Source organism: Sciurus carolinensis, chromosome 6 (genome assembly GCF_902686445.1).
Source record: "Sciurus carolinensis chromosome 6, mSciCar1.2, whole genome shotgun sequence".
In the NCBI taxonomy this organism is placed as follows: domain Eukaryota; kingdom Metazoa; phylum Chordata; class Mammalia; order Rodentia; family Sciuridae; genus Sciurus; species Sciurus carolinensis.
The window spans coordinates 55,577,756-55,649,844 of record NC_062218.1 but is presented as its reverse complement, the minus strand read 5'-3'; the positions used below and the strand labels follow the sequence as shown (position 1 = coordinate 55,649,844).

General features: G+C 37.6%; 1 protein-coding gene across 1 annotated transcript; it reads left to right on the top strand.

Annotated features, from left to right (window-relative positions):
• The first annotated feature begins 35,340 nt into the window (after positions 1 to 35,340).
• On the top strand, positions 35,341 to 63,239 carry LOC124986318 (sperm motility kinase 2B-like). The gene is made up of 5 exons (XM_047554739.1): positions 35,341 to 35,351; positions 35,886 to 36,062; positions 36,149 to 36,251; positions 61,801 to 62,715; positions 62,802 to 63,239. Exons 1-5 carry the CDS (start codon positions 35,341 to 35,343, stop codon positions 63,237 to 63,239), a joined length of 1,644 nt encoding a protein of 547 aa, XP_047410695.1.
• The last annotated feature ends 8,850 nt before the right edge of the window (positions 63,240 to 72,089 follow it).

The following is a 72,089-nucleotide window of genomic DNA, read 5'->3' as shown; positions in this document are numbered from 1 at the left end:
GCACCAATCGACAGTTAACAGAGCAAATTCAGGAAGCAAAAGATCATTTCAATAAAGAGTTAGAGATATTGAAAAAAAACCAAACAGAAATCCTTGAAATGAAGGAAACAATAAACCAAATTAAGAACTCCATAGAAAGCATAACCAATAGGATAGAACACCTGGAAGACAGAACTTCAGATATTGAAGACAAAATATTTAACCTCGAAAACAAAGTTGAACAAACAGAGAAGATGGTGAGAAATCATGAACAGAATCTCCAAGAACTATGGGATATCATGAAAAGGCCAAATTTGAGAATTATTGGGATTGAGGAAGGCTTAGAGAAACAAACCAAAGGAATGAACAATCTATTTGAAGAAATAATATCAGAAAATTTCCCAAATCTGAAGAATGAAATGGAAAACCAAGTCCAAGAGGCTTATAGGACTCCAAATACACAAAATTACAACAGACCCACACCAAGGCACATTTTAATGAAAATACCTAACATACAAAATAAAGACAGAATTTTAAAGGCTGTGAGAGAAAAGAACCAAATTACATTCAGGGGGAAGCCAATACGGATATCAGCAGATTTTTCAATCCAGACCCTAAAAGCTAGAAGGGCCTGGAACAACATTTTTCAAGCTCTGAAAGAAAATGGATGCCAACCAAGAATCTTATACCCAGCAAAACTTACCTTCAAATTTGACGATGAAATAAGATCCTTCCATGATAAACAAAAGCTAAAAGAATTTACAAAAAGAAAGCCAGCATTACAGAACATTCTCAGCAAAATATTTCATGAGGAAGAGATAAAAAACAAAGAAGCAAATCAGCAAAGGGAGGAATTATCCTAAAGGAACTGTCAAATAAAGGAGGAACCAAGATGTGTCAAAAATTTTAAATATGAACCAAATGACCGGGAATACAAATCATATCTCAATAATAACCCTGAATGTTAATGGCCTGATGTCATCAATCAAAAGACATAGACTGGCAGATTGGATTAAAAAGAAAGATCCAACAATATGTTGCCTGCAAGAGACTCACCTCATAGAAAGAGATACCCATAGACTAAAGGTGAAAGGATGGGGAAAAACATACCATGCACATGGACTCAGCAAAAAAGCTGGAGTATCCATCCTCATTTCAGATAAAGTGGACTTCAAGCCAATGTTAGTCAGAAGGGATAAAGAAGGACATTTCATACTGCTTAAGGGAAGCATAAATCAGCAAGATATAACAATCATAAACATCTATGCCCCAAACAGTGGCTCATCCATGTATGTTAAACAAATCCTTCTCAATTTTAGAAACCAAATAGACCATAACACAATAATACTAGGTGATTTTAACACGCCTCTTTCACCACTGGACAGATCTTCCAAACAAAAATTGAACAAAGAAACCATAGATCTCAATAACACAATCAATAATTTAGACTTAACAGACATTTATAGAATATACCATCCAACCAAGAGCGAATAAACTTTCTTCTCAGCAGTACATGGATCCTTCTCTAAAATAGACCATATATTGTGCTACAAAGCTAATGTCAGCAAATACAAGAAGATAGAGACACTACCTTGTATTCTATCAGATCATAATGGATTGAAGTTAGAAATAAATGAAAGAGTAAAAAACAGAAACTACTCCAACACCTGGAGATTGAACAATATGCTACTATATGATGAATGGATAACAGAAGATATTAGGAAGGAAATTAAAAAATTCTTAGAGGTAAACAAGAACAAAGAAACATCATATCAAAATCTCTGGGACACTATGAAAGCAGTACTTAGAGGAAGATTTATTTCATGGAGCGCATTTAATAAAAGAAGTAAAACTCAAAAAATAAATGACCTAACACTACAGCTCAAAGCCCTAGAAAAAGAAGAACAGACCAACACCAAAAGTAGTAGAAGACAGGAAATAGTTAAACTGAGAGCTGAAATCAACGAAATTGAAACGAAAGAAACAATACAAAAAATTGACAAAATAAATAGTTGGTTCTTCGAAAAAATAAACAAAATAAACAAAATTGATAAAGCTTCGAAAAAAATAAAGTATTTGGGAATCAATCTTACAAAAGAGGTGAAAGACCTCTACAATGAGAACTACAGAACACTAAAGAAAGAAATTCAAGAAAACCTTAGAAGATGGAAAGATCTCCCATGTTCTTGGATAGGAAGAATTAATATTGTCAAAATGGCTATACTACCTAAAGTGCTATACAGATTCAATGCAATTCCAATTAAAATCCCAATGATGTACCTTACAGAAATAGAGCAAGCAATTATGAAATTCATCTGGAAGAATAAAAAACCCAGAATAGCTAAAGCAATCCTTGGCAGAAAGAGTGAAGCAGGGGGTATCGCAATACCAGATCTTCAACTCTACTACAAAGCAATAGTAACAAAAACGGCATGGTATTGGTACCAAAATAGAAAGGTGGATCAATGGTACAGAATAGAGGACACGGACACAAACCCAAATAAATACAATTTTCTCATACTAGACAAAGGTTCCAAAAATATGCAATGGAGAAAAGATAGCCTCTTCAACAAATGGTGCTGGGAGAATTGGAAATCCATATGCAACAGAATGAAACTAAACCCATATCTCTCACCATGCACAAAACTAAACTCAAAATGGATTAAGGATCTCGTAATCAGACCAGAGACCTTGCATCTTATAGAAGAAAAAGTAGGTACAGAGCTTCAACATGTCGGCTTAGGACCAGACTTCCTCAACAGGACTCCCATAGCACAAGAAATAAAAGCAAGAATCAATAACTGGGATAGATTCAAACTAAAAAGCTTTCTCTCAGCAAAGGAAACTATCAGCAATGCGAAGAAAGAGCCTACAGAGTGGAGAAAATCTTTGCCAATCATACTTCAGATAGAGCGCTAATCTCCAGAATCTATAAAGAACTCAAAAAACTCTACACCAAGAATGCAAATAATCCAATCGACAAATGGGCTAAGGAAATGAATAGACACTTCACAGAAGAAGATATACAAGCAATCAACAAACATATGGAAAAATGTTCAACATCTCTAGTAATAAGAGAAATGCAAATCAAAACCACCCTAAGATTCCATCTCACCCCAATTAGAATGGCAATTATCAAGAATACAAGCAACAACAGGTGTTGGCGAGGATGTGGGGAGAAAGGTACACTCATACATTGCTGGTGGGGCTGCAAATTAGTGCAGCCACTCTGGAAAGCAGTGTGGAGATTCCTTAGAAAACTTGGAATGGAACCACCATTTGACCCAGCTATCCCACTCCTTGGCCTATACCCAAAGGACTTAAAATCAGCATATTACAGAGATACAGCCACAACAATGTTCATAGCTGCTCAGTTCACAATAGCCAGATTGTGTAACCAACCTAGATGTCCTTCAATTGATGAATGGATAAAGAAAATGTGGTATATATACAATGGAATATTACTCAGCCATAAAGAATGATAAAATTATGGCATTTGCAGGCAAATGGATGAAACTGGAGAATATCATGCTAAGTGAGATAAGCCAATCTCAAAAACCAAAGGAAGAATGATATCGCTAATAAGTGGATGATGACACATAATGGGGGGTGGGAAGGGTTAGTGTTGGGGTTGGAGTTGGGTTTAGGGAGGGGGGCAGGAATGGAGGAAGGAAGGACTATATAGATGGAGGGGAGGGGTGGGAGGGGTGGGGGGGGAGGGAAAAAATGTCAGAATGAATCAAACAACATTACCCTATGTAAATTTATGATTACACAAATGGTATGCCTTTACGCCATGTACAGACAGAGAAACGGCATGTATCCCATTTGTTTACAATACAAAAAAAAAAAAAAGATTAGCATGCCAGAAATTTATCAGCCCAGATCAACACCTTTAATGAAGGAATAAGATTAAGAAGAACACAAAATTGACCTAAAATGTAGTGAGGTTGTCACAACAAAAGTCACAGCTAGTTCTCTTGTGGGTCCTGAAGTTAAGATTTCCCAGCAAAGTTGCCCTCATTTGGGATAAAGGGAAATAGACTTCACACTCCAGTATCATCACTGAACTTTTGTAGAGTTGTTTCACAGACTGCCTTCTTTTCCTCTTTTCCGTGAATCCCCATAATCTAGCTTTAGACTGTCTCCACTGGAATTGATCCAGACAAGGTCAAAGACAAAAATCCACAGCTAAATCCACTCAATGCAGAAAAGACATTTGGCAGTACCTACACAAATTTAAAATATTTATTTTCATTCAATTAGCAATTCCACTTTTAAGAGTTTGTTTAATGGAAAAATTGCAGATTAGCAAAAATCACAGTACAAACGTATACACACACACACACACACACACACACACACACGTCTTTTGCAGTTTGTTTGTAAGAGTAAAAAGTTGGAAACAATTTAAGTGCCCATCAATAAAAATTGGTTATACAACAACTGTTCTTTAATAAAAACACAGTAAATATTTGCTGAATGAGTGGCTAAAAGAATAAACAGTTACCCTGACATATACCCACTGGACTAAAGGCTTTGATGATCTCCCAAGATAATTTTATTAAATTTGAAAATAAAATCCCACTTTTATTTCTATTGAGATAAGTTTGATATTATTTAAAGAAATTTCTTAGGAAATTTAGGGGAAAACAATCAATTAGAAATGGAAATGAAAAAGTAATAAAGTATAGATCTCTTACCCTGAGGTAATTTGCCTGCTCACAAATGTAATTTGGCATTTACTGGGTTCAGATGTCTCTATTTACGTTAATATCTAACAGGATCATCCTCTCAGAGTTCTCAAATATAACATTAATTATGAGTACCTGTTTACCTGTCTATCTCTGAGCTTCGAATGGCAGAAAGTTGTCTTCTAAGTGTTTCTGGCTTATAAATTTTAAGGGTGTGTTATAGCAAGCCATGTGTGTGGCAGCAACATTCAGTGCACACCCAAAAGTCCTTTTTATCAGTATTTTTTATTTATTTATTTTTTTACGTTTACATAGGGTAATGATGTTTCTTTTTTTTCCCTTCCCCCCACCCCTCCCACCCTTTTCCCTTTATACAGTCCTTCTTTCCTTCATTCTTACCGCTCTCCTTAGCCTAACTCTAAACCTAACCCTAAACCTAATGCTAACCCCTCCCACCCCCATTATATGTCCTCATCCGCTTATCAGTGAGATCATTCATCCTTTAGTTTTTTGAGATTGGCTTATCTCACTTAGCATGATATTCTCCAATTTCGACCATTTGCTTACAAATGCCATAATTTTATCATTCTTCATTGCGGAGTAATATTCCATTGTATAAATATGCCACAGTTTCTTTATCCATTCATCAACTGAAGGGCATCTAGGTTGGTTCCACAATCTGGCTATGGTGAATTGAGCAGCAATGAACATTGATGTGGCTGTATCTCTGTAGTATGCTGATTTTAAGTCCTTTGGGTATAGACCAAGGAGTGGGATAGCTGGGTCAAATGGTGTTTCCATTCCAAGCTTTCTGAGGAATCTCCACACTGCTTTCCAGAGTGGCTGCACTAATTTGCAACCCCACCAGCAATGTATGAGTGTTCCTTTTTCACCACATCCTCGCCAACACCTATTGTTGCTTGTGTTCTTGATAATCGCCATTCTAATTGGGGTGAGATGAAATCTTAGGGTAGTTTTGATTTGCATTTCTCTTATTACTAGGGATGTTGAACATTTTTTCATATATCTGTTGATTACTTGTACATCTTCTTCTGTGAAGTGTCTGTTCATTTCCTTAGCCCATTTGTTGATTGGATTATTTGTATTCTTCGTGTAGAGTTTTTTGAGTTCTTTATAGATTCTGGAAATTAGCGCTCTATCTGAGGTATGGTTGGCAAAAATATTCTCCCACTCTGTAGGCTCTCTCTTCACATTTCTGATAGTTTCCTTTGCTGAGAGAAAGCTTTTTAGTTTGAATCTATCCCAGTTGTTGATTCTTGCTTTTATTTCTTGTGCTATGGGAGTCCTGTTAAGGAAGTCTGATCCTAAGCCAACAAGTTGAAGATTTGTACCTACTTTTTCTTCTATAAGATGCAGGGTCTCTGTTCTGATTCCAAGGTCCTTGATCCATTTTGAGTTGAGTTTTGTGTAGGGTGAGAGATAGGGGTTTAATTTCATTCTATTGCATATGGTTTTCCAGTTTTCCCAGCACCATTTGTTGAAGAGGCTATCTTTTCTCCATTGCATATTTTTGGAACCTTTGTCTAGTATGAGAAAATTGTATTTATTTGGGTTTGTGTCCATGTCCTCTATTCTGTACCATTGATCTACCTGTCTATTTTGGTACCAATACCATGCCGTTTTTGTTACTATTGCTTTGTAGTAGAGTTGAAGATCTGGTATTGCAATACCCCCTGCTTCGCTCTTGCTACTGAGGATTGCTTTAGCTATTCTAGGTTTTTTATTCTTCCAGATGAATTTCATAATTGCTTGCTCTATTTCTGCAAGGTACATCATTGGGATTTTAATTGGAATTGCATTGAATCTGTATAGCACTTTAGGTAGTATAGCCATTTTGACGATATTAATTCTGCCTATCCAGGAACATGGGAGATCTTTCCATCTTCTAAGGTTTTCTTGAATTTCTTTCTTTAGTGTTCTGTAGTTCTCATTGTAGAGGTCTTTCACCTCTTTTGTGAGATTGATTCCCAAGTATTTTATTTTTTTTGAGGCTATTGTGAATGGGGTAGTTTTCCTAATTTCTCTTTCTGAAGATTCATCACTTATGTATAAAAATGCATGGGATTTATGAGCATTGATCTTGTAACCTGCTACTTTACTGAATTCACTTATGAGTTCTAAAAGTTTTCTGGTGGAATTTCCAGGTTCCTCTAAATATATAATCATGTCATCAGCGAACAGGGATAGTTTGAGTTCTTCTTTTCCTATTCGTATCCCTTTAATTTCTTTGGTTTGTCTGATTGCTCTGGCTAGAGTCTCAAGGACGATGTTGAATAGAAGTGGTGAAAGAGGGCATCTCTGCCTTGTTCCAGTTTTTAGGGGGAACGCTTTCAGTTTTTCACCATTTAGAATGATATTAGCCATGGGCTTAGCGTAGATTGCCTTTATAATGTTTAGGAATGTTCCCACTACCCCAATTTTTTCTAGTGTTTTGAGCATGAAGGGATGCTGTATTTTATCGAATGCTTTTTCTGCATCTATTGAAATAATCATGTGATTCTTAACTTTAAGTCTGTTGATATGGTGAATGACATTTATTGATTTCCGAATGTTGAACCAACCTTGCATCCCTGGGATAAAACCCACTTGATCGTGGTGCACTATCTTTTTAATATATATTTGTATGCGATTTGCTAAAATTTTGTTGAGAATTTTTGCGTCGATGTTCATTAAGGATATTGGTCTGAAATTTTCCTTCCTCGATGTGTCTCTGTCTGGTTTAGGTATCAGGGTGATATTGGCTTCATAGAACGAGTTTGGGAGGGTTCTCTCCTCTTCTATTTCATGGAATAGTTTGAGGAGTATTGGAATGAGCTCTTCTTTAAAGGTTTTGTAGAACTCGGCTGAGAACCCATCTGGTCCTGGACTTTTCTTTGTTGGTAGGCTTTTGATGACCTCTTCTATTTCATTGCTTGAAATTGGTTTATTTAGGTTGTGTATGTCCTCCTCGTTCAGTTTAGGTAATTCATATGTCTCTAGAAATTTGTTGATGTCCTCGAGGTTTTCTGTTTTGTTGGAGTATAGATTTTCGAAATAGCTTCTAATTATGTTTTGTATTTCACTCGTGTCTGTTGTGATGTTTCCTTGTTCGTTCCGAATTTTAGTAATTTGAGTTTTCTCCCTCCTACTCTTTGTTAGTGTGGCTAAGGGTTTATCAATTTTATTTATTTTTTCAAAGAACCAACTATTTATTTTGTTAATTTTTCCAATTGTTTCTTTTGTTTCGATTTCGTTGATTTCGGCTCTGATTTTAACTATTTCCTGTCTTCTACTACTTTTGGTATTGGTCTGCTCTTCTTTTTCTAGCGCTTTGAGCTGTAGTGTTAAGTCGTTTATTTGTTGATTTCTACTTCTTTTTTTGAATGCACCCCATGAAATAAATCTTCCTCTAAGTACTGCTTTCATAGTGTCCCAGAGATTTTGATATGATGTTTCTTTGTTCTCGTTTACTTCTAAGAATTTTTTTATTTCCCTCCTGATGTCTTCTGTTATCCATTCATCGTATAATAGTGTATTATTTAGTCTCCAAGTATTGGAGAAGTTTCTGTTTTTTATTCTGTCATTTATTTCTAATTTCAATCCATTATGATCTGATAGAGTACAAGGTAGTATCTCTATCTTCTTGTATTTGCTAACAGTAGCTTTGTGCCATAAAATATGGTCTATTTTAGAGAAGGATCCATGTGCTGTTGAGAAGAAAGTGTATTCGTTCTTTGTTGGATGGTATATTCTATATATGTCCATTAAGTCTAAATTGCTGATTGTGTTGTTGAGATCTATAGTTTCTTTATTCAATTTTTGTTTGGACGATCTATCCAGTGGTGAGAGAGGTGTGTTAAAATCGCCTAGTATGATTGTGTTGTGGTCTATTTGATTTCTGGAATTGAGAAGGATTTGTTTGACGTACGTGGATGAGCCAATGTTCGGGGCATAGATATTTATGATTGTTATGTCTTGCTGATTTATGCTTCCCTTAAGCAGCATGTAATGTCCTTCTTTATCCCTTCTGACTAGTTTTGGTTTGAAGTCCACATTATCTGAAATGAGGATGGATACTCCAGCTTTTTTGCTGTGTCCGTGTGCATGGTATGTTTTTCCCCATCCTTTCACCTTTAGTCTATGGGTGTCTCTTTCTATGAGGTGAGTCTCTTGCAGGCAGCATATTGTTGGATTTTTCTTTTTAATCCAATCTGCCAGTCTGTGTCTTTTGATTGATGAATTCAGGCCATTAACATTCAGGGTTATTATTGTGATATGATTTGTATTCCCAGTCAATTGACTCATATTTGTTTTTGGCATGATTTGGTTTCTCCTTTATTTGGCTATTCCTTTAGGCTAGCGCCTCCTGTTACTGATTTGCATCGTTGTTTTTCATCTCTTCCTCATGGAATATTTTGCTGAGAATGTTCTGTAATGCTGGCTTTCTTTTGTAAATTCCTTTAGCTTTTGTTTATCATGTAAGGATCTTATTTCAATGTCAAATTTGAAGGTAAGTTTTGCTGGGTATAAGATTCTTGGTTGGCATCCATTTTCTTTCAGGGCTTGGTAAATGTTGTTCCAGGCCCTTCTGGCTTTTAGGGTCTGGATTGAAAAATCTGCTGATATTCTTATTGGTTTCCCTCTGAATGTAATTTGATTCTTTTCTCTCGCAGCCTTTAAAATTCTGTCTTTATTTTGTATGTTAGGTATTTTCATAATAATGTGCCTTGGTGTGGGTCTGTTGTAATTTTGTATGTTTGGAGTTCTATAAGCCTCTTGTATTTGGTTTTCCATTTCATTCTTCAGATTTGGGAAATTTTCTGATATTATTTCATTGAATAGGTTGTTCATTCCTTTGGTTTGTTTCTCTAAGCCTTCCTCAATCCCAATAATTCTTAAATTTGGCCTTTTCATGATATCCCATAATTCTTGTAGATTCTGTTCATGATTTCTTACCATCTTTTCTGTTTGGCCAACTTTGCTTTCAAGATTAAATAATTTGTCTTCAATGTCTGAGGTTCTGTCTTCCAGGTGCTCCATTCTATTGGTTATGCTTTCTATGGAGTTTTTAACTTGGTTTATTGTTTCCTTCATTTCAAGGATTTCAGTTTGGTTTTTTTTCAGTATCTCTAACTCTTTATTGAAATGATCTCTTGCTTCCCGTATTTGGTCTTTTAACTGTTGATTGGTGCGATCATTTAATGCCTGCATTTGCTCTTTCATCTCCTCCTTCAATGCCTGCATTTGCTCTTTCATCTCCTCATTTGCTTCCCTGATCGTTTTAATTACGTACATTCTGAACTCCCTTTCTGACATTTCTTCTGCTGTGCTGTCATTGGGTTTTATTGATGTAGTATCTAGGTTTGTTTGGGACATTTTCTTCCCTTGTTTTCTCATATTGGTCAGTTGTCAGTGGGACCCTGAGATATTGCAGTTTTCCGCTATTGGCTTATAGTGTCCCGGTAGATTTCCAGTGTATCACCTCCCAGCCTTCAGTAGCCTGATGTCTTGGAGGAATCTGATAAAGCAGCGTATCCGAAGAAAACTGCCCCTAGCCCCCTACTGGTTCCACGATTTGGAACTGGCTCTGTGCTGAAATGCTCTCACTGTGGGCCTGCACCGTGCAGCTGGCCGTGTGGGAGGAGCTCACTGCCGGAGTGTGGAAGGCTACCTTGGGAAGACTCTAGCTGCCCTGCCTGGCTCCGATAAGCCACCTCTATCTGGGCCTGCCCCCCGGGCCGAGCTTTACCCAGTGGGCAGACTCACCTGTGGCTCTATTTCAGTCCCAGTCTCTCAATGCCTCCCCTTCTTAACTCCTGGGTTCTGGAGCGACAGGGGGTGCAGTCTCCCTCTAGGCCGCCATCTTGGATCGCCCCGAGAAGAGAGCCTGCAGCCGGAGTGGGCAGAGCCGCCTGAAGAGGTGTCTGGCTGCCCTGTCCTGATCCCAGAGGCTGTTTGCGGATCGAGGCTCTCCGTTGGTTCGGGGGCTTGTGGCTGGTTCTATGTAGAAAGTCTCTCACTGGGCGGTCAGCTCCGAGAGGCTAGCCTTGAACGGCACCTCCCAGCGCAGGGGTCCAGACTACTTGGGGAAGTCTCTGGCTGCCCTGTCTGGACCCTGAATCTGCTTGCGTGCCAGAGTACGCTGAGCTGCACTGGCTCCGGGACTCGGAGCTTGTTCTGGTCAGAAAGGCTCTCACCAGCGGGCCAGTTCCGTTCCGAGAACCTGGAGAAGCTGGCTGTGTGGGCGGGGCCCACCGTCGGAGTGCGCAGGGCTGCCTGTGGATGACTCTAGCTGCCCTGCCCGGCTCCGATAAGCCACCTCTATCTGGGCCTGTCCCCCGGGCCGAGCTTTACCCAGTGGGCAGACTCACCCGTGGCTCTATTTCAGTCCCAGTCTCTCAATGCCTCCCCTTCTTAACTCCTGGGTTCTGGAGCGACGGGGGTGCAGTCTCCCTCTAGGCCGCCATCTTGGAACGCCCCTGTTGTTGTTTTCCCTTTTTATCAGTATTTAGTCACCTTCCCAGCTTCACTAATTATGTCCTGCTTCCTGGGTAAGGAGAAGGTTTGAGTGGGAAGCAAGGTCTAATTTTGCACCAGCTTTGAGGTTATTAAATGGGTCTCTGCTGGGGGAAGAACAAAATCTTCCAGGTCTTCCAGGTAGACTAAAAAGTAACAGTAACTCTATCTCCTTCATTAAAAAAAAAAGTTAGTGCCACCATCAGAGCCCCACTCTTTCTTCTCCTCTGATTCTGTATGATGAGCTGATATAAATAAATAATTTCATCCTTATGTTCTCTGCCATTCCCAAACAGCTATGTTTCTGAAATAGTGCCTTGAAGAATTGTGCATACAGTATGAACTCATGTTTCACAATTATGGCCAAAATGTGCTCATTTTCTTATTTTAAAAAAGTAGCTTTATTAAGATATATTACTTACATATACTTCAAATATTTAAAGTGCACAACATCCCAGAAACCACCTTTTGTCCCTTTGTAATCCAGTCCCTCCTTTCTCTGCTCCACAATTTTTGAATAATGGTTGATCTGCATTTTCCACCAATGATTAGTTCGTTTTCTAATTTTATACACTTGGAAACACACAGCACATAATTCTTTTAAAAACAAATTTCAGTTGTCTATGAACCTTTATTTTATTTATTATTTATATGTGGTGCTGAGAATCTAACCCAGTGTCTCACACATGCTAGGCAAACACTCTGCTGCTGAGCTAAAACCCAGTCCCACATAGTCCTTTTGCCTGGCTTCTTTCCCTGAGCATTTTTAATTTTTTTTTTATTTGTTCTAATTAGTTAAACACGACAGTAGAATATAATTATGCATTTTGATAAATCATACATAAATGGAGTATAATTCCTCATTTGTTTGATTGTACATGTTGCAGGATCACATGGGTCATGGAGTCATACATGTACATGAGGTGATAATGTCTGTTTCACTCTATTATCCTTCCTAACCTCATCTCCATTGTTTTTCTCTTCCATTTCATTAATTCCTGCTTTGATCTATATTATTTACTTCCCTCCACTTTGGATTTAAAATGCTTCTTTTTCTTCAGTTCAAAAAGCTTCCTAATTTCCTTTTGGATTTCATATTTGACTTATGGGTTATTTAGAAATGTGTGTTTTGGATGAAAAATTTTGGATATTTTGGATACCCAAAATCATTCAATCATTGATTTCTGTGGTGAAAGAACACATTCTGTACACCTTGAAACCCCTTAAATTTATTGAAATTTGTTACATGTCACAAAATAAGGTGTATATTGTTGAATGTCCTATGTGCACTTGAAGAGAATTATTTTGTTGATATTAAGTGAATTATTTATTTATTAGGTTCATAGTGTTTTTATGTATTCTATATTCCTACTTACTGTCTCTCCTCGTTCTACTACTTTGTGAGAGGGAATATTGAAATAGAATTTCTCTATTCTCATGAGTCTATCAGCTTTTGTTTGGTGTATTTTGAATATGTTAACAGATTACTAAATGTTTCAGTTTATATGTCCTCTCAACAAATTAACTCTTTCATCATTGTGAACAGACTTTTATTCCTCATTATAGGCATTCAATATTATACAGAAATGAAAAAGGAAGAATAAAGTATTGCTACTTGTTACCAGGATGATTTTTAGGCATTTAATTTTGAGTGAAAGAAACAAGAAATAAAAGAGTATATGCAGTGATATTTCACTGGTATAAATTCAAATTGAGAAAAACAGACTATTATGAGGTAATAGGTCTACTCACCTATGAGAATGGAGAGATGTGCAGGTGGAAGCACAGGGGACAGTTCTGAGGGAGCCTGCAAAGCTTGAATCTTGATCCAGGGGATGAACACAAAGATGCATGAACCAAAGGAAGAGAATGGTTTATTTAAAACTGTCAACAATCAAAAATGGAGTGCTATTCACAGGTGAAAACAACCATAAGACTCTTCTGGATCTCTTCAGAACACAAGTTTCTTTTAAAGAAGTAATCTTTTGTATTTGGCATCATAAAAATATGAATGATTTAGAAAAACATATTCTAAAGAGTTGAAAAGACAAATAAGAAGCTGGTTTTAAAAACAGCACCATATCCTTAATATATAATGATTTCCCTACAAATAAAACAAAAGATAAACATGCAAACAGGAAAATAGACCTCAGCTATGGCCAAACAATACAGAAAATAAAACATGTAAATGGTTAACTACCCATGAAAAAAATGTTTATAAACAAAGGAATGTAATACAAATCATAACCAAAATTTTAGCTTATTAAAATGCTACAGATTTGTTTTCTTTTTATTTTTTGGAGGAGCACCAGGGATTGAACTCAGGACTTGACAACTGAGCTACGTCCCCATTTCTATTTTGTATTTTATTAAGAGACAGGGTCTCACTGGGTTACATAGGTCCTTGCCTTTGCTGAGGTTGGCTTTGAACTGGAGATCTTCCTGTCTCAGCCTCCTGAGCCGCTGGGATTACAGGCGTGCACCACTGCACCCTGCTAAAATGCTACTGATTTTTTAAAAAATAATTTAATTTGTTCTAATTTGTTGCACATGACAAAAGATAATGTTTAGTATGTTTAAGAATGAGAGGATAAAGTGCTTCACACACTGTTGGTGAGGGCATAAACTTGCACAACCTTCTGGATAATAATTTGTAGAAGTTTTTAAAGAATAAACTCATTTTATTATATGAATTTTTTAATAAGAATTTATCCAACAAAAATATGTGCAAAATTATTGTAGCAAACTTAACTGCTGGGTAAAACAGATATCAGAACATTATATGAAGAAAATTCTCTTTTTTGAATTATGAATTTATATTCATATAAAAATTTCTGATGATATCTGAGGGTATATAGTATTATGAATGTTATAGTTGTCTTCATTTTTTATTTTACGTATTCTAATTTTTAAAAATCACTTGAATTCTTTACATTTCAAAATATAAGCTTAAAATAAAAATAACCTAAAGGTTATATTTTTAATTAGAAACTAAAGTTATATTTTGAAATAGTCTATATATTTTTAGTAAATATGTATGTGTGTATGTATATGACTATAAAGAAAATTATATCAATAGTTAATGAATATTTGTTAATGATAGCCTTTGGAATATTAATTTTTCCAATGATATTTTTTGCCTTTCTCTCCACAAAAAAATTGGCCATGAGCATGTATTTCCTTTTATAATAAAGGCAGTAAATGAGACACTTGGGAAAGTAATCATAGAAAGTATGTATTCATAAGCATGCATTTAATAAGGGAAGGTGAGCAGGTCCACAATGAAAAATGGAAACTAAAATTACCCAATTATGAAACAGCTCAATTAGAAAGAAACAACTGACATGAGGGCAGAGGAGAGAAAAAGTCAGTGGAAAACGTGTGACCAGTGATTCCAGGCCAGTCCTATCAGTTCTACCACTGATCACACTGATTGGGTCCAGTGAGTTGAAAGTTGTTTTTTTTTTTTTTTGGAGGGGGCAACATATATTTATTATTATTATATCTTATTTTGTATTGTTCTCAGTACAAGAACATAGTAGCCTTCTTTTTCTCATTTGGTTAATTTTTTTTATTTTTACAGACTGCATTTTGATTCATCATACACAAATGGGGTACATCGTTTCATTTCTATGGCTGTGCACAATGTAGATTCATATCATTCATGTAATCATACACATACACAGGGTAATGATGTCTGTCTCATTCCACCATTTTTCATACCCCTCTCATTTCCCTCTACATAATCTAAAGTTCCTCCATTCTATTCTCATTCCCCAAACCCCCAAACCCCATTACAGATCATCATCCACTTATCAGAGAAATCATTCAGCATTTGCTTTTTCTGAGATTGGCTTATTTCACTTAGCATGGTATTCTCCAATTCCAGCCATTTATGTGCAAATGCCATAATATTATTCTTCTTTATGGCTGAATAATATCCCATTGCGTATATATACCACAGTTTCTTTACCCATTCATCTGTTGAAGGACATCTAGGTTGCTTCTGCAATCTAGCTATTGTGAATTGACCTGCTATAAACATTGATGTGGCTGCATTACTGTAGTATGCTGATTTTAAGTCCTTTAGGTATAAACCCAGGAGTGGGATAACTGGGTGTAAAGGTGAATCCATTCCAAGTTTTCTAAGGATTCTCCACACTGTTTTCCAGAGTGGCTGCACCAATTTGCAATTCCACCAGTAATGTTCAAGTGTGTCTTTTTCCCCACATCCATGCCAATATCTATTATTGTTTGTGTTCTTGATAATAGCCATTCTAATAAGAGTAAGATGAAATCTTAGAGTTGTTTTAACTTGCATTTCTCTCATTACTAGAGATGATGAACACTTTTTTGGAGATCAGTGCTCTATCTGAAGTGCATGTGGAAAAGATTTTCTCCCATTCTGTAGGCTCTCTTTTCACATTATTGATTATATCTTTGCTGAGGAAAAGCTTTTTAGTTTCAGTGCACCCCATTTACTGATTCTTGTTTGATTTCTTGTGCTTTGGGAGTCTTGTTGAGGAAGTCTGATCCTAAGCCAACATGATGAAGATTCAGGCTTAGTTTGTCTTCTATTAGGTGCAGGGTCTCCAGTCTAATTCCTAAGTCCTTGATCCATTTTGAGTTGATTTTTGTGCAGGGTGAGAGATAGAGCTTTAATTTCATTTTACTGCATATGGATTTCCAGTTTTCCCAGCACCATTTGTTGAACAGGCTATCTTTTCTCCATTGTATGTTTTTGGCTCCGTTATCTAGTATGAGGTGACTATATTTATGTGGGTTCGCCTCTGTGTCTTCTATTTTGTACCATTGGTCGGCCTGGTGTTGTATTTTATCTATTTTGGTGCCAATACCATGCTGTTTTTGTTACTATTGCTCTGTAGTATAGTTTGAGGTCTGGTATTATGATACCTTCTGCTTCACTTTTCCTGCTCAGGATTGTTTTGGCTATTCAAAGTCTCTTCTTCTTTCAGATGAAGTTCATGATTGTTTTCTCTATTTCGATGAGGAATGCCATTGGGATTTTAATTGAAATTGCATTAAATCTGTATAGCACCTTTAGTAAAAGGGCCATTTTGACTATATTAATTCTGCCTGTCCAAGAACATGGGAGATCTTTCCATCTTCTAAGGTTTCCTTCAATTTCTTTCTTAAGTGTTCTGTAGTTTTCATTGTAGAGGTCTTTCACCTCTTTTGTTAGATTAACTCCCAAGCATTTTTTTTTTTTTGAGGCTATTGTGAATGGAGTGGTTTTCCTAATTTCTCTTTCAGAGAATTCATCAATTATGAATAGCAATGCATTAGATTTATGTGCATTGATTTTATATCCTGCTACTTTGCTAAATTCATTTATTAGTTCTATAAGTTTTTTAGAGGAGTTTTTTGGATCCTCTAAATATAGAATCATGTCATCAGCAAACAGTGAAAGCTTGAGTTTTTCTTTAATTTCTTTGATCTATCAATTTGCTCTGGCTAGTGTTTCAGGATGATGTTGAATAGAAGTGGTGAAAGAGGACATCCATATTTTGTTCTAATTTTTAAAGGGAATGCTTTCAGTTTTTCTCCGTTAAGAATGATGTTGGCAAAAAAGAAAAAAAAAAAAAGAATGATGTTGGCCATGGGCTTAGCATACACAGCCTTTACAATAGTGAGGTATGTTCCCACTACCACTATTTTTTCTAGTGTTTTAAGCATGAAGTGGTGTTGTATTTTATCAAATGCTTTCTCAGCATCTATTGAAATAATCATATGAGTCTTAACCTTAAGTCTATTGATGTGATGAATTACATTTACTGATTTCCAGCTGTTGAACCAACCTTGTATCCCTGGGATAAGCCCCACTTGATCATGGTGCACTGTCTTTTAAATATGCTTTTGTATGCAATCTGCCAATATTTTGTTAAGGATTTTTGCATCTATGTTCATCAGGGATATTGGTCTAACGTTTTCTTTCCTTGGTGCGTCTTAGTCTGGTTTTGGTATCAGAGTGATACTAGCTTCATAGAATGAGTTTGGAAGGGCTCCCTTCCTTTTCTATTTCCTGGAATACTTTGAGGAGTATTGGTATTAGTTCTTCTTTAAAAGTCTTGTAGAATGTGGCTGAGAATCCATCTGGTCCTGGGCTTTTCTTGGTTGGTAGACTTTTAATGGCTTCTTCTATTTCAGTGCTTGAAATTGATCTGTTTAAATTGTGTATGTATTACTGATTTAGTTTGGGAGGATCTTATGTCTCTAAAAATTGTCAATGTCTTTGATATTTTCTATTTTGTTATAGATTTTCAAAGTAGCTTCTAATTATGTTATATATTTCAATTCTGTCGTGATCTTTCCTTTTTCACAACAAATTCTAGTAATATGACTTTTCTCTCTCCTTCTCTTCATTAGTGCAGCTAAGGGTTTATCAATTTTGTTTACTTTTTCAAAGAACCAACTTTTCATTTTGTCAATTTTTGAATTGTTTCTCTTATTTCAATTTCATTGATTTCAGCTCTGATTTTAATTATTTCCTGTCTTCTACTAATTTTGGTGTTGATTTGTTGTTCTTTTTCTAGGACTTTATGATGTAATGTTAGGTCATTTAATTGTTGACTTTTTATTCTTTTCTTGAATATACTCCATGCAATGAATTTTCTCTTAGTACTGCTTTCAGAGTGTCCCAGAAATTTTGATATGTTTTGTGATTGTTCTCATTTACCTCTAAGGATTTTTTTATTTCTTCCTTGATGTATTCTGTTATCTTTGCATCATTCAATAGCATACTATTTGATCTCCAGGTGTAGGAGTAGTTTTTGTTTTTTATTTTATCATTGATTTCTAATTGTATTCCATTATGGTATGATAGGATACAAGGTAGTATCTCTATTTTCTCGTATTTACTAATGGCTTCTTTGTGGCATAGCATATGGTCTGTTTTGGAGAAGGATCCATGAGCTTCTGAGAAGAAAGTATATTCACTCAATGATGGATGAAATACTCTGTATATATCCATTAAGTCTATATCATTCATTGTATTATTTAGTTCTACAGTTTCTTTGTTCAGTTTTTGTTTGGAAGATCTATCCAGTGGTGAGAGCAGTGTGTTAAAGTCACCCACTATTATTTTGTTTTGGTCTATTTGATTCCTAAAATTGGGAAGGGTTTGTTTGATGTACATAGATGCTCCATTGTTCAGGGCACAAATATTTAAAATCATTATGTCTTGCTGGTTTATGTTTCCCTGGAGCAGTATGAAATGTCCTTCTTTACCCCTTCTGACTATCTTAGGTTTGAGGTCCATTATATCTGATATGAGGATGGAGACCCCTGCTTTTTTACTGAGTCCATGTGCAAGGTATGTTTTTCCCCATCATTTCACCTTCAGTCTGTGGATGTCTTTTTCTATGGGATGAGTCTCTTGAAGGCAGCATATTTTTGGGTCTTTCTTTTTAATCCAATTTGCAAGTCTATGTCTTTTGATTGATGAGTTTAGGCTATTAATATTCAGGGTTATTATTATGATATGATTTGTATTCCTGGTCATTTTGGCTTATTTTTGGTTTTTAGCTTGACTTGGTTTCTCCTTTAGGGTAGTTCCTTCCTTTGCTGACTTACATTGTTATTTTCAACTTCCTCCTCTGAAATATTTTGCTGAGGATGTTCTCTAGGGCAGGTTTTTTATTTGTAAATTATTTTAACTTTTGTTTATCATGGAAAGATTTTATTTCATCATCAAATCTGAAGGTTAGTTTTGCTAGGTATAGGATTCTTGGTTGGCATCCATGTTCTTTCATAGCTTGAAATATTTTGTTCCAGGCCCTTCTATCTTTTAGGTCGTGGGCTGAGAAATCTGCTGATATCGGTATTGGTTTCCCCTTATATGTAATCTGACTCTTTTCTCTCACAGCCTTTAAAACCCTATCTTTATTTTGTACGTGAGTTATTTTCATTATAATGTTCCTTTGTGTGTACCTGTTGTAATTTTGTGCATTTGGTATTCTGTAAGCCTCATGTATTTGATTTTCCATTTCATTTTTCAGGTTTGGGAAATTTTCTGATATTATTTCATTGAACAGGTTGTTCATTCCTTTGGTTTATATGTCTGTGCCTTCCTCAATCCCAATAATTCTTAAATTTGTTCTTTTCATGATATCCCATAATTCGTGGAGTTTCCATTCATGATTTCTTAACATCTTCTCAGTTTGTTCAATTTCATTTTCAAGATTAAATATTTTGTCTTCATTGTCTGAGATTCTGTCTTCCATGAGATCTATTCTGTTGGTGATGTTTTCTATTGAATTTTTAATTTGGTTTATAGTTTTTCATTTCAAGTATTTCTGTTTGCTTTATTCCAGAATCTCTATCTCTTTATTGAAGTGCTCTTTTACTTCTTGCATTTGCTCTTTTAGCTGTTTTTGCATTGCCTGTGTTTGCTCTCTTATCTCTTCTTTTGCTTCATGGATCATTTTAATTATGCAGATTCTAAACTCTTTTTCTGTCATTTCTACTGCCATGCTGTCATTGGAGTCTATCAAAATAGCATCTTAGTTTGTTAGGGACACTTTCTTCCCCTGTTTTTTCATATTATTTCTGTATATTCCCCTGTAGCAGTGAAGATCTGAGGTTAAAGTTTCCCCCTGCAGGCTTATTGTGACCCTGCAGTTTTCCAGTACCACTCATTTGAGGGGGAGATCAATATTAGCAGCACCCAATACAAAGAAAAAGCAGCCCTGAACCAGAGAGACCCTATAAAGACTTTAACCTTATTGTAATAAACAGGATGAGTTCGATTATTATCTACAGTATTTCTAGTGGTGACCGAAGAAGATGGGGAAGGGTGTAGGGTGTAAGTGAGTAAGTAGAGGTCCCTGATAAAAGGAATAGTAAGAGCGGGGTCAAAAGAAGTTGGTCTTTACCATGAGAAAAGGGAGAAGGAGACTACAAGGGAATAGGAAAATAAAAGAAAAACAGTGAGAAAAAAAAAAAGAAGAAGAAATTAAAAATTAAGAATTAAAAACAAGACAAAACAAATATCTGTGTTCACAGTCATCCACCACTCAAACCTTCCAGGCCTCAGTATCTCAATGCAAGTGTGGTACCTGTCAAAGGGCCTCCAGTATGCTGTAGGTGTCTTAGGAAGGGAGCCACCCCTCCAATGATGGTGACCACGCCCTCAGGAATAATTCAAAATATCTGCACCAACCTCCAAAGAAGCTGGGGTACCACAGTGCAGGCACATCCAGTCCTGTCTGTGGCAGGAGGAGGGGCAGGCAGGTGGGGGTGGGGGAGTTGAAAGTATTTAGAATACTCAAAGAAAATCTTCAGGTGACAGGTCTGACTGACTTTCTTTCAAGAACCAAGGAGAGAGGTCCTTTCTTATTTTCCTAAGAACACCTAGTTTTCTTGAGATTCAATTCTCCCAGATGTCTAGACAAGAACAAATATGTTCTTTGAAATCACAGAAATAATCTTATTTTATCTATAGCATCTTTTATTTCTAAGATATTTGGGATGGAATTTTGACTACTTTATAACCAAGCAATCAAAATTACCCAAATTTTCTGGTTGCTCATTGGTGGGAAATGCTTGCAATGACTCCCTTGACACATCCTCAATTTTAGAAAGCATTTAGAATTTGATGACATTCAGACAGAAAGAGCCAATTTGTTTCTTCTTGTATTTTGCCCCAAAATGAGATGGAATGTGACTACAAGGAATGGCTTATCTAACCCCTTGTGGTGCCTTGAAAAGCTGTTTTCTATTTAGAGTATATTTCAGAGAGCAGTGATTAGAAAAAGCTCCACACACACAATAGCCCTATGTCTTTTTCTTTTAGGTCTGGTTCTCAAAGTGTAGTCCCTGGACAAGCCGCACTGACAAAACACAGATATGTAAGCTTTACTCTATTATTAAATCCAAAACCCCAGGCCTGCGCCACAGTAATCTGTGACTTACATCCTGTAGACAAATTCCAATGAATGTCAACTTTTGAGAATCAGGCCTCCAGGTGGACTTTGATGCAGATTCTTAAGATTGATTGAGAAGACAAAACAACATGATAGGTCACATCTGTAAAAAAATTTTTTTTCCATGATAAATCTGTCGAAAATTTATAGCATTGTTTGTCATTTATCATCTACGAAAGGTGAGGATTATTATGTTTATCTGATTTTTTTTTCTGAATAAACAACATAATGACATTTCAGAAACAAAAGCTATGCCAATGTGTTGCTATTTGTCATGGGATTTGGGAAGATAGGAAAATTCTATTTAAGGGAACCTTGATTTGATTAATCATGCATTATACATTGTCAAATAACATCCCTAGACTCTATGATGTCTGATCACTAAGTTGGACTCAGGCTAACACTAAGACCCTGAAATGTTGAAATTCACCAACACTAGTATAATAAGACTTTTCTGTCATTATCATATATTCAAAACTAGAGTTTAAAATTCTGTCATTGAGCAACTCAAATAAGTTAGGGAATAAAGTAAATAATTTGGGTGCACATACTGAGAAGTAGCAGAAATCTGCAGGTTATCATTTTAGGTTTTTGAGTCCACATGTGCTTTGGTGAAAAGGAGTGAAATTTGAAAAGAGACCCGGATCTCTTCCTAATTATAGAGGAAAGATGCATCAGCAGGGGTGATGAATAAAAACAAGTTTATTTCAGTGTAATCTCTGGGATCTTCAGAAAATTTTAAGTACCATCCTGTCTTTAATCTTTAAAGCAGAATGTTGTAATTATCCATTCCAGTTATTGGTTTATTTTACTCACACCTCTGCAATTTGGTGTTTTAGTCAGCTTTTTCACTGCTGTGACTGGAAGAGCTGTCCAGAACAATCATAGAGAAGGAAGTGTTTATTTGGGGGCTCATGGCTTCAGAGATCTCAATACATAGATAGCAGACTTTATTCCTCAGGGCATAAGCAGAGACTGAACATGATGGAGGAAGAGTGTGGTAGAGGAAGCAGCTCACAGAATGATCAGAGAGCAGAGAGACAGACTCTTCTCACCAGATATAAAATATAAACCAAAAGGCATGCCCCTTGGGATATACCTCCTCCATCCACACCCTACTACCTACACTCAATTAATCCTATCCAGGAATTGATTCACTGATTGGTTTAAGACTCTCATAACCCAATTATTTCTCCTCTAAACCTTCTTGCATTGCCTCACATATGAGCTTTTGGGGGACACATAATATGTAAACAGTAATATTTGGGATAGTTCATCTCTGTTCCACATGGCAGAGATGAGGGAAGGCACAAAACCAAGGGATTGGAGTAAGACTCATTTACTCTGAGGGTTGATCCTGGTTGTTAGTTGAGAATTTCACTAGATTGTTGACCAAACACCCATTTCCTCCTCATATGGCCTGGGCTTCCAAGGACAAGCATCCTGAGAGACAGTCCAAGTGTAAGTCATGTTATCATTTGCAGCCTGACTCTGAAGTCCTGGCTGGTAAGACTTCTACCACACTGTTGGTCAGAGCATTTACCATCCTTTCAGAATCAAGGGAAGAAAACACACACCCCACTTCTCAATGGGTGAGTATTCAGTCTCTGTATAAGCACCTGGGACCAGAAATGGAATTGTGTCCACTCTGGGAAGCAATGTGCCACAATCTATTTGCTGACCAAAATAGTTAACACTCCTTCCCTAGACAAGAAAGCAAAGTTCTAGCTGACCTGGTTGATTTCAGGTGCAGGAGAAGAAAGCTACCCCACAGAGCCCTGCCAAAATTGAAGAGTCAGTTGTAAAATAAATGTTGTTTTGTTTTAAGCCATTACATTTTAGAGTGGTTGATTATGCAGCGATAGATAAATAAATATGGATTGTCCACCTTTTTCTTTGAATACAACCAAGAGACTCAATAGAGCAAGAGGCACTGTTCAACTCAACAGACTTTTGAAAATAAGATAGGTTGAATGTTATATTTTAACCCAACTTATTTTTCAGAAAATATTTTGAGATACAATTTGGTGGGACTCATGTCATTATACTGAGAGCACCAAATTTATACAAAAATCATATGTTATGCATTTGTATACCTTGCCTCTCCCTTGGGACATATTTCACAACTGAGTACACTCTGGTAAATGTAGACTAAAAGCTATAGCTGCTCTTGTAGATAACATTTTCTTCAGAAATTGGAAAACAAATCCCTCCAAAGTTAACAAATGAGTGCAAAAATCTGAGTTTATTGCCTTCAAGAAAGTTTGCCTTTGGTAGCTTGCTGTTGGCTGAAAAGGATCATGTATTCAAGAAATGGGAAACAGAGACATCGATAAGCAACTTTTTCTGTTCTCATGGAAAGTTTCTGAAGGGACTATCAGTCACTATTCCACCCAGACACCTTGTCCACTGTGCAGGTTCTTTGTAAGTAGAGTGTCCATACTTCTCATTGTCACAGCAGTTCGTCTGATTCCATATTCTTCTTGGACAAAATTTTAAATGATAATTTGTGTGACTGTTATATTAATAAGTGTGATGTTCAGAAGATTACATGTGAATACAGAGGATCTTTTCTTCTAACTCTGAGCGAATTTATGAAACCATTTTTGAGAAAAGGAGTCTGGCTGATGCACTTTATGTTGCAATGGACAGTCACAATGTGGAATCAAGTCGTGGGGATCACTTTCACCTGTATTCATTTTGTTACCCTGTGAGAACTATCTTCCTAACAGTCCAACTCTTTGTCAGCTATAATACTACTTCAGTTGGCTACAACTGGGCAGTAAGTAGTTTTCGCTTAAAGCACTCAGCATGGTTTTCCAATAGTCTCCATTGGCACTTAAAATTTAGCTTCTAAAGTGCTTTGTAAAATTAATTTGCTTGCTCAGGATTTCACACTCCCTTTATTGCAGTAAGTGAGGAAGCTGTGGGAAGAAAAGGTATTTGCCAAGTTTCTGTTGGTTGAGGAATTTTGCCTTCTATTAAGCCCAGTGGCCTTGCAAAAGAACCATAACTATGATACATCCATTGAATCACCTTACCTGATTGTCTATTTAGCCATCCCCATAAGCAAAATATTGTGCTGAGTTTTCTAACAGGAACATGTTCTGATAACTAAATAATAAGACTTGAAACTATCAGTACATTTATTAAAAATTTTCTCAGTCTGAAAGCAATACCCCAAACAAGTTATAATTACCATAAATGGAAAATCAGAAACATTAAAACTGGTTCCTTAGTACCTGCTATTTTCAAAGTGAAACCAAGATCTTGATTTTAAAATCAGAAGAATATATTTTGCACCTATGGGAAGCGATGAGGTCCCCACAGCTCTGGGCAAGGCTATAAATATAGGGAGTATTAAGTGATAGATAAAAGCAGAGCCTGATTTGCCTATACACTCTGTGCACCCAAAGGATAGGCAGAATTGTTTTTGTCTCAAGTCTAAAACCATCAATCATGGAAAGACCCTTACTTAGGGATGACTTTTATTTTTCACCAGTGTCAATAAGCTTGGAAGCACCAAATTTCCATCTTATAAAATGTATGTCTCTGAATTCCTCACAAATATAAAGAGTAGACTTTGTGTCTGTGCATGTGTATGCATGTGCATACATATCCAATAACAATACATAATTAACACCACCTCTCAATAGAAAACCATCATTTGCATTCATAAATAAGCCTTCCACCTTCTTCAAAAGACAGGGCTTTTAGAATGAACAGAGTCACATTCCTGTGAAGAAGACCCTTGTCAGTTGCTATGACATTTGTCACACTTCTACCTACTAATGCTGAACTTGAGAATAAATGGTATGGAGGTTTTACAGAGCACAGCATCTATTTACCCAAACAAAAAGGACAATAGCCCTGAGAATCATGTACCAGAACTGGTCTCTTCTTCATTTCCTAGTTCTTGCACTAAACAAAGCAGATACAATTTTGGAGCATCTGTCTAGGTAATTAAAAATGGAAGTTTAAAAGCTGAACTGGGTAAAACCTTTTGGGGCAGGCAGTCCAGGAAGCCTGGTTTCTGGTTGATGTGGCCTGAATTTTGTTTCTCTAGTCTCATACCCTAAGCTGGGCAGATTCACATCCAAGTTCTCCCTGCCAGCTGAGCCAAGGCTTTGAAGGTAAGATCCTGGTTTGCTGAGCTTCTCCTTGCACTGGGGTTCCACCTAGTGTGGCATGGGCAAATGGATGATAGATGTAAATTTGTGGGAGTTCACACTGCACAGGACTTCTTGGTGACTCTGTATCAGAAATATTGCTCCGAGTTTAGGTAGCTTTGAGATTTAGTACAAGAGACAGTAAGTAAACATTTTCTTTGCTTTGTAATTTCTGATAGTATAACAATTATAGTTGTCAAAGACAACTACTGGTCATGTACATAAGCATTAATATGTTTAAATATATCTATGTTTAAATGTTTCTGTGTTTAAATATATCTATGCCCTGCATTTGAGCAGTGACTATTTCTCAAAAATTTACAAAGATCTGCAATCTTTGGGACAGGGACCAAATCTAGTTCACTATTTTATCCCTAGAAGTTAGTGTAGTATCTAGCAAAGTTATGCTATAAATTATAGCTTTCAACATAAATATTACAAGAATAAAGTATAGATTCAGTCTGTTTCATGTGTACACATATTTTAAGGTAATTCTAATGGTATAGAGCCTGTTCCTTATATTTATGTTTAAGTTCCAAAGTTCTTTAACCAATCTTTATATTATTACCTGTAAGGAAACACAGAATCTTAGGTTCCTTCAATAAAACCTTCCCTGCAAAACTTGTCAAACTTAGTACAATAGTGAAGAGTTGAAATTACAGCAAAAATCTTTTATCCTAGGATTGCAAAATTAAAACGTCAGCTTCAGCTCTTGCTCAGCAGCAGCTGTGGGATGAAGCACTGATACTGCTAAAGAGGAAGCAGCACAAACACAGTGCTAGTTAGATCTGTTGTTTCCTTGAGCACAGTCTTTGGTAGAGTATTTAACTATGGTCCTTTATTTCTTAAATTGTGATGACAAATGAATATCAAATCCTGAAGGAATCATTAAGACCCCAGACACTAGGCACAATCCACAAGGTAGCATTCAATATATTCTATGCCGCTACCAATAGATTTAATTTATATTAATGGAGGAATTGTGAGTGGTCAGAAGTTCCCTTATAAAGAGTATAGCCAGCGAGGGCAGCATATCTTGAAGGTCTAGGAGACCCAAGATCTTCTTGACCTGGAATCCAAAAATCCTGAAAGAAAGCACAATTCAGGGAAACAAATTCTTCATACAGCTGAGAATCTTTCCTAAGCAAAGCACAGGAAGGTCAGCCCAGTCCCATTAATTTTCTTCTTTTAGATTTTGAGCACAACTGACAGAAAAATCAGAGAATGACTAAAAAAAGAAAAGGAAAGTTTTCAATATATTAAAATCAAGTACACTTTGTCTAATAGATCCTCTATCCATTTCATAGGAATGCTGGAAATATTCTTTTTCTAATCTTAAAAATGCTAGTTGATTTGTTCACACTCTAAAAGAACTAGTTTTACTTCCAAACACTGACTCAAGTAAATGATTGCCAGGGTTTTATATTTCTCTATTTTGTAAAATTAGAAGAGTTTATCAGAAGAGTTACAGAAATGATTGATATTTTTGTGCTGTGTAAACCCATTAAAAATTTCCCAACTACTATCGTCATCTTATTATTTCCCAACATGACTTTTAGTACTCAAAAAGAAGGATATAATCTGAATATATAAATATGGAGATGACGTAGAATTATAAAGACTTACAACATTTTCTCAGTTTTACTTAATTCATCATGTATGTAAACTTAAGGTACATTGAGACTCACTGGTTTAAAATGAAGTGAGACAGTTTCCCTCACTGGTATAGGAAAAGAGCACAGATGTAGGAAGTTATTGATGTGGGTAGGTCATTGCCCTGGAGATTTTGATGGAAAAGATATCAGAATTTGAGATGAACATCAGCCAGTATGTACAATTTAGAATGATTACAGAATTGTGCCTTGTCTTTTCAGCTGTTCTGTTTACTGACATTTACACTGGTCTTTAAAATATCACCTATCTCAGCCTGCATGTGCTAATTTGACCCAGAAATACTCCCATGTAAGAATGTACACAAGATATTAATATGAGAAACTTAAAACCTCTAGGTAGGTTTCCACAGTTGAAATGCGACTCATATTTAATAAATAAACTTTTCAGCTCATTAACAGTTGACTCATTTCACATACTCTACTGCACATTAGACAGAAGAGAACATTGTGTTCTTCACAAGCACAAGGCCCTTTTGGTTGTCTGTGCACTGGGATTGAGTTATCATGCCGACTTGATTTACTTCTGTGTTCCTACATCAATCAAGCCAGAAGGGTGTAATTAGAAGAATGACACTCTTCAGTATTAAAAGTGTAATTGTTGCAAACCAGGTTGAGAAGTGATTACCAGGGTTGGAAGGCTTCTATCATGTGTTCCTCAGGGCAAATTCTCAAAATACCAAACCATTAGAAGGAATTCTTACTCAGGTCACTAAGATTTACTTTCAGTCCTTCCTGAGCAGAGTGCAAAAGGCACAGGTCTCTAAAGCAATCTTAAATGTCTGAGGTCAATTATTTCTTGTTATAATCCATTTGTTTCCTCTGTTGGTGTATTTGTTTACATTCACAAGATAATTCTGTGTTTGTTTCCAGTTTGTAGTATTCTTGACATTTTGAAAATAATACTTTTATGACAGGCTTAATTAGGGCTTTTCCTTCATCCCAGATCACTGGTTTTCTTCATGTTTGTTTGAGAAGAACAATTCCTGGCTCATTCTGTCAATCACACTTTACAAATCAAGCCCTTTGACCCTTCAGACAAGTCCTGGTTCTACTCACAAGACCCTCTACTCACAAGACCCTGTGAGGGGTTGGAGTACTGGTTCAATTCTACCATGAGACTGTTTCAATAAATGTCAATGTCTGTTCTTGGTCAGCATTTAAAATTTATTTCTCAATGACAAGAACTTTCTTTTGTGGATCCACTTTCACCCTTACAGACAGCCCACTTCTCTTCTTAATTGCTTTCTCTTTATACTACAAGAGTGCAAGTAAACTCAGTATTTCTTATTGGAATATAGGCCTTCATGATGTTCTATAGACATTCCAAATCTCTGAAACAAGTGAATTAACTGGTCATGATTTGGGGAGGGGTACTTAGTAGGGAGTAGAATGCATCATTAGCTTTTAAGCTGCATGCAATTACGGGGTTTTCCACTTCCCTTAACAATAGGACACCTCTCAGAAAAGCATTTTTTTTATTGATACAATTGTCCCAATATTTAAATAGTGTATGCATGTGTGGGAGGGAAAATCGCAATCTATCTCTTCTCTTGGAAAATTTAAAATTTTCAATTTTTTTTCTTTTCTGAAACATTACTGTACCCAAATGCTTCTATTCAACCCACCTTTAACAAAGCTTTGTGTCTCACAGATGAAAAGCATCTAGGTACCTCCTGTTGTACACTGAGGCTCAGTTACACTGTGCTGCCAGGAGACCCAGCTGTGTTAATACCCTGCCTGTTGCCCTCAAGGATCATCTTCTTGTTTCTTCCAAACTCCTGTCTCACATAAACTAAGCACTGCACTAAAATAGGTTTGTTATAATCAAAGTAAATTCTTTCCTGGAGAAACAAAGAAAAGAGAACAATTAGCATGTTACAAATAACTGGAGAAAAGAAACAAAGAGCTGAGGGATATGGGTGGAACTACCCATTAATGGAATAAATCACGTCTAAGCCCTTCTAGTATATTCTTGGGCAAAGGAAAAGGATAATGATATTACATAACTCGAATGTTCACATGTATAAATAACTGAAAATTTAGGTAATTAAGTGCCATTTAATAGAGAATAGAGGGAGGAGGAACCTGGAAATAGGGAAAGGATGTTCACAGTTTAGAGAACTCTGTTCTTCTTGAGATTTTTGATCTATTGTTTCTAAAACACACAATGAGTGAGATTCCTGAACCCTGGGACTCCACTAAACAAATTCATCTTTTGCTTCTTTCCTGCAGACATCTTTCTATGCTGATTCACAAAATTCCTTTTAAAAATCCTCATGTGTACTAATAAGTGCGTTTTAAAAGGTTACATTTTATGAGATCGACATGGAGATCCATTGTATTTCTATGTATAAAGAGTAAACGACTGAAAACCAAACTTTAAATACATTACCATTTATGATAGTACCAAACAGGAGATGCTTAGGTATATATATTTTAAAAATACGTTCAAGGTCTTCATATTAAAAAGTAACAAATATAATGACCCAAATCAAAGAAGGCCTGTATAAACAGAAAGATATACCATGTTTATGAACTAGAAACCTTAACATAGTAAAAATGTCAATTTTCAACTAAGTAATTTATAGATTTAATGCAATTCCTACTAAAATTCCAGCAGGATCATAGGTTAAATATGGACAAGCTGATTCTTAAAAAAAAAAAATGCATTCTACTGTCATGTATAACTAATTAGAACAAATAAAAAAGAAGAAAGAGAAAAAAAATTATGAAAGGGCAAAGAAACTAGAACAAATAAAACAATTTTGAAAAAGATTGAAATTGTAGAGATCACTCTATCCAATAAGACTTACATGGTATTGGTATGTTAGTTTTAAAAGGGTAGATTCATAGATCAATGCACAGAATAGTAGAGGCTCCAGAATAGATCCATACAAATAATGGCCATCTGATTTTGACAAAAATATCAAACCAAAGATAAAGGATAACTTATGATGACAATTGGCTATCCATATGCAAAAATTGAATCTTGGCTTATGCTTCAGACATTACACTCAGAGTAGCTCAAAATCAACAAAGATGAACATGTAAGATTCTAATACTTCCAGATGAAAACATAGGAAAATGTCCCTATGAGTTTCCATCAAACTAAGTGTTCTTAGAAATGATTTTGAAAAGTATAATCCATAAAAATAAAAGTTGATAAATTGGACTCCATCAAATTAAAAACTCTTGTTCTGCCAAAGGGTCAAGAGAATGAAAAGGCAATTGCAGACTGAGATAAAATATTTGCAAATCACAAAAATGACAAAGGACTTGTTTTCAGAATATAAAGAACTCTGAAAAATTCAATGAATACCACAATTCTCCCTTATATGTAGAATCTAAAAATGTCGAATTCATAGAAATAAAAAGTAGAACAGTAGTTACCAGAGGCAGAAGGTGGAGAGTAAACAGGAAAAGGGGAGACATTAATCTAAAGTACAACATTTCAGTTAGGCCAGAGAAAAAGTTCTAATCATCTAATGCACAGCATGGTGACTATGGTTGATGATGATGTATTGAGAACTACAAAATCTCCAGAAGGATATTCTAAAGGTTATCACTACAAAAAAAGAATAAGTATGTAAGATGTTGGATTAATTGACCTTATTTAATAATTCTGTCATGCATACAAGAATCATAACATCACATTGTGCAAGTATTGTTCAGTTTAAAAATAAATAAGTAAATAAAATCAACTAAATTTAGAAATGAGCAAAAGAACAAAGTGGATTTCAGGATGGCAATTTAGTAATTGAAAGGAGGTACAGCATCACTAACCATTAGGGAAATGCAAATTAAAATCCCTATGAGATACCACTATAGATTTATTAGAATGGCTAAAATAAAAGATACTAATAATACCACATGCCAGCAAGGATTCAGTATAACTGGAACATCTCTTGTGCATTGCTCATACATATTAGTATACTCACTCCAGATAAAGAGTTTGGTAGTTAAAAACATACTTATTGTATAACACAGCAATCTCACTCCTGGGTATTTACCATAGAAAAGTGAAAATTACGTACACATGAAAACTTGTACATGGTTGTTCTTTTCACCTTTACATGCAATATTATATGTAATAAACAAAAATGCTATGTGACCTTCAACAAGAGAATGGAGTATGGAGTGGTACATCGTTACAATAAAATCCTACCCACAATTTAAAGGAATGAACTATGAATACATGCAACAAAATGGATAAATCTCAAAGACATTATGGTGAGTCTAAGAAGTCAGTCTCAAAAGTTTACAGGTTGTTTGATTTTATTTCTATAACATTCTCAAAAAGACAAAGCTATAGTGATGGAGATTAGTGGTTGCCAGTGGTCATGGACTAGAGAAGGGTATGAAATAAAAAGATAGCATGGGGGCATTTCTATGGGATTTATGCATGTGCTCTGCATACTGATTTCAAGGGGTGATTTAATAAATCGATATATGAGATAAAATTCATAATGCTATACACTAAAAAGTAAATTTTAATGTATGAGCATGTTTAAAATAAAAATTTTAAAAGCACTGCATTTGTCACTACAAATTTTAAAAATTTCCATCCACACTCCAGAAAATGGAGTGAGTTCTCCAAGCACCATGTACCTTGCAGTTAGCAGCCACTAGAGAGTCAGCTAGTGGGTGAGGAGAAAAGTTTATCTGGTATTGATTCTTTCTCTTTCTGATCAGTCCTTTGGTCAATAGCCACATTATCTACACCTATACTGCAAATAAAGAAAAAAGAACTTTCATGCTGCCATTATCAAGAAGACCAAAAGAGGAGAGAAGATACCACTTCACGATCCATGATAATATTGCTCAAGGTAAAAGTTATGGGGAGGGTTTCCATGAGGTTGAATGAGTTAAAAGAGGAGACAGGAACAGGACATTCCCTCATTATGTAGTATTCGTAAAGTTTACCTGCATCACATTCCAGCCCAGTTTTTCTAGATGTTTGTGATGCCCCAGTATCACCCTCACTCAGTTGCCTGGATTTGGTTTCTTATGTCCTGTCCTTGTCTTCTACCTATATTCTTCACTGTACCTCTATGAAAAAGAGAAATCATGAGGTCCTATCAGGGATTTATTTTAAAAACAATTTCAAGGAGTGTTCCTAGGTATAGTACACATGTACCTCCATTTCTCATAGCTTCTGTGTATTTAGTCCTGCACAGTCATTACCAGGCTGATTTTTAGTGTATTTTCTTTTTGGTTTGCATTATGGAAATTTCTGAAGTAGCCACAGATTCAAATATGAAGAAGTCATTTAGGTGATAGTTTTAGTGCTAAGTGTATTATATTAAACTCAAATTCGTATACCAAAATACTTAATCAGAGCATTCATTCAACTAAAAGCCAGTCCTTTGGAGGAAAACAGCCTTTTACAAAATGCTGGAAGTCCACTAGGGCTTAACCAAAAGAAATAGGTAATGAAGTCATCATTACATTGTTAGCTGCATGTTTGGGGGAAAAAAATGTATAATAGTTATTTATAGACCACAAAGGAGGAAGGCTGGTGGTTACAATTCTTAGTCTAAAGGTCCTGCATTTTGTTTCATTCCTCAAAGAACAATTTAAAACACCTCAAAGGAAAAGGATTCCTTGACCCACATTCCACTTATCATCCTACTTCCTATACAAAAATGTTCTTTATGTCTTGTCTTTTCCAGTATAAATATGAATATCTTGGCACTTCAAGATAATGACTATCGTTTTAATTTTTACAAAATGATTGATTTGTTTTCCAGCATTTTTTTTAATGTAGGAAATAATTGTGAAGGGAGGAGGAGGGAAGGAAGGGAGGGAAGGAGGAAGAAATGGAGAACAGCTGTGGACAAAAACAATAAAACAATTCTTCCTAGCTAATGCCAGCAAAGGTGCTGTTAGAGTCTGAAGGTGACCCCCAATGACGTGTGTATCAAAGACTTGGTTCCTAGCCTATGACACCAGTGGGTGATGGTAGAACCTTTAGGTGGTAGAGCCTACTGAAAGGAGATTAGATCATTGGGGGTTTGCCCTTGAAGGAGATGTTGGGACCCCTGATCCCTTTCCTCTCTCTCTGCTATTCAGACATCATGAGGCGAGCAGCTTCCTCTACCATGCTCTTTTGCCATGATGTACTGCCTTGTCACAGACCCCAAAATAACAAGACCATGTGCCCATGAACTGAAACTTGTGAACCATTGGGCCAAAATAAATCTTTTCTCCTTATAAGATATTTATCTCAGGTATTTTGACACAACAATGGAAAAATGACTAGCACAGGTATTAACCACAGACAGCACGCCACAGTGTGAAGGGAATATGCACAAACTCCATCTTCTGTGCCTCTTTTCTGTGAAGAGCAGGTGAGGCCAAAGTCTCTAAGCCTTTTCATGGACCCATTATCTTGCACTGTCTCTCAGTCCTCTGCCTAATTACAGCACTTCTTCTGAAAGGCATTGCTAAGTTAAAATGCTTCAAACCAGATGTTTGTGACAGGCTGAAACATTCTGGCCCAGAAAACTGCGTTCTCTTCATCTAGATGACATAAGCACTGGCCTTGGCTGTACCCAATTTAGACATCGGAAACTCGTTCCATTTGTGCTATGCTATTTATCTATTATGCTCATTCAATTTTCCCACATACCTCTCCCAATTATCTACCAATTTAATCCATTTAATCTATCTCTACTACCATAAATATGTTCCCCTTTAGCATTTACTAGCACTTGGGATGAACTTTCAAGGGCCTCTAACGGGCTTTGTGATTCATTTATTTTTCCTCTTCCTGTTCAATTTTGTACTTACCACTCATCAGAAAAAATGGATGCTGCTGCTATAGACAAATGCACTGGCAAGAACCTAACTACACAATTGGCCATTTAGTCCTGAAAAACAGAATAATGGCTGCAAAATGGGTTTGGACCACAGGGCAGAAGCCATACTTAAACCTCAGTCAGCATAGCACCTGCCACAGAGCTGATGTAGTGAGAAACTGTGTCATGATGAGATGCCTGAGGTCTGGGTGCCATTTACTGTCCTTTCCATTATTGTCCATAATGGCAGTGCTTTCAAATGGAACAACATTCCTCCTGCCACAGATCAAAAGGATTTAGAAAAACGTCCTCTCATCCTGTTTGAGAGACCAATAAAGTAATAATTCAATTTTCTCAGTGTTGGCTGGGACCTTGCAGCTAACATTAATTATTATCTCCAGGCACCCGTGGAATTAGTGCTTCTAAATGATAGTGAAGTACATTCGTCTCATTTGTTTTGCAGGAGAATTTGTCCATTCTGACTCTTGGGTAGAGAGCTAGGCTGATTCCTGTGACTGAGACATTTCTCTCTGGATTCTCAAATATCTCTAACTTTCTCCTTTGACAATGACCACTTGGTATAAAAATCCTAGAGGCCAACATGTACTCAATTTAACTTGTGTCTTTCACAACAGCCCACATGCCATCTCTTTATTTTGAAGGTTAATCTCACTCTTTCCCTCTTTCTCTCTCTGCTTCTCTCTCATGTGTGTGTGTGTGTGTGTGTGTGTGTGTGTGTGTCTGCACATACTGTATAATGAATATAGACATATAAAATGAGTATAGATATGATGAGTATGTGTATACGTATGTATGTGTATATGTTTGTGTATAGGTGTGTATATATATCTATGCATTTGCACTCCATAAAACTATTTCTTTTATATGCCAAGAAAAGTACCTCCGTTTTACAGATGGAACCCATGGAATCTCAAAAATTCCACCATTTGCCACTGTGAATAGGATTATTTTATCCTATGGAGAAGAAATTATTTAGCAAGAGCTCAAAACTTGATTAGAGGATTACCAAATTCATGAGAACCTTATAAAAAGTCAAACTCTTGAGAAACATAATTATTCATTGAGCAGCTTCATTTAAACCGGTTCCCTCTTTGGTGTAGCCCAGTTTGGGTGGGTAGGGGGGCATCTAAATGATGGATGGACAATTTTCCCCTCGTGTATTAAAGTCAAACAAAAGCCATAACCACCTGGTATGGGATGACCACCACATTAGCCTTCACCCGCTAAGGTGGATTACTTGGAAAGTAGAGGGAAGCAAGGACTGCTAGCTAATTATTTAGTTTGCGTATCTCCCCTCTTCCTTCCAAACCCTGATCTTTTATTCAGGGAGGCAATGCCCAGCTAAAACATTATACTTCCCAGTCTTTCTGCAACTAATAGTGAGTAATGAAAATCAAGTGAAAGCAATTGGGCAGAGCTCCTGGCAAAGGTCTTTATGGAGAGCTGATCCCAGGGGAGGTGTATTTTGCAGCTGCCTCCACCACTACAAACCTTTCCCGTGGTGGAAGGCAGCGTCTGAGTGGTCATCTTAGACTGCTCTAAAGATGGTTGAAAGGTATTGAAGATGAGAAAGTAAGTTAGAGGAGCCAGGGCCCCTGATAACTATGGTCCTGACTTCCCATCTCTAGACCTGGTATAGGGAAGAAAAAAGAAACCTGTCTTTTTAATCTCCTACTTATTTATGTTTTCCGTTAAAGGTATTCTGTCAAAGCCAAGGTTAAATACTGATCGAGCAATCATTAGAAGACTACAGAACACTCTACCTCTTAAAATTTGATTATGTACTTAAATTTATATAGAACAGTTAGAGAGTATCCTTGTCCTAATTTAAAAACGTGTTTTAAGAAGTAAGATTGACTTGAGCACAACCAAGTAGCAACCCTTCTTTTGGAAATGGACATGAACTCACGTAACACTCTAGGCTTCTGGGACCGTGCCACTTTCCGTGGTATTTTTTTCTCCTTGAAAAGACTGTGAGGTCCTTGAAAGAGAAGATGTGTAATTCATCAATCGAGTAATCAAGAGCATCACAGCTCTGACACAATGAGCACACCCGAGAGCTCCCGGCCTCTCTGCTTGCCTCGCACAGCGGCGCTGACCGGCTCTGCCTGCTGCCCACTCCCCCCACCGACGTTCAAGAGGCTCCCACGAAACCGCTCAAGGACTTGGACTTTCACAACAGAGGATCAGGACGAAGCAGGAGAACGGGGTACATGAATCCAGGGACTCGCCAGGGCAAAGGCCAGAGGAACACTTTCTTCTTAAGGTTCGGTAGTTTTTTTCAAAACTTTACGATCCATTTCTTCAGGGTCATGACTCCAACACAATAACACACTCATTTCACACGTTCAGCGGCTTGAGTTTTGACAGATGCATGTTCCCTTGCTACCACTACCACGAAACGCTTCAACCAACCTTGGTTAGCTCGCGGGTCCACTTGCAGTACCAGGTCCAGGTAACCACTGCTGTTTTCTGTTCCAGTAGGTTAGTTTTGCCTATTTTAAAATTTCATAAAAGTGGAAACATGAATCATATTCTCCTTTGAGTCTGGCTTTTAACTAAGCATGAGGTTTTTGAGATTCACCTGAACTTTTTGGTGTATAAGGTGTTCATTCATTTTTCATGCCAACATAAATAACATTTATTAAGAATAATAACTACTTTTAAAAAATAACATTGAGGTAATTAACTTCACTGCACCCGGTAGTGGGCCTACTAGTAGGATTAACCCTCCTCTTTTTTTTTTTTTTTTTTTGTCTTTTGAATCTCAACCAAGCTACCTAGGGCTTGTCCTTTAAAGTTTATATATTTTTACTGCTGAGTAGTATTCTTCTGGAGTAAAACAGTAACTATAGAATGGGAGAAAAATATCTGCTAACCCCTATAACTGAGTAGTGAAACAAATAAATAAATAAAGCAATTTTTATAAAGGCTAAAAACTTGAGTAGATACTTTTTCAAAGAAGACTTATTGAACAATGAGTGGATTAAAAAATTTCAGTGTCATTAATAATCAGAGAAATACAAACCCAAACCCCAATGAGATAACCTGATATCTGTCAGGATGGCTATCATCATGCACCAAAACAAATAAAGGCAAGAAAATTTGGTGAGGATGTGGAGAAAAGGGAACATTTGCACACAGTTGGTAAAAATGCAAAGTGGTGTAGTCGCTAAGCAAAAGTGTGGCGGTTTCTCAGAAGCTTAAAACTTGGTACTTGTGTTCTTGATGATGGTCATTCTGATTGGAGTGAGATGGGACCTTAGAGTAGTTTTGATTTGCATTTCTCTAAATGCTAGAGATGTTGAACATATTTTCATATATCTGTTGAATGATTGTATTTCTACTTCTGTGAAGTGTCTGCTCAGTTCCTTAGCCCATTTATTGATTGGGTTAATTGTTTTTTTGGTGTTAAGTTTTTTGAGTTCTACATATATCCTAGAGATACATACAAGCAACAATAAATGTTGACGAGGATGTGGGTAAAAACACACTCTCATACATCGCTGGTGGGAATGCAAATTGGTTCAACCACTGTGGAAAGCAGTATGGAGATTGCTCAGAAAACCTGAAATGGAACCACCATTTGACCCAGTTATCCCACTCCTCGGTTTATACCCAAAGAACTTAAAATCAGCGTATTATAGTGATGCAACCACATCAATGTTCATAGCAGCTCAACTCACAATAGCTGAACTATGGAACCAACCTAGTGCCTTTCAACAGATGAATGGATAAAGAAAATGTGGTATATTTATACAATGGAATATTACTCAGCTTTAAAGAAGAATGAAATTACAGCATTTGCCAGTATAGGGATGGAGTTGGAGGATATCATGCTAAGTGAAATAAGCCAATTCCCAAAAATAAAAGGTTGAATGTTTTCTCTCATATGTGGATGCTAATTCACAATAAAGGGTGGAGGGACTAAGGAAGAATACAGTTACTTTATATTATGTAGAGGGGAGTGAAGGGAGAGGAGGGGTAGAGGGATGATAGTAGAGTGAAACAGACATTATTACCTCATGTACATATATGACTGCATGACCGATGTGATTCTATAATATGTACAATCAGAAAAATGAGAAATTATACTCCATTTATGTATGATTTATCAAAATACATAAGTGCATTCTACTGTCATAACTAATTAGAACAAATGAAAAATTAACAAAAATTTTTAAAGCATAAATATATCATGATTTAATTATTTATTCATCTCTTGATTGACATTTGTTTCTAGCTTTTGGTTATTTTGAGTGAAATTACTATAAATATTCACGTGTGTGCTATAGGGCAACATATGTCTTTCTTGATAATCTACTGAGTGTATTTTAACTTTATCAGAAATTGTCAAACTAATTTCTAAACTGACTATTCCATTTAACAGTTCCAGCAGCACAGAATAAAGCTTCCAATTGTTCCACAACCTTACAAATGTTTGTTACTGTCAGTTTGCTTGTTGCTTTGTTTGGCATAATAAGATGTGGATATAGTCTCTCACTGTAGTTTTTTTTAATTAGTATTTTTATTTATTCTAATTAGTTGTACATGACAAAAAATGAATTTATACTATAGTTTCTTAAACTTTTTTTTAATTTGTTCTTTTTAGATATACTTGACAGTAGAATGTATTTCAACATATTATACATTCATGGAGTATAACTCATTCTAATTAGGAACCTATTTTTTTACTGGTGTTGCATTCATATGTGAACATAGGAAAATTATGTCTCATTCATTCTATTGTCTTTCCTATTCCTATCTCCCCTTTGTCTAATCCAATGAACTTCTTTTCTTTCCCCGCAACTCGTTGTGTGTTAGCATCCACATATCAAAGAGAACATTCAACCTTTATTTGGGGGGATTGACTTATTTCACTTAGCATGATAATCTCCAGATCCATCTGCTTACCAGCAAAAGTCATAAAGTCATTATTTTTCATGGCTGAATAATACTCCATTGTGTATATATACCACATTTTCTTTATTCATTCATCTATTGAAGGGAACCTAGTTTTGTTCCATAGCTTAGCTATTGTGAATTGAGCTGATATAAACATTGATGTGACTGCATCACTGTATAATACTGATTTTAAGCCCTTTTTGTACATACCTACTTTTCTAGTGACTAATGATACATATCTTTTCATGTTCAACTGGTGATTTGTAGATCTTTTTGTGTGAATTGTCTGTTTAAATATTGACCATTGTTAAATGATTTGCTTAACTTATAATTATTGAGTTATTTCTATATTCCAGACACAAGTGTTTGATTTTGGATAGTATCTGTTATTTTGCCTTTGGGTTCACTGATCTTTTCTTCTTTAGTATCTATTATGTTAACTTCATTTTGTAAATTTTAAAATTTGTGCATATATATTTTTTCAGTTCTAACAATTTTGCATTTCTTTTTTATATCTTCCATTCCTCTACTCATGTTTTTGTTTTGCTTTAAATTATGAAATATTAAAAAGAGCTCTGTAAAGCCTCTTTTTGTCTTTGTCTGCTAATTCCATCGTCTCTGCCATTTCTGGGTCTCTTTATCATAACTGAATTTTCTCCTGATAATTGGTCACATAATTTTGCTTTTAAGTTCTAATAATTTTGGATTGGATGCTGCCTTATGGACCCAATTTTCTTGAGTATCTGAATTGTGCTATCTTCTTTTAAAGAATATGGTCTTTTAATTTTTCAGGTGGTTAAGTCAAAATGGTCAATTTAATCCTCCTAAGAATTGGTTCTGATCTTTCTTTGAGCAGGTCTGTGAAACTCTGGGAGTCTCCTGAATGTTTTAGGTATCCATTGAATCTCTGCATTTAGTTGGTCAAAAATGGCATGTTTCCCAGCCTGATGTGACTCCTAGGAATTGTTTGGCTTTTCACTACCTGGTTATTTTTTGTCCTTCTGGAGTTTCATCTTGTATACTCACAGTTTGATTTTCACCCCAACGGTTCCAGGGACCTTCTATGCAGAGTTCTGGAGCTCTCTTTAAAAAGCTTCCTCCCTTCTGGCTCTCTGCCTCACCTCAGCTGCCTCTCTGATCTCTGTCATCTCAATTCAATGAAACGCCTTGCCCTCTTTGGGTTCGCTCTCTCTGGGTGAGGGACACTGAGCACTTACAGATAGAAACCTTGGTCAGTCAGAGGGCTTACCTTGCTTGTTCCCCGTCTCTCATGGGACACCATCCTGACTGTTATCTGATGTCTAGAATGAATTGCTTTTATTTTTTTCCAGATTTGTATTTGTTTACAGGGGAAGAGACAGTCCATGACTCTGTTATGACCAGAAGCACATACTTTTCTTATGGTTATGTGTTGTGAGGGCTGTTAAAAAGAGATATGTTGGGGGAATTGTGTTGTAGGAGGACAGCAGATGCAAGAAAACAGAATTTGAAGATGACTCAGTGGACATGTGCTCCCTTCAGACTGTGGGCATTTGCCTTTGACATTCCTCAGGCATCAACCGTGTAGATCATGACTTTATAAGCATTATATAATATTGACAGTATAGATTCAAGGGTAAAATAATGGAATGTTTCAGGAGATTATAAATGAGCAAAATAAATGAGCTGGAAAACCCAGCTCATTTAGAATAGTAAACCCTGAAAAAGGAATAGAATTGAAATAAGATGGAAAACATGAGGATAGGCTTGTGAAGCCACTTGCAAGTCACCCAGCTGCCCCCAACGGGGTGAATCATCAAAGCTTAAATCAAATTTGAACCTGCTTAAGTTGAGTAGTTAAGCTCTGTGTGGATGCCTAGTATACATTACCTCCCTAATTAGCGTTGCATGTCTATTCTGTCCATGCAATAGTATCTGTTCAAGTCCTTCGAAAATGGTAATGACCTTTACAAATAATTACCCATATCTTATTAAGCCATGTTTTATGGGGTGGAGGTCAGGCAGAATTGCTAACCCAATTCTCAATAGCTGTTATCAGAAGAGTTCTGTTATTGAAATGAGCAGAATCCAAACTATAAAGAGAGTATTACATGTTTCAAGCATAACCTTTAACCAATTAAAACTGCCTGACTAACCCAAGAGTGATATTCCATGATACTACTTTATACTTAGATTTTGTATTTTAATAAGACACTAACAGTTTTAGTAGATGTTGCAACAAATGAGTAAATATGATCCAGGCAATGAATGTGCAGGCAGACATTCAGGATAGCATGAAGAAAATGTGTTTCATTCACTCCAAGTAAAATTTTTGACTGATTTTAGATGCATACAGATAGATATTCATAGCCTACTGGGAATAGCATCTTTATGTGGCATAACTTGCAAAGACCTTAAATCTCACATATGATTATATAATTGGGAGAACATTTCAACATTGTGAATATTCTATACTCCATATATCAGATGATTATATGACGTAGTGAAAAAAAAATCCTCACCTATTCTGGTCACAACTGGGTCATGAATGCCACGTACTGACTTGAGAACATGATTTAATTTCTCTCTAGACCTTAGTTTCTCCACTCTCATTTGGCTTTATTGTCTAAATTACCAGACAAATTGGTGGAAGGAAGGAAGAACAAAAGGTTGTCCTGGGAAAGCAAATATTCATTATGCTTAAGGAAAAACAATTTTATAATAACATGGAATTACTGCCACACAAATTGCCCCCCATCTCTAGAATGAAAAATTAAGACTGAAGACAGAAACCAACATGGCATTAAATTCTTTCAATTTCTTTAAGAAAAATAGGAATCATCAATCATTCTCACTTTTTTCCTTTCCTATGGCAAATAATTCTGTGGCTTATAAGATGGCAATAAAAGTATGCAGAGAAATTCCACTTAGTTGGATAATTGAGTTTAATATTCAAGAACAGGATTAAAAATACATGAGTAAAGGACAACATTTAGTGCAAAGTAGAGAATTTCATTCCTTAGACCAAGAAAATATTTGAACTAATGTTGTTTACTTTTTGAGCTCACTAAACAATTACTTTTGACTTCAATTCCTCCTAGCAGTTTAGCCAATCCTACTAATGAGACTATTTGCCTAATCACAAGACAAAGCTACTATTAATTGCATGAAAATAGAAAATGGAGGTATTACAACAACATTTTTAGTTAATAAAATGGAAATAGGCTATTTACTTATAGCAGTATTACCACTGTTTCCCTGAACCCTTAGAAGAGTTGTGGCATAGAACAGGTTCTCCATACACAGTGACTGAAGAAACACAGGCAAAGTAGTAGAGATTTCTTATGGGTTATGAAAAGCAAGGAAATCTCAGAAATGTAGAACTCAGACTGGCAAAATATGCAACTTATTTTTAAAATCATTTTATTTTTCAAATGATTTTAAAATAATATGTCAACATATTGTTTTTTTCTCTATACAGTAATTTTCTCTTCTACCAAATACCAAAAATTAAAATGTGAAAGTAAGACTCAGACTCTAGAGCTCAAATTAAACCTGAGAATGAATTCACAAAATGAGGAGACAATTTGAATATGGAGTCTAGTTGTTCCCAGAGCATGCAATGGTCCTGCAGATAGTCACTGTATACACCATCTAGTACTTGATGTACCAGCACATTGAGCAAGGTGAATGTTTGAACCAACCTTCTTCTCTCTATTCTACTTTCATTACTTCCAGTCTTGAGGGTGTTTATTTAAAGCTCCCTCCAGTCTACTTGAGTATCCAGGTGGTTATGCCTAGCTGTAGATAGCTGTGGATTGATGTGAGCTGTAGGATTTTAAATCAATATGCCTAAGTTTGCAATCTCAATTCTATATTGGAAAGCTTGATTCTTATATCATATTGAAAAAAGTATTCTCTGGAGCTGAGTGCAGACTTGAGTATGGCTCCTGGGCTTATGGACTGGCTTCCATCAGAAGGGATGTTGGGCAGCTCCCCTGCCACTTCCATGTGTATACTGCCGTCTTCATCACCTCCAGTCAGGCACTTCTTTTTGAGTTTTTGTCTCCGTGGCAGTAAGAAAGAGTCAGTAATAATAAGTTCAGTTTAAGAATTATTTACAATAAAGAAAAAAGTGTCTAACCTGTGCTTTGATTTCCTGGGAAATGATGTAAACATGGTTGGTCCCTTGTATTCTGAGATCCCACAGAGATCCAAGGAGATTTCTCTTATGACTCTGGCCTTAGACATTAAATTCATCACTTCTACACTTTCTGGTCATTAGAGTGAACTTATTTTGTACATTCCACATGCAGAAGGGGAATTTAGCTTCCACCTTTTGATGGGAGAACTGTCAAAGATTTTGTGGATGAATTTTAAAACCACTGAAGAACTTTTCTTCAAGTCTGATCTGGTTACTGCTACTGCTATGCCTAGCCATCCACTAAGAGATGAATGACTCAAAAACAAACCCTGATATGCACCACACCCTGGGGAACTGACCAGACACTGGTGGAGAAGATTGATTTCCTTGTACTTCTAAAACTGGAGGGAACAAAAATTTAGCCTCATTGCAATAGACATACATTCTGAATATGGATATTTCCTGTCAACCTACAATACTTCTGTGTCATCACAACCCATAGTGGATTTGGGATGTTTTGCTCACTTTCACTGCATCTTACACAAAATTGCTTCTCAGCAAGAAACTAAATTTATGGCAAAAGAAATGTAATGATTTTATCTATGGGACAGAATCATGTCATGAAGATTCAGTTTGGGTCAGATAAGAGACAGTGCTTTGAAAGATTAGAATTAAAATTTTTTGAATTCAGGAATGTTCTACCATGAAGCTACATCCCCAGTCCTTTTTTATTTTTTAATTTTGATTTTGAAACATATTCTTGCTAAGTTGCCCATTCTGGTCTCAAACTTCAGCCTCCTGCTTCAGCCTCCCCAGACTTTGGGATTACAGGCATATGCCACTATGCTCAGCTAGAATTCTGTTCCAAAGAATATAGACTATGCTTTGAATCCATAGCCAGTGCTTCTCCCATCCCCCAAAACAGAATATACAGTTTTGAGAATGAAGGAATGGAAATAGAATTGTCTCCCTTCAACGCTGTATCTAATAACACAGAGATGTTTACTTCCCATTAGTACAAGCTCAGGCTCTGTTGGCTTATCAGTCTTAGTTCCCCAGGGAGAGATAAGAATGATTATTGTTCTAGCTAGGGTGAATATCAGCTCAAGGTCACCTTCTCCTTGACCCTTTACTGAGTACACTCACTTTCATTATCAATGCACCTAGAGACTCCATGACTCCTTTCTTTGGATTTCTTCCACATCTTAGATGTAAATCACAATACCTACACATTTTTACTGTGTTTACTTCTTACACATCTCACTTTTAAGGATATGGTCTTATTTCTTTTTATCCTCAGCAGTTAACATGGTATAGGTACTGAAGTGTTTAGGAGCTAGGTGAATGAATGGTTGAATGACAGATTGGCTTATGAGTAAGATGATGCTTTCCAACAAAATAATTTAAGAAACAGAATTAGATCACATATATGGTTATAGCTCATAAAACATAGTAAACTTTAACCAGTGCAACAACACCATATCTTTCATTGTGCATGAAATAGGAAAACTTTCTTACTTACTTACTTATTTTACAGAATCAAGAAATGAAGTTCCAAAAAAGTTAAATTGTTCACCTAAAATTACAAAATGATGAGGGAAAACCAGGGTGAGGCCCACATTGTCTCAGATTCAGGCTAATATTCTTCAAAATGTCTATCATATTGATTCTCAAAATTCATATCAGATTTAAATAAGTATAGTGGATAATAATATCCATGAGCTGCCAGTATACATTAAGTAGGCATTGTTTTTAATCCACCCTCAGAAAAATAGACATAACTATTATTTAGGGTATTTAAAATACCCATTTTGTTTAATGTTTGTTACAAAAAACTTTATTAGAAATTATAATAAGAAAGAAAAAGGGAGAAATTCAATGTCTTTTGAATGCAGATATCTACTTAATCACTGTTATGCCTGAATCAGGGACAATTCCAACTAATAAGGTCTCATTCATGTCTAAATACATCTCCTGTAGTTTGCATCTTGCTATACTTGCATCATGCACTAAAACAATTAAAATGTGATACTTCATAAATATTGAAAGCATATAATTATATTGAAAAGAGACTGGTCATCCTTGCTTCATAATTATAAAATACTTAAATTGTTAGATTTATAAACATCAAGTGCAAAACTTAACCCAAGTAATTTTTTCATTACTTCTTCATGTATTTCTTTCTACTCACCTTTTATATGCAATTACCTGTCCATTTGTCAATGATATCAGTTAAATTGTGGTACACAAACATTATAAAAAAGAATGTGTCTCATTCCTTTTGGCAAAAGAGAGTGATCTAGGTTCTGGTTGCAAAATATTGCCTGATGGATTCCTTTCTTTTTCTTGACATACAATTAGAATACCATGTTTCCATTTTACCCTTGGGAATGTGTCATTTGCTCATCTATGCTTGAATTCTGGAAAATTTATCTGGGATAGTGTCATCTGAAGTCTCATAGTATGAAATTCTGCTTATACAATCAATTTCACAACCATCATTAAAATTTATCAAAGTACTGTTGTCCTTTTGCATTTTTCTTTTGATTCGCCTACTAATTTTGAAAACTTTGTCAATTTTTTCTCCACCATTTTGGAAAAAAAATTAAATTCTTTATTCTCAACTGTATTTAATAAAAGATAAATAAATAAGTAAATAAATAAAATGTAAAGATGATGGCTCCAGACTTCTTTTGTACCTTCTTGAAAGATGATACTATGCTTTAAGAAAAACGATTTTTAAGAAACTCTGAAAGATGCAGTAGTGATGATTTATTTGACTATTACATTACTCCTCTAGGCTATTCGATCATTTGTTCTCAGCATGGCCCAGAACTAGTTTGTAAGTAAACATTAAATAATTTCTAAGATGATGAAAAAGCAAAATGTTTCAAAATACTAGAAAATAAGATCTCAGAGATTGCATAATGAATCCTATATTCGTAAAGGAGACCAAGAGGAACCAATATAATCTGCAATAGAAAGTAAGTTTTATTCTGCCTCTTAAAAATAAATAAATGTTTTCTTTGTTCTTTGGAAGATCTAAGAAAAAAGTAAAAGTTACAAAATATAAACTTTTACAAATAGGACTACTCAAATAAGAAACTAAAAAGATAAAATTGGGTCCAGTCTGTTGTATCTTTTCACCTAAAAAGATCTATCCAAGGCATTGAAACAGTTGAGGGGAAAACAATGGGTTTGAAGAGAAAGCACTGACTATTCTCCCTGGCCTGGTTCCCAAAAAGACCTTTACCATGGTCACTAACTGCCTACCTGCCTCAAGCCCTGCACATCACTGAGTCCCACCTGTAGACAGAGTTCCCTGATTTGGCAGAGCCTATCAGGAGTAATCCTAGATGGAGTAAAAGAGTCTTGGTGGGTAAATAGCTCACCCTGTAGAGTAAAAGAGTCTTTGCTCACAAGTGAAGGTTTTTCCTTCATGAACAGTCTTCCCAAAATGGCGGGCAGCCCTGCTGGGCTATCTTGGTCAGCTCCTCCAGCAGGAAGAGCATTTTTATAGAGAAGGAAATGGAAACCATGAAAGCAACATTCCAATTCCAGTGCTGAAATTGAGAAGATGGCGTGGTCCAGAAAGGATCCACTTGGCATTTCAGGTGTGCCTCGACTTCCCTTTGTGCTGGACACCTGTTCCTCCACCGATTCCTCTGGTCCTGGCTTAACTCTTCTCATTCTCAATGCAAAGCCACAGGAGCCATGCTGAGCAGGAGGCAGGAGACAGATTTAAGAGGTTATGGAAAGCTCTCCTGGTGGATTGTTGTCGCTCTCCTGAGAACTTCTGCAAATGTTTTATAGGCTTGGAGCTTACTAAACCCTTTCTCGGAGACAGCATCTTTAAACTCGTACTTTACAAATTGAATAATCTGTCTTATATGATTTGGCCACTTCAGCACTACTAGAGTATAAATTCTTTCCATATATCAAAAGTTCTATTATTTGTAGTCTTCCTGTTCACATGAACTATCTTCTTATTAGATCATAAGCCTACGAAATTACTGTTCTAAACATCATCTGATTCTTAACCACTTTAACTTAAGAATTAAAAAAAAAATTCCAAAAATGTCTTTTCTTTCTGTCCTGAAAGAGCAATGCACCCTTAAGTCTCTTTTTAGTCTACCCAAGATATAAAAAAAGATATATGAAGTGTTAGGGCATCAATTTTAACTCCATGGATAGGAGGATAACTGCATAGTTTGGTCAAAATTCTTACATGATGGGAGCAGACAGAGCAGATTTTACTGTGTTTGACATAGCATCTTCTCACCCCTTTACAACCCTGCATTCCATAACCATAAACAGAAGGGCTTTATAACTACAAAGAGTTTCTCTGCCCTTGTACAAGAATTATAATAGTAATGTGAGCTATATCATGTCATATATCATATCATGATATGTATCACCTATGTACATACTCATATAGGAATTTTCATCTCATTTTTAAAAATATTCTTTAAAAGAACATTAGAATCCTTACCATTTTCTCTAGAATACAAAATATTTCCCATCTCATGAAGAACAATAAAGACAAAGGGCTACGTGATCTATTCATTGGTCTAAAAAGTTAGTGGAAGGTGACTACAGATGGGTAATGAGAGATGCCTCTGTGGGGACGGGGCAGCTGTGTACCTGGGTGATTACATGAACATACATGTGGGACACATTTTCTTAGAATATTCACAAAAAATAAGTAGTTATAAAAATTGGTGAAATTGGAGTAAGATCTGCAGTCTGATTACTTATATTACATCAACACCATTTTCCTGGTTTTGATAATGAACTCTAGTTATATGAGATGTTGCTATGAGGAGTGGGGACCAGGTAGCTGGTTCAAGAGTAAAGAGGAGTAAAGGGGCCCTCTCAGCATTATATTTGCAACTTCTGAATCTATAACCAGTTTGAAATAATCCTACAATCTGTACAATCAGAAAAGCGAGAGATTATACTCCATTTTTGATTTATCAAAATATATAAATGCATTCTACTGTCATGTACAACTAATGAGAACAAATAAAAAATTTTAAAAAGTGATTGGAAAGGTAGTGGGTTCATTGCATCATTTACTCTGCTTCAGAGAAGCTTATGGCCCATGCCTTAGCCATAACACGTTACCTGTGCAAAATGCAAGTCCTTTAATTTGAAAAACTCAGTAGGGATCAGGGTCAGCTTCACTTATCACTCATCACCCTTTAAAACTCTAGTTAAATTCTGCAGAACGTAAGTACCCCAAAGTGAAACTCAAGCAGGTGTTTCAGTTGACTTATAAACACAGATACCTCAGAATTTGAAAAGCTGTTAAGAGATTTATGACCCAGCCCTGGACCACATGGTTACTAGACAGACCTGTCTTTCTTGAAGCACTTTTCTGTACACGTGTGCTTTTGCTTCAGTGCATCTTCTAACCCCATCTCACCCCTTTACTTGCTAAAAACAATCAGACTGTTCTTGGAAGTCCCTGGATTTATTCTCCAGAAATTGGATGTTGGGCAGCCTGCATGGAGACCAGCAGGTGTGTCAAGGATTCCAGATGAGACTTATAAATTCTCCCTCTGTGTTCAGGTGAGCTGGAGGTGCATATGCTGTTTGAGGGCACATCAGGAACCCCAACTTTGTACTTGGTCTGCTGTCGCCAATGAATCCCGAACATATCCTAGCCTGAGGACATGGAAGTGTGTTAAGGGTGAGGTCAGGAGCATGTAAGGGATGCAAATACAAGTGATTCACTATAGCTAAACTATGGGAACAACCTAGATGTCCTTCAACAGATGAATGGATAAAAAGGATGTGATATATACACATCCTTGTGATATTACTCAGTCTTGAAGAAGGGTGAAATGATGGCATTCTGCAGTAAACGGATGGAGCTGGAGAATATCATGCTAAACAAAATAAGCCAATCCCAAAAAAACAAAGGCTGAATGTTTTCTCTGATATGTGAATGCTAATTCACAATGCGGGAGAGTGGGTAGGGAAGACTAGAGTTACTTTAGATTATTAGGTAGAGGTAAATGGAGGGAAGGGAGGGGTATGGGCAGAGGAAGTATAGTACAATGAACCGAACATTATTACCCTATGTGCATATATAACTATACCAACCAGCGGGATTCTGAGAATGAATTCTGAGTGGGAACATGAGAAATTATACTCCATTATATATGATGCATCAAAGTGCATTCTACTATCATGGGTAACTAAATAAAACAAATTTAAATTTTTTTAAAAATAGAGCTGAGAGAAAAAAGATGGAAGCCTGTACATTAAGGAAAGTTCTACCATCTCTCTGGGCCTTGGTTTCTTCATCTAAAAAACATGAGAGTATTAACTGGAAAACTCAATAAAATCCTAATATTCTGTTATTCGAAACACTCTAGTAAATTAAACAAATAATCAAAAAAAAAGGCAGAGAAAATAATTTTGTAGATCTATGAGGTACTTTTTCCCCATACCTTATCTTAGAGAATTCAAATAACAGGAGCAGGGAGAGATTTCAGTAATAATTGTCTACCTGATTTGATTCATAATTAAATTGTACTTATAAGATCATGGTGATTCTATTCCTGGCCACAATCTCCTGTCTGCTTCCCAGAAATTTTTCTGAGTGAGAATTAAGATGAGAGAAATGGTCTGCTGTCCTTGGTCCTTCCTTGTGTACGACCCGCATTAGAAATTTTAAGAAATTTAAAAACTACTGCAGGCTCCAGAGTTGCCTTGTCAATTATGCTGGGGGAAGAATGTTTTCCTATCTTGATCTGTCCTTGCCCTGTGAGATTTATTACCTATGGAGGCCTCTGGATCACCCCAGTTCATATAAACAGGAAACACACATCCAAGTAAAGAAGAAAAGAAGAGAAAGTTGAACAAACTGAGTACTAAAGGTACAACACACAAGGAAAATTAGCATGTTGCTAAATTTCCTTCCGTCCAAATTATGTGATTCTGGACTTCCAAAGATTGAAATTGTGTATAGCTGATGCAAATCAGCTTCCTCAGAGTCCCAGATCGGAAGTTCAAAAGTCCAAAGTTAAATGAGGTAGAAGTGACCTGTCGTAGACACTAGAAATAAGATTTCAATCTGCCTGGGTCACATCCTTTCATGATAGGTAGGCCCTGCAAATTCTAAAGTGCTGTGGAAATGGAATAATCATCTGGACAAGCCATAATGCATTTAGGAAGTGGTAAGCTGATAAGAATTAAATGATACAGTAAACTGTGATACCACTGGAGGATGTATAGTAATGGGATGGAAAGTTGAGTCTAAGCTTTCATAGACAATAATTTCCAAAATAATGAAAACTTGTGATTAAGTATGATATATCTCTATATCTATATACAACACGGCTTTTTACCTTTCTACATAAAATGCATAGTTGAGAAATTGGAGTTAGATACTTTGGGGTCTTCCCAAACTTGTGCTTGCTTATCTGCTGCTACGAATGTATCAAGAGCTCATAGATCATACAGGTATTCTAATAGTGCAGTGGTGGCAACAGTGACACAGATGTGGCCCTTTCACTGTCTGCATGTTCATATTGTGCCTAGTAGCAGTGACAATCTATTGCTTTATTATTATACCTTTCTTGGGTAAAATATAAACTGTTCTCCAGAATCTATTAATTGGGTAGAAAATGCTATTTGAAAACTCTGACAAACCAGAAGAGGTGCTGATGGCATAGACCTATCAACAAATAAGAAAGCGACAATTGCTTTTTGAGGTTCCCACTATGTGTGGACAGATAAAGAGGAAGGTTGGAAAATGTATGCTATATGATTAACACACTATGGGGGCCTGACATGTTCTGAAAATTTTAGTAAAGTCTTCCTGAGAAAAGTGAGTTAGAGAAGAAGTAGGAATAAAAAGGGTTGAGCAGAGGATCATTTGGTACCACATCAAAAAGTAGAGCATGTGGCAGGCTGGGGACAAAACCAAGAGTACAATCTTGCTATGTTGGATGAGGTACTAGAATGGATCCTGACCACACCCACAGGGGCCTTCCTGGGCCCACTGAGAATCTTGAACTTGGGCCAGGTCTGGGTGGTGGCGCATTCCTATAATTGTAGCAGCATGAGAGACTGAGGCAGGAGGATCATGAGTTCAAAACCAGCCTCAGCAACAGCAAGGCACTAAGGAACTTAGTGCGACCCTGTCTCTAAATAAAAAAAAAAAAAAATAGGGCTGGGGATGTGACTCAATCCCCCATACCCCCCAACAAAAAGAAGAATCTTGAACTTGACCCTGAAAGTTATAGGAGACATAGGAGGATTTTTAAACAATGGAGTAATATGTTCAGATTTCCTTTTTAAAGAAAATTTTGTCAGTTACATGATGGATGGATTGAAGCAGTGATGAGAACTATCTAGGGACCACATCCACAGAGGGCTTGCAGGGATTCAAATAAGAAATGATGAGGGCCTGGAACAAGGTAAAGGCAATAGAGATGGAAGGGAGAGCATGGCATTGGGAGCCACTGAGAAGACAGAATGGATGGGACTTGGGGAAGGACTGGATGCCAGGGAGAGAGGGAGGAGGGCTTGGGTCTTCCAGGTTTCATGAGCCGATGGACAGTAGCATCGCTCACAATGACTGACCATGAGAAGGATTTGAGGGTGATGAGTTAAGTTCTAGATATGTTAGACTACGAGGGATCCAAGCATCATTGACAGTTAGTGATCTTAGCAATCAGGGGCTCCAGGAGAGAGGCATTCATGTGAATTGGCGATTGTGATCATCAGTCTTGTGATAACCACGGTGTCACTGACAGAAGCTGAGAGAATACCATGAAGAAATGTAGGAAAGAGAATTTAAGTCTGGGAACACATCCATCAGAAGTGTGGATAAGCAAAGTAAAGACATCTGAGAAGGAACAAGCACAACGAACTACGCAAACCGAGGCAGGAGAGTACCCAGACAGCGCTCAGCAGAGAAGACTGCAGCAACACCAGGGATGATTGCCCACTGGGCTTGACAACTTTGGCAAGAGCAATTTCAAAAGGGAACCCAAAAGAAAAGACAGCTTTGGACAGACGTATGAGCTGAGAGTGCAGATCATTAAAAATGAAGTAACTGAAAATCTAGAAGAAGGGATGGGCCATTTATAAAATGGAGTTGGCAAAATGAATGTACTTTGGGGTAACCATAAAAAGAGTTCAGAACACAGCTGAAGAGATTATCACAGAACAAAGAAATACTTCTTTGACTGGGTTATAAATAAAGGAGAAAAATGCAGAATGTTGAGCAAGATCTTCTCACGAGGACTTCTAATTTCTCCATAAAAAAGAAGACAAAATTATCAGTTGCCAGTAAATGGGGAAGTAAGTAAGATAAGAAAAATGAGACTAGTTTTCATTAATTCAAGGAACATCTGCTCAATATTTACAACATGCCAGCCTAGGCCAGATACTGAATTCAAGTTGCTCACATATGCATGGCAGGAGAAAGGTCTAGAATGGCAATAAAGAACTTGAGTAAGAGCTGATTGTTGGCAGATGAAGGGATCATCTCAACCAAGCTGGAGACTGGACATTACTAGAAGCATCAGTACAAACACTTGCCTGGAGAAAAATTTGCTTTAGCAGTGCCCAGGTTTTGTGTGTGGGAGTAAAGTACAGATGAATAAATGTATCCAGGGCTGGATATTATGAGGAGAGTGCAGCAGAAACACAAGAGGGACATGGAGCAGAGAGCATTGAGGGGAGAGTTAGAAATTGAAGTACACGTGAAACAAGGAATAAATAGAGAAGGAAAGGAACACAGCTTCTGAAATGCTGACAGACACGACAGAGGATTCAGAGCATCAAAGGTCTCAGTGAGCTTGAAGGAAGGATCTACAGAACAAAGAAGACCAACAGATTGTAGGTGTTTTTTGCTTTTTTTTTTTTTTTTTTAATTTCGCTCCCCCCCACCTAAGTGTGAGATAGCTATGATTTCAGAAGATAAAGTGTTGTGGAATGTGGCCATAGGACTGAGTTGCTGAAGTGGAGGCAAGGAACATTAGGAGATTAAGAATCCTGGAGGCTAAGGCAATGGAAATGTGGCCCACATGGACAAGGAAGTGAAGAGAAAGACTATGATTCATATGCAGGAGTGGAGTCAGGAAATGGATCATCACTTAACAGAGACATCGACTTCAAAGGACAAACACATTTACATAAGAATGTCAATGTATTGACCTAGAAATAGAATTAGGTTTTTAGGGGGACACGATCTTGGCCTGATGATATGTGGTATATGGAAGAGAGGACAACATCCCAGGATAAAAATAGACATGGTATTTTCAGAGATCAGGCAGATTTCTATTATTGAAATAAAGAGGAAACATTCATAAAAGAGAATATTGGGGATGTTGGTGAATGGAAGGTTGTGGGAAGAATGGGGATCAAAGGCAGTAGAAGGGACATTGGGAAGGAACAGAAAAGACTAGAATGGATCCTGGAGAAGTTGGTGTTTCGGGAAGGTGTGAGGGATCACAGATACAGAGTCAAAGTAACTCAGGTGCAGATGGAATTCTGATTGGAAAATTATTTCAGTGAATGCTGAGATTTACCCAAGGAAATTTTCTATTACCCTCTGCCCTGTTGATACCTCAGGGGCAAAAGAATGCAAGGAAATATCAAATTGTCATGAGTAGGAGTTTGGAGGACAAATTGAGAGGAATTGCCATGGTAGGGTTGCCAAAGAAAGGGAAAGGGCAATAAGAGGGAGATGGTTTTCCTAAACATGGTTATGTTTCCATCGCACTTACTACTCATATTGAACAACATGAATGTTTCTCAAAGCCCTAACACTTTTTCATCCCCATGGACACTGTGGATCTCGTAACTGTTCATGTTTATTTTCTTTGGCTTCCACAAAGCTTGCAGACAAAATCTTGGCCTATGGTTACCAAACTTTAAAGCATACATTCAAAGCAAGAGATATGTCCTGGGCTTCGTCCTATTTTACTAACCCACTCCCCCCCTGCTTCACTAATTTTTCCTCCATTTTTTTCCTTGTTATGCAGCTTTTTAAGATATGTTCATTCTGTTTAAAATGAAACTGAGTACTAAAAAACAAACACTTTAGTCCATGATTAATTCAAGGGTTGCACAAAGAAAGTGATTAAATACCCAGATGCTAAGCAGCTGAGAAATAACATTTATTACCATAAAACTTTTGAGAACATTAATGATTCTATAAGCCATATTTGCTGCCAGGTTTCCAACTCCTACGTATCTAATATTGATCTTATGTTTGCATAGGCATTGCTAGGCTCCAGGCTTCCGTGTGCCTCATTATTAGTGTGAGGCACAAAGTCAGGCACTTTTGAAAGTCCCAAGAAGCAGTAATAACAAATACTCCAGGAAAATAAACACATACTAACACATATGGTCATCCTACACATAGATTAATTTTAAAATAAGGGCTTAAGTTCCAAATTACACTAATTCTTTAGAGAAAATCCTCCTCTCTGTTGCATTCCTCTTCCTATTTTCTACAGGAAAACAGCTTCATGCAGGAGATGGTTGCAAAGTTATTTGGAATGTCCACAGGGCTCTGCTGACTTTTGACAAAGGAATATAGAGCTACTAATAGTGATGACTAGGAACTCTCCTGCCAGTCAATCAAGTAATTGCTTAGCTCATTATGTTCCTGGTGAAAACACCCAAAAGGATAGAAATGGAAGAGAGTGATTGAATTTAGACAGCTGTTTTTTTACATTCTCTGCACCACTGAAATTTATTTCACTTGATTACATCTGTTCAGTATGAAAATTAGTCCCATGCATTTGAAATGCATAGTGTAACATATCACATGTGCCCTATATACCAAATACGGATTGAAATCATTTGAGTTGGATTATGGCTCCACGTGAGCTGTCAGAAAAGTATATTCATGGCCAATTGGGTAGTCAGGTTAAAAACAGTTCTTCAAAGGAGCTTTGTCCTTCTTTTAAACACTGCACTATAGCAAACCCTCGCCCACATCTCAGACGGCCCTGTAGTCCTCGTGCGTGGCTACCCTCTGAAATGTTAGAGGGAGAAAGGCAGGAAGCAGTTCCAATCAGATGAGAATGAGCAACAAAGGAAATTTTTGATAGAAATATGGACTGACAAGTTTCCCATCCTAAAGCAGAGTCCTCAAGACCACCCACCTAGGAAGGAATTTCCCATTCTGAAAGAAGGGCCCCCTTGAATCTGAGCATTTATATTAAGGATCTTAAAATAGCATGTGGAGGCTGGGTTATCTAAGCCCAATCCTCTGATTTTCTAGGCCACTCTTAAGAAATACACCCCTTGGAGATGGTTCTGGAGACTCTGTGAACACTTTGCCTGCTTCTGACCAGAACTCCAACATCCTGTCTCCTCCAGGCATGTGCCTGAGAGGTGCAGAGGTATCAGGGAAGAAGACCTCTTAATCCAACGGCAAGATTATAAAACTGGGGAGTATTTGGTCTCAGAGAGGTTCTGAGAGTGAGTCAAGTGTTAAGCCTGTAAGGGTGAAATAAATTCCCATCTAACATGCGGAACCGAAGAGCTGAAACTGAGAAAGGGGCACCAGGGAGAGGTGCCACAGCCATGCAAAGCTCATGGTGCCTGCCTGGACATTCCTGGAAGGCTGGCACATGCTCACAGGTGCCTTTTATCTGGTCCCAGTTCTTCTCCTTGTTGGACATCAGTTCATTTTCACATCTACTCAAAACCTGAGAACACTTTGGATACCATTTTATACACTATGTGGTTTAGTTTGTATTAATTTTGTACTGCTGCTCTTCATATTCCTTGAGATAAAAATTGAAAATTAATTAGCTTAAAATTAAAATTAATTAGCAAGTAGTCTCTCTGTACACATCTGAGAGTATAACATATTTTAGATCAATCCTTACATAGAACAAATTTAACAACCACTAAAGTTTATTAATGCTAATAATAATGATAAAAGATGTTATCTTTTTTTAAAAAGTACCAGTTCCTTCATGTGAACATCTTGTTAAGCAACTTGTGTGTATTTGTGCGTTGATATTTACAGCCGTCCTACAAAGAATATGCTACCATTGAGTCCATTATACAGATTAGAAAGCTAAAAATAGGTAAGTGAAAAGTAATTAAATTAATTCACTTAAAGACACAAGACTAATAAGTGAAAAAGTCACCATTTAAATCAACCTATTTATTTGACTCCAAGATGTCAAACTTCCTAATTTATTAATAAAATTTCCAAAAGAAATCAGTCTAAAAATTTTTATTTTTACAGCATGTGTAGGATAGATCAGTAATAGAGATTCCAATTAAATGTTTTTCCATCTTCTTTCTACCTTCCCAAAGATGCTTTAATCAACATGTGATGATTTGAAGGACTCAAAGCTTTTGACCTGACACTTATTAGCAAGAAATTTTCTTCCACACTTTCAGCTCATGACTTGTGGGTTTGTTAATGCCCTCAATTCTAAAGTAATTTTTGAAGAAATAAAAAGGAATTGTATGTTTCATTTAAAGAAGACAAAGAAATACAAATTTTTTTCTACTTATGTTAAATAACAGAACAAGGCACCAGATGTTCTCCTTTGACTTTGCAAATAAATCATTTATTGAGCCTAGTCAGACAATATGTGAGTTATCATGGTTTTTGCCTAGTCAGACAATATGTGAGTTATCATGGATTTTGCAGGTAAATAATCTTTTCTTTGTTAGTAAGTCATTTCAGATTATATTTACCAAAGATAAAACAAAACAACGCTTGGCAATTAACCAGGAGAACTTTACTAATGTGTATCTTTTTGCTATAATAACTAAGTGGATCACCAGTGCCCTGATCAGTTGATCTGACCTCAATAACTCTCTCCGGTGGCTTCTTTTTCCCACTTACATCCCAACATTCTTCTCCACAGCTCCCAGATTTTATCCTAGTAGTCCTATAAAATTCCATATGAGAGTCGAACATTGTTTTTGAATTTATGTAGAATAAACATCTACCTTTTTAGAATTATTAGACTGCAGCTCCCCCACTAAGGACAAAGTCAACCAAAATCTTGACTTTGTTTAAGCCCCAAGTGCTGCAAGAAAGGATGTTGAAATACCGCTGCTGTTCCACTACTCTTCATGTACAGCGACATTTTCATTACTCTCACAAAGCCTATTCTACCTGCTAAGAAACTGATGCCTATATTTACTTCATTATCAACTAAAAGGGAAATATGAATGGGGTTCATTGGGATATAAACTATAATTTAATCATTTAGGACTCTGTAGTAAAGGAGAAGCAATAACTTTCAATATGTTCAAAAAAATAAAAATAAAAGAGAGATGTGTTTGAAACAGATTAGTAAAGAACTTCCCATCCCTCCCTAAAAGAGCCAGGTCAATGGATCCTGACAATAAACAAGGAACAAGGAAAAGAAGTCCACTTCCGGTGGGAGATGCTGAGTTTCTTCATAGTTGAATTCTCCTCCAAGTTAACAAAACAATGGAGGGTAGAATCTGTGCCATGAGAGAAGGGTACTCATATTCTGGCCTCAATCACTGTGTAGCTTAAGTAAGTATTTTTTTTTTTTAATCTCTCTCACTTCAGCTCCGAAAATGTAAAATAAGGATGATAAAAATCATATCTATACACTAAGTTATTCTAAAGATAAAATGAGGTGACATGCCTTGTTGTTTAATCTGTGACTTACATGAAGTAAGTAAGCATTTGTAAAAAGCAAAATTAATTTGCTATTTATTTTCATATGAAGCCCCAGTGCTAAACCTAGTAAATCTGAGGTATTTATTGAGAGAACTAATGGTAAGATTGTACTGAGGTCCTCAGAAACATATTTACATTTTATGTAAACGTGATTTTATTTTATTCTCTGCCTGCCACATCTTCTCTGCTTCAGTCGATTTGCTTTCATTAACTTTATTCATTGTAGTAAATTTTCATAACCATCCTAATATGCCCAAACAAATTATGATGGTCTGAGAAATATATTTGCCAAGGTCTCTGCTTAAATGAAAATTTTCAAGTCCTGCCATTTGAGTTAGATATGATCAGTAAAATTGCCTTTTCCATTTGTTAAAAATGTGAGCAGAGAATAAATTCATGAATTTGAATTTTGAATTGTTCTTGGCATGGATATTAACAATGTCCTACAGAGGATGTGATAGAAAGCAACATGTGGCAGTATTAAATATTTAGGGGTTTTCTGATAGCTCAGGCTGCAGCACTAGTGGGTCAAGAATCACTTAAGTCAATAAGAACAACATGTCCAAAGCAGTTTTATGCATCCTTGCCACACACTTACTCGCTCTCTGTTGATGATTTGTATGTACTCCCAGAGTTCACATATCCAGCCCCCCAACCTTTGCGCTGTCTTAGAGGGATTGAACCGAGGGCCTCATGCATGCAAGGAAGGTACTCTATCATTGAGCTCTATCCACAGCCCACCCAGCCTTTTTTTAACTTATGATATGCAAGATTTTGAAGGTCGTAAACACTCCAGAGAATAAGAAAAAATTATTCTGGGTGGTCTTAGTAAGGGTGAAGGGGAGATAATTAGGAATGACATAGCGAAAGGGGAAAAAAAAAGACCGACTTTTATCTAAGTATAAAAAACAACTTTCAAACCATACCAAGAGCTAATGCGATTGTACCCAAAGGAAAGTGAAAGACACCAATGATGCACAATAATTTGATGAGGGCAAATGAGGAATTTAAATTGCTCAAACATCATTAATGCAATTTTTAGTTGAAAGCAAGAACATCAAAAATGAATATGACATGTTTACCTTATTTTGAGTCTGAAATAAACAGAATAACCAAAAGAGAATGTTTATGCTTCAGACCATGACTTCCACATCACACTTGGAAACCTCAGAGAAAAACGGCACATCAGTGAACCAGTGCAAGGGCTAGCAAGAATCTCAACTTTTCTCTGACCCTCTTCTCTGGCACAGGACAGTGGACATCTCAGCCAAATGGCCAGGAAACCAGGGAGATCTTTTTACTCTAACTCATATTTTGAATACGAAAATCATGAATCATCCCTGAACTGGCAGTAGAAGTATGGAGAGTTGGGAGAGTCACAGGAGAGTTGTGAGGCCAGCAAGGAAGCCTTGAGGAAGAAGGAGCAGAGAAGGCTGAAGGAAGGCCAGAGGACAGTCACAAGGGGTCAGGAAGGGGAAGCCAGAACAGTTTGGGGGTGCAAAGCATGAGGCATGATGGGCAAGGGCTCATCCAAGGAGAAGAGAGAGGGCTCTTGTTTGAAAAATAAAGTTGTATGTTCCATCTAAAATGACTGATGTCTGACAATGGGTCATCCTTTCTCCTCCCTCCACCTCCCCACATGAAAGCCATTTGGTGCTGAAGGAAAAGATGGTAGAATTAGAGTTGGTGATTTTAATTCATGGTGTTTTTAGTTGTGCATAATTAAAACTCTGCAAATGAGGAATGAGAAGGATTGGGAGATTAGAACAGATAGTATGTGAGGAAGAATATCAAGGAAGAGGAGGAGAATTGTTGAAACCTGTAGGAACAGTAACAAGAAGAGATCAACAGACTTCAGGGATATAAAGGGGAGAGGACAGGATGTCATGCTGGGCTTGAGGATCTTGGGACATTTCCAGACACAAAACATATGGATAAAGAAATAAACAATACCAATTCCTATAGCTAAAATGAAAAGAGTTCTCCATTTCCTGTGGAAAATTGGAGCCTATTCAAAACTTTGGCAGTGTTTTTGTTTGGTTTTCTTTGCAAATGCTCTGCTATAAAATGCTAATACTAAATAACCTCAAAGTTTTAATTTGCAGTCTAGTTAAGTTCCAGAAGAGCTTCCCCTGTTTTAATTTTAGTACTTTAAATTCTGAAAGTTGAGATCTTGGGATGAAGAAGAGTTAGGCCAACTCTTATCTGATCAATAGAAACCATCTTTCTTGAGGGTCCAACACTTCCCGTGGGAATCAGTTAAGCAATGTGCCCCATGTATTTCCAGTGGGATGATATTTTGGCTAAAGGACCAAGGTCTGGGATTGAGAAATGTGCATTTCACATCCCAGGTCTCTAGGCATTTTAATGAGCAATCACATGAAATCCTGGAGCTCCCTTGACACTAATAATAATACTTAACATCTAGACAGCAACTGAGAATGTGCCAAAAATATTCATCCATGTTCTCATATGATTCTCACTGTAGACATAGGAAGTATTTTATTTCCTCCTTTGTAAATTAAAATACTAGCCACACTCAGAGAGTGTATGGAACTTGCTTAAATTCACACAACAAATAATTCTTCCAACTTCAGCCCATTTCTGTATATGTACAAAAACAATTACTAAAGTAACTTTTACTTGAAATCATTTAATTATATGGCACTAAAGAAATCCCCAAGACGATGTGTAATTAAGAGTATGATAATACAAACATACATTAGTAATTAATCTGATTGCAAATGTTTTGTTTTTCTCTGTGTATTCAAGAACACAAGTATAACTTGAAAATCTACACCACAAATCTGTTGTATCTCATTTATTACTATACCACAAATATACTATTCTATGTTATTATTTTTAAGAAAGTTTCAGCAAAAGGTTGTGTGCAAACTTCAGGATATTTTGTACATAAGAAAGGCATTAGTGCTCTATAAACATGTTCCACACATGGTCCATAAGTTACACCTTTGGATTCCTTAATAGGAAAGACCTTTCTTTTTGGTGTGATAGGTTGGTATAATGGATAAGCACACAGAATTTAGGTGTCTGATGCTGAGCAAGTTAATCTCTGTGTCTAAATTTTCACATCTGTAAAATACTGATTAAAATAGTACTGGTCTGTTGGGATAGGACAATTCAATGAGCTAAGATCCTTACTGTGTTCAGAACCATACTGATACACAGTAAGCCCTATGTGCATGAGTTATTTTTGTTGGCTAAACATTGCATATTAAGTTACATGGATTTTTCGTCAATCATCCAAATAACTTGAGAGAAAGGTATAGTTATACCTCCTAGAAAGAAGAAAGAAAGTCTCAAAGAAATCCAGTAATTATCCCCACATCATGGAGTTAACAAATGGTATGGCCTAGCTTCAGCCTCATCTCCCCGGATCTAATTGTTCTCCTATTTCCATCTAGAAAGCATGGTGGGTTATAGGTCACAACGGCTGCTGGCTGTCATCCTCATACATATGTACTTATAATTCAGGCCTTAATTCTACAAACCTATCATTATTCATGTAAAAGCTAAATTTTTTTTAAATGAAGTTCATTAATAAATTGGTATCTGCAGCCTCACTAGAAAGCAAGAAAGCAGTACTACCATGTACTACCATGCTTTTGCCAGCAATTCTCTGAAGAGACAGGAATTGAGGACCCTGAGTGTAGACAGGAGAAGGTCTTCCCAAGGCCCAAAGGGGCTAGAAATTTTGAGAGGTGAAAGGACAAGTCCATTGAACTAGTGTACACATTTTAATTTCTGACCTAGTACATGTGGGTGTCCTTACCCACTGAAGCAAAACACATCTGGAGAGCTTTCCTACTGTGATTCCGGAAATGGAAAAGGTAGTGGAGGCCCCAGAGGGAGATGGCCACTGTGGCCATGCCCAGGCAGGGCGGCGCCATTTCTAGCTCTGACCTCACAAGGAGCCATTCTGAGGTCAGGTCTCCGGGCGGGTGACTGGGGCTGGCTTTTCGTCCATAAGTACAGGAAGCTCTTGGTGGTGACCTGTCGGACTCCCAGATAGTTAGCGCGTTTGGTGGTTGGCAGTTGGTGGTTGTGGTGTGTGGATATTGGTTTTTTGATTTGGGTTTTTTGTTTTGTCTGGTTTTGGTTTTTGATTTTGATTTGTTGTTTTGGCTTGTTATTTTTTTTTTTTTTTTTTTTTCAGTTAGCGTCCCCAGTGGGTGTTCCTGGTGAGGATGGGTGTGTTTAGGGAGAGTAGTGAGTCTAGTGTAGTGTCGCAGGGGCCCTGCTCCTGCGACGAGCAGCCCTTCCTGGACCAGTACAGGTCCTTAGGGCCACGGGCAGGGCGAGTTTAGCCAGGTGCACCTGGCCCGCCATCGCCTGACAGGGGCAGAGGTGGCGGTGAAGGTCCTGAGGCTGGCGGTGCAGAACATCCCGGTGCTGTCGGAGCCTTACGTGCTGAAGAGGCTGGAGCACCCCAGCGTGGTGCGGCTCTTTCAGGTGATGGCGACCCGGGAGAAGCTGTACGTGGTGATGGAGCTGGCGGCGGGGGAGCAGCTGCTTCGGCGCATCCCGCGTGGGGGCATGCTGCACGAGGAGGCCCGCAGAGTCCTCAGGCAGGTGGCGTGTGCCGTGGCCTACTGCCTCAAGCAGGGCATGGCGCACCGAGAGCTCAAGCCCGAGAACATCATGGTGGACGCCGCGGGCCACATCAAGCTCATCGACTTCGGCCTCAGTGCCAGGTTCAGGCCTGGGCAGAAGCTCCACAATTTCTGGGGAACTCTGGCGTACCTGGCCCCAGAGATCGTCCTGCGGCAAGAGTACGAGGGCCCCCCGGCCGACGTGTGGAGCCTGGGTGTCCGCCTCTACTTTATGTTGACAGGGAGCCGCCCGTTCAGGGCCCCCACCGCTCAGGACGTGCTGATGGAGATCGTGCAGGCGAGGTTCCACGTGCCCAGCTCGGTTCCCGCCCACGCACGGAGGCTCATCCGCCAGATCCTGACCGTGAAGCCCAAGAAGCGGCCCACAGTCCAGCAGATCCTGCAGCACCCGTGGCTGCGGCAGGGCGAGCCGTGTGCGCCCCATCCTCCCAGCCAGGCGCTCCCCCAGCGCCCAGACAACGCCCTCCTGACTGTCCTGTTCGACCTGGCCTTCGACCCCTACCACACCTGGCTGTCTCTGGCCAAGAGGAAGTTCGATGCGGCCATGGCGACCTACCTGCTCCTGAAGCATCAGCAAGGTCAGGGGGTAGGGTTAGCATTCCAGGGCCGGCCTCTGCCTCCCTGGCTGAGGTCTCGCTTGCGCCCGGAGGACCTGTCCCCGTGCTGCCCCAGAGGAGCGCCAGCGAGCCTGCCCTGCGCACCTTCCCCGGGCCCCCTGAGGGTCCGCTGCCCCAGGAGGCCCAGGAGCCAGGCCTCCAGGGCGTCAGAACTGCCAGCCTGCCCGCCGTTCCTCTGCGCTGCCGGCCCGCCGGGGCCCCCACCCTAGGCAGCTGCTTGCAGTTGGACTCTGACCTCCACCTGGCCGACCCCTCCGCGATCTTGTACGCGTGGTCCAGGACAGACAGCAGCAGTGCCTCCTCCCAGGACACTGCCACACCGCAAGGCCACGGCCACACAAGCGCCTGGAAGCGGGTGAGGAGGACGATCGGCGCCTGCCTCCGAGGACTGTGCTGCTGCCTGCCGCGGGCCAGCTCCAGAGTGGCCCCGACGCCACAGAGGAGAAGCGGGCCACACCGTGAAAGGCGAGCCTCCCAGGAGCTAGAGAGCTGAGCCAGACCGCGCCCAGAGATGCCCAACTCTCCTCTGCCCCCAACTGCCGAGGACCTCAGAGACCCTTCTGCCTGGGACACTTGGCCCTGCCTGCCCCTTCTGCCTCGCCTGCCCCTCTCTCCTTTCCCCCATTTTTCTCACTGGCTTCTTAATAAATTGCTTTCAGACGAAAAAATAAAATAAATTGGTATCTGACAAAAGTATAAGATTCACAAAGTTACAAGGTATGCTGCAAAGGTATGAGATTTTAGAACGTATAAAAGCTTTTCTCATTTCAAATGAGTATCTCATTTCATTTTCAGAGCAAATGACTGCTGCCTGTATTTAAGGTTGGAAAGTCAGGTTCAGAGAGGTCAGATCCTTCTGAAATTTCTGGGCCCCGTGGTTTAGAGTCCATCCTGATCCCGAATGTGCATCTTTCCTCTTCACACTTCCATCTTGCAAATCTATACTTAACTTTCAAATTGTTTCCACTTTTCCCTGAGAAAATTAATGTGATGTTGCTAACCAGATGTGCCCCTGCTGAGCTAGTCACCAACACACATCCTTGTGTCTCTACCACTGGGTATTCTCATTATGAAGAGGACTCACACAACCAACCCACTTTCAGTCTATGACAAAAGCTCCCTGAAGCAAGGCTTATTCATTAAGTGGCTTCTCTAGTGAGTACTAATGGAATAGTTAATGGAAAATAGTGGAGTATAGCTAAAAGAATTGTTGAGAATATTTTTCATTAAATTTTCTTTTATGATATTTAAAAGTTGTATTTCCTCACCTATCATTACTAGAAAATTAGATGTAATAAAACAAAAAAACTGTCTTTTCTAATTTTACTATTACTAATAAAACCTACTTTGAGTAATTTTGAATATAGTCATGTTCAATCCTTTGTCCAATCAAAAGTAGAGGAAAGTGAGCATACTTAGTATTTTTTTAAGTTTCTTGTATAAAAGCTTTTGGGAGCATCAGTGTGAAGTTAGAATATTTTATTATTTATTCAGCAAAAGGATTGAGAATCTTGGCCATGTTTTCCCCAACTGCTTACTATATCCTAGGAAAAAGATCAGAAGGAACTTCCCTGAAATGTTACTTTACAAAATTTCAAAAGTACCTTCTTCAAACTGCTATTCAGCAGAAAGAAATCACCAGTTTCAGTTCACTTGGGACCTATAAATCTAGAAATCAGGAGAAAAAGCTTTGCATCCACTGATTTGAATTGGGTAATACAACTGAACAGTTTCACTGGAATATTTCAGAGTTGCAGTTCTAAGTAGAAAATAAAAATAAATGGGATATCATGGTATTTATCACATCTCTGAGAACCTTAAGCAAGTCAGATTTCATATCCTCTGGGGAATTGATGTCCATTTAGGAGCTCATCTCAGCATCTCCAAAGAACAAAGCAATTCCAGGACTAACTTCAAAGGGATTCATTTAAGCAGGGCTTACAAAGCATTATACCACAAACACTTCAAATCAGTAGGTATCTTAAATCAATTATGCCAATATCATTAGCTAGGCAATGAAAGTGAAAATAATCCAATTTTTTCGGCTCCATTATTCCTCCTTTCACAAACTGGAGAAAATTATGTTATTATCTGTGGTGCCGACTATTGAGATTGGAACCCTTAGCTTTTAGTAAGATTTAAATCAAGTGTATTTAATGTGGGCCAAAATGGGAGCCCTGGAGGAGGGAGGGTTCTCTCAAACTGATTCAGTTTGAGTTTGAGATACTTGCTTTAGTGTTTAATTAATGACCTTGTGACATGTTTTGAAAATAGCAATGTTTCTAACTCCCTTAGCAATGTCAAATCCAAGACTTCCTCCTGACTGCAGCCAACTTTGAGTTTAAATTCCAGTTCCATGGATAATAAAGAAGCAAAATTTCTGTTACAGGGGCTAAAAAACTTACTTCCACCCCAGTGACTAACTGTGTCATGAAAAAAGGAACAAAATATAAGGAAAGTGGAATGGGAATGGAGCAGAGCCTAAGCAACCAGGCAAATTTGTCCCAGGCACAATACACAGTAGATTATCTGAAAACACTCTTGCAACTCTCTTTACATTCCCCCATAATAAAAGCTCAGGAGTAACTAGACTTAAAAGAAGAGGCCCTGCAGAGGTACCTCAGCAGTGGCCAGAAAATAAAGAAAAGAAAAAGGATAATGCTACTGGTGAAAAAAATAATTACCCAAAGCATTCACTTTTGTATTCTATGAAAGGATTTTAATGTCACTTTCTCAAAAGCATGCCTAATCCATTTCCAACCTGAAAGAATATACTTTACATCAGAGAAAGGCAAAGTACTTGTTAAATTACAAATGCCCCTTGGAAACATCAGCTTCTTCTAGCTGGTTGCACGCTTTCCTCCCCCTCCCATCCACCATATTGGTTTGAGTTAATGGCAGAAGGAAATGAATTACTAAATGGTAACTAAAAGTTCTTGTTGTTTTGGAGCTCTAGAAGTTTAAAACATTATTACCCATACAGCTATATCAAATCAAAGTCTTTAAATTTGAAATGCAATTAGATGAAATAAACATCTAACTCCAAAGCTCTTGAGAGTATTTACCCATGTAAAATCTCAAAGTTTCTAGCCCCTTCCTCATCTTCCTTTCCTTCAAGCATGATTGCTTCAGATTAAATATAATAACATTTAGTGTTCTTTTTCTTTTCTTTTCTTTTTCATTAATAGTGTGCCAGCATTGTATTTTCTCTTGTATTTTATTGCAAATGAGGGGATATATAACTTGGCTTAAATAGATTATGGATTCGTCTGGAAATTTAACTACTCTTTATGATGTTGCACTGATGGAGAAATACATTGGTGCTACACATAATTCAATTTCAAAATAATTTCCAAATAGAAATCATGGAACAGATGCAAAAGACTGACAAAGAATCTGACAGAGTATACTACCTACTAAGGATTAACAAAAATACGGAGCTCCCAAACGAGCTTGCTCTTTCATTTCTGGCCATCAAAACCTGGCATGGTGTTGAACAACTTAGCATTTGGAGGCAGATGACCTAAGACCAAACCTTAGCTCTGCAACAGAGCAACTGAGAAACTTGTCACCTACTCTTTTAGTGCCTAAACTTTTTCATCTGTAAAATAAGGATGATTATATTACCTGTGTTATAGAGATGCTATGAGAATTTAGTGAATTAATTTACATAAACTTCCCAGAACAAATTGGTAAACTCTCAATAAATGTTAGAGATTATGTTTATGGTCATGCTCATGATTTTGGTATCAGACTCCAGTTCCTCTTCTTCTTTGGTGCAACTCTCACCAAAACTCACATGTATCTGTATACATCAGGGATCTCAAAAAGACTTGATGGTACTGAGGTATGGTATGTGCAAATTGGAAGGCAGGGTGACCTGCAGAGCAACTACTGCCATTGTCCAGGTTAATAGGGTCTTAAATTAACCAGCTGCTATGGGAATGAAGATTCGTAGACAGGGCCAGAGGATATGACACACTTGAAAGATCAACATGGCAGCTTTATCCCCTTCCCAGCATGCACGCAATCACTCCTGATAAAGCACAGAAGCCAATCAGCAATAGAACCCAGCACTGACAAATGGCCCCTCTGCCATGTTCTCCAGCCCTTGCCTGCTTTCTAGAATCTCCAGCATTCTATTCTCAAAAGAAGTTGGAGTACACAATGCCTGTGGTCTCTTGTAGTTCTTAAGGAATGTTATTTTGGGCAGGGGAAACATCAGTATTTGCAAAGTATTTTCCCTAACAGAAAATAAGATGCTAGAGGCAGGATGGGGGCAGGCATTTCTTCACAAAGAAAACAATCCCAGAAAATAAGGTGAGATATTTCCTCATTAAAATGGAAGGTAAGACTATAGATATGATTTTATTTTCTGAATTGTCTTCATATTTCAAATATCTGATAATTAAATCAATAACTAAGAATGATAAATGCAATCCAGAATGGAATGAAGCTAATAAATAGAAAAGAATAAAAGTATAACAGTGAGGTAGGGGATGAACATCAGCAAGTCTAACACAACTCCTGCTTTAGTTCCTGGTTATAAGCTTTTGCCTGAGGAATTGAATCTTGATAGATGGAAGAGCAGCTAAGGTGGGGCAGTATAAAGTGTGGAAGGTGATTTACATTACTGCCCACGGAATGGAATCCTAGTTGGCTGGAGCAAAAGGAGGTGGTTCACTGAGTTTTACTGATTTCTTCTACAATGAACCTCTTAACCAAGCATGGTGACCCAAGTCTGTAATCCCAGCAACTTTGGAGGCTGAAGCAGAAGGATTGCAAGTTCAAGGCCAGACTCAGCAACCTAGTAAGGTCCTAAGAAACTTAGTAAGACTCTGTCTCAAAATAAAAAATAAATAAATAAAGGACTGGGTAAGTGGCTCAATGGTTAAGTGACCCTAGGTTCAATCCCTAATATCTAAAGAAAAAAATTAATACAAAATATACCTCTTCACACTCACATTCTAAAATTTCCCAAGTTTTGGGACCAAGTAAGGACCCAATGTACATATACCTCCTGTGTGAAGGTCACCTCCTGGAAATCTTCCTTGACTCTGGGCAGAGTTGGATGTGTGCCCTCTGTGTTCACCGGCTTAGTAACAGCATATACACCATACCATAGGGTGCTGGGACACATCACTCATGTGCTCTCTGGAGCTATTCAGGACTCCTAATTAAACATAGGGCTTAGCAGGTAAACTACTCTAGAGCCTGTATCCTTACTCCTGTGCTCCTGGATTAAGCTGTTGAAGCGCTCTATCACTCTATCACTGTACCTGATGAACATAAATACATGGTGGTGATATTCTTCCCTTTTTGCCCCAGAAAATAATTGCCTTCTCCATAGTCTAGTTTATGATTTTTTTAAACTTGAGATGGATATCAGAGTTATTTGGAGAAAATTTTTTTAAAACATTCATAAAGTTATATGGCTCCATACCTGACCCAGTGAATCAGCATCTCCTCCTCTGAGGCCCAAGGATCTTTTGCTGAGGTGGAAATCAAAACTACTTCAAAATGGGGCAATTTCCTATACCTTTAGGTGTAGGCTTTACTGTTCAGATCTGAGTATGGAGCCCTTCCAGCTGCCCAAAGCTAGGTTTATTTCCAAACCTCTACCTATAGACATCAGAAAACATTTGATTAGGAAAGAGACAGCTCTGTGCAACAGAAAAGCATGTAGACAGCAGGGTGCAGGGAACAGAAAGTGAGAACCAGAGTCCAGAGTGCCTCAGTGACACCTGACTGATGCCTAGATTCTGCACAGACGGCCAGATCCTTACTATCAGAGAGGCAGCAGTCAGCTGGTGGCAAGCACACAGTCTAGAGTCATACCCCTATTTCCAACCCCAGCCTTGCCATTTACCAGCCAGGTGACTTTGAGCAAACGTCTTTTCCTCCCTGTGTTTGCTCTTAAGTCAAATGCAGATCACAATGGCACTTCCCTCCCAAGTTGTTATGAGGAATAAAAAAGATAAAATCCAAAACATTTTTGGGCCAGTGCCTGGAATGCAGAGAATGCTCACAAAGTATCATCCTGTACTGTCATCACTGTCCCACTATCGTATTTCCTGGACAGAGGCCTAACTGCAGGAATCCCCGCCTGCCCAATATGCAGACCAACTTGTTGTCAAACGCTGGGCTTCCTTCTGCTCCAGGGTCTGTATGTTCTGTGCTTTGAGAAGGTGTCTATCAGCAGCAAGTCCCAAGAGGCCAAAAGGACATCAAAACAAGTGCACAGTATCTTCTTTCCACCATGTTAGGTTAGACGAGTCACTATCTGCCTGAATTATGCCTGGAGAATACACCCCCCAGCACCAAGACTCCCCTGTATCCTTCCATCAAAAGCCCCCTGGACATGCAATGACTGTATATAATATTTCTGTTTCCATTCGTGGCTCATCCTTTTGTATATGGGCTAGAAAAGGATTGCTTCAGAAACATATTACTGAATTTTATTTCTCTGGATCTTAAAATTGAAAAAATAAAAGAGCAGCACTAGAGGAATAATGCCATATGCATGGACAAAAAATGTAGTCTTTGGGGTGCCACTGGGGATTGAATCCAGGGGCTCTTTACCACTGAGCTACATCCACAGTCCTTTTCATTTTTTATCTTGAGACAGGTTCTCACTAAGTTGCCTGGGTTGGTCCCAAACTTGCCATCCTCCTGCCTCAGCCTCCTGAATAGCCATGATTACAGGAGTGTGCAACACACCCAACACAACAATGTAGTCTTATTCAAGGTTCAGAAATATCACAAAACTCATTTTAATGCAGAGTGTTGCTTATGTAAACTTCTTCTCACGTGTTGCTAAAATTCCTGAGGCTTCAATATCTTAAGAACACAGTCACTGTATCCTGTTAGAGCAGAGAGGGGCAGGAGTGACACCAGGGAAGTTACAAAGTCCCAGAAGAAGAGGAGGTCCTGAAAGAGCCCTGTGGAGGAAGAAAGGATCAAGGTTACCAGCTGGCTCATCCTAACCAGGTACACACCTGACAAACTGGAGCAGGGGAGAAGCTTCTCGCTGAAAGTTTCCCAGTGACCAGGAGAGCTGTGGAATTGAGGTTTACATTGCTGACTGATCAAAAAGTGTTCTTCCACTATATGGTCATGTTTTACACACGAAAATATGATCTTTTAATTATACAGACTATTTTTTTTCAAATGAAAGTAACTAAGAAAGAAGGAATGCTGCTTAGAATCCACTGGGTATAGCTTTTTTGGAAACTAAGTCATTAATAAGAAGAAAAAGAAGGGATATTGCTTTAATAAACTATGCTTTATATTTTCTATTTGGAAGAAAACAAGCAGATGCCTTTGAGTAAAATCAAATAAGACTAAAAGAACCACCATCAAAATAAGCTTTAATGATTATCAAGAATACAAGTAACAATAAATGACGGTGAGATTGTGGAGGAAAAGGTACACTCATGCATTCCTGGTACAACTGCAAATTGGTGCAACCACTCTGGAAAGCAGTATGGAGATTTCTCAGAAAACCTGAAATGGAACCACCATTTGACCCAATTATCCCACTCCTTGGTATAGACCCAAAGGACTTAAAATCAGCATACTATAGTGACACGCCATTTCAATGTTCATAGCAGTTCAATTCACAATACCTAAGCTATGGAAACAACCAAGGTGCCCTTCAATTAATGAGTGAATAAATAAAATGTGGTACATATACACAATGGAATATTACTCAGTCTTAAAGAAGAATAAAATTATGACATTTGCTGGTAAATGGATGGAACTAGAGAATATACTAAGTAAAATAAACCCAAAAAACAAAGGCCAAATATTCTCTCAGATAGGGAGATGCTGACTCACAATGCAGGGGATGGGCAGGAGTGGAGGTTCACCAGATTGGTACAGGGGAAAATGGGGGTAGGGAGGCCAGATGGGAATGGGAAAGACAGTAGAATTATTTGGACATAACTTTCCTATGTTCATATATGAATACACAAGCAGTGTAACTCCACATCATGTACAACCACAAGAATGGGAAGTTGTACTCCATGTATGTATGATGTGTCAAAATACTGTCATATATAACTAAGAGAACAAATTTTAAGAAAGATAAAAATTAAGCCTTAGACCCACCATTCCAACACAATCACTTTTAGCAGTTGGTATATTACCTTCCAGTTTTATTTTTTCTGTCCCAATTATTTATATAAGTTTGCAGCTATATTGTGTAGATAACATTGAACTTTTAATTTTCACTCAGCCTTATCACATAAGCATTTTTCCAACTCTGAGAAAACAACTGGAAAACAGAAGGATTGATACTCATTTTAACTAAATTGTTTTAGTTTAAGTAAGGTTAATATTGCTTAAAAATTTTAAGGATAATTTAAATCACCTGTAATTTTCTATCACTGATATATGACAGAATACTGATGTATGTTCAATATGGTTTCCTACTCCCTACTTTTTCCCTGCATGAGTGCCCATTCTGCCCTTTGTGAAGTCTAGGATTTGCTTTTCAACCACAAGAATATTGAGAAAACAGAGTGTAGAAGAGGAATTAACAAAAGAGTGCAATCTCGTCTCCCCTCCCTCATCTCCTGCTCAAGTTCTGCCTGGCCTTAATTCTCTTCCCACCTTCTATTTAATCTACAGCTGAAAACTTCTCATGTCCAGTTGAAGGAGCAGATTCTGAGAAGGTAAAGACAGAACAATGCGGAGAAGCAAAACAATGTGAGGTTCTGTCAAATGCTAAGTATATCAATTCCAATGATGCATTCTGGAACTGGGGAAATAACCACAGGTTGGGTTAAACACCAGACCCAGTGTGAGTCAGACCTTGGCTAAAATCCCCATTGATATCTGATATCCAGAGGTCCCTGCTTTTACCAGAGGGTCACAATGACATTCTGGATCTTCTGGAATAGATGTCAGTTCAGAGTCAATGTGCATGAGTCCCCAAAAGTTCTGATTATTTCCTTTTCCCCAGTGTATGGTTATCCTGGTGAAAGGCCCTAGGCCCATTTGGGGAAAAGATGGGAGAAAGATTAACAGTATAACTTTTCATTAATGTACCAGAGTACTTCCTCAAGGGGTCCTGGCCTCCCCTTCAAAGCATTCTGGGTCTACAAGCTGACTTAAGTCTGGAAATTGGTTAAGAAGTCATGTATGATTCTGTGTTGTTATGATTCAAAGTAGACTTACATTCATTTGTCTTGGAATCTTTCTGTTTATACAGATCAAGTAAGAATTTAATAGTTTCCCCATCTACTTCACTTCTGGGAACACCATTATTAATTAGCCAACACCACGGTGAAACTGTATTCTCAGCCCCTGCTGCTGTAATCACTGACGGGGTTACAGA

What these genes read in the sequence shown, in the direction of transcription:
- LOC124986318 (XM_047554739.1), top strand. An exon ending in AGGAACACTTTCTTCTTAAG is followed by an intron (nt 36,063 to 36,148) that starts GTTCGGTAGTTT and finishes TCACACGTTCAG; the next exon opens with CGGCTTGAGTTTTGACAGAT. An exon ending in AGCATCAGCAAGGTCAGGGG is followed by an intron (nt 62,716 to 62,801) that starts GTAGGGTTAGCA and finishes GTGCTGCCCCAG; the next exon opens with AGGAGCGCCAGCGAGCCTGC.